The sequence below is a fragment of the Cervus elaphus genome, chromosome 9 (assembly GCF_910594005.1).
Source record: "Cervus elaphus chromosome 9, mCerEla1.1, whole genome shotgun sequence".
Classification (NCBI taxonomy): Eukaryota; Metazoa; Chordata; class Mammalia; order Artiodactyla; family Cervidae; genus Cervus; species Cervus elaphus.
In genome coordinates, this window is record NC_057823.1 from 44,602,010 (window position 1) to 44,666,490 (window position 64,481).

Consider the following 64,481-nt stretch of genomic DNA (forward strand, 5'->3'; position numbering starts at 1 on the left):
TCTTTCCCAATGAGTTGACTGTTCGCATCAGGTTGGCCAAGAATGGAAGCTTCAGCTTCATAAGTCCTTCCAATGAATATTCAGGGTTGATTTCCTTTATGAATGCCTGGTTTGATCACCCTACTGTTCAAGGGGCTCTCAAGAGTCTTCTTCAACACCACAGTTTAAAAGCATCAGTTCTTCTGTACTCAGACTTTTTTATGGTCCAACTCTCACATCCATACATGACTACTGGAAAAACCATAGCTTTGACTATGCGGACCTTTGTCAGCAAAGTGATATCTCCATTTTTTAATACATCCATCCATACATGACTACTGGAAAAACCAGAGCTTTGACTATGCAGACCTTTGTCGACAAAGTGATATCTCCATTTTTTAATATGCTGTCTAGGTTGGTCGTAGCTTTCATTCCAAGGAAGAAAGCATCTTTTAATGTATATAAATGAATTTCTTTCCCACAGAGATTCAGACTAACAGACTTAGACAATAAACGTCTGTTCACCAATTAAGAAAGATGTGGGTCAGGGAGAAACAAGCTGCTTCAGACTAACTTATGTATGCACACTACTATTTATAAAATAAGTCACTAGCACCCACTGTGTAACACAAGGAAACTTATGTCACTCTCTGTAATAACCTATACGGAAAAGGAACTTGAAAATATGTATATATATCTATGTAGAAGTGAATCAAGTTGCATTAGATTGAAAAGGGGAAAAAAAAAGCCCCACAGATTGTAATTCACCTATATACTCCAGTTCAAATTATAGGATAAAAACATTAAAGAAAAAAAAAAACTGACTCTATTCCCCTCAGGCCATAGTGACCTGGGCTGGTGTCACATCCCTGGAGCCTAATTGTCTTGGGTACTAAGGCTGGAGTGTCCTGGGGCTGAAAGAGCTAGGAGCATGTAGCTGGCAGGGTGCCTCCACAATGGACCTGGAGTGCCTCTTGCCCTCTGCAGGACCCCTAACCTCTAACCTCCTGATACAAGTGGGAAAGATTAAGAATTTGGAATTAACATATACACTGTAACATATGTCAAATAGATGATCAAAAAGTACCTACCGAATAGCATAGGTTAGTTTGTGAACACACTGTAGTCACCTATATATGAAAATGAACCTGAAGAGAATAAATAAACATCTCTGCATAACTGAATCACATATCTGTACTGCTGAAACAAACAGATCAGAAATCAAGGATATTCCAACATAAAATAACAAGGAAATTACAGGAAAATAAAAAAAGAATGGGGCCTGGAGAAGTGCTGCTCCCTTGTGGCCTTTTAATTTAACAACATCCAAAAAGTAGTGCCACTTGGTATTTAATATACACAAGGATCAAGGGGCGGTAAGCAAAAAATATCTACCTTCGAGAAATGTCCTAGGTGCTGTCATTGAAAAAAGAATTCAAAACAAGACAGGTGTTCATGTGGCCAATTTCAAAAGGTAAGTTTAACTCACACCCTTTAGAAGAATCACATGAAAAGATACCAACATCACTAAATTAGAGACATGCAAACCAAAACTACAATGAGGTATTTCCTCACATGGTTCACAATGGCCATTGTCCAAAAGTTAACAAACAATAAATGCTGGAGAAAGTGTGGAAAAAGGGATCCCTCCCACACTGTTAGTGAAAAGGTGAATTAGTAACAGGCACTATGAAGAACAGTATACAGGGTTTTTTTTTAGAAATGGCAATAAGAATGAAATTAGAATACTCCCTAACAGTATACACAAAAATAAACTCCAAATAGATTAAAGACCCAAATAAAAGGACAGATAATATGAAATTCTTAAGGAAAAAAGCATAATACACTTTGACATAAAATGTGGCAAGTTTTTCTTTGACCCACCTCTTAGAAACATGAAAAATAAAACAAAAATAAATAAATGGGACCCAATTCCACTTAAAAGCACTGGCACAGCAGAGGAAACCATAAACACAACAAAAAGACAAACCTCATAATGGAACTATTATGTGCAAACAAAGGCACCCACAAGGAATTTATCTCCAAAACATACAAACAGCTTATGCACCTCGATATCAAAGAAACAACCCAAACAGGGGCACAAGATTTAAATGGATCTTTCTCCAAAGAAGACATAGAGATGGCCATGAAACAGATGAAAAGATGCTCAGCATCTCTAAGTATTAGAGAACTGTGAATCAGAAGTACAATGGGGCATTGCCTCACACAGGTCAGAATGGTCATCATAGAAAATCTACAATAAATGCTGGAGAGGGTGTGAAGGAAAAAGATCCCTCCCACCTGCTGAAAGTCACTAAATCCACAAAAGAGAACAGGACAAAGGTTCATTAAAAACTAAACAGAGAAGTACCATATAACCCAGCAATCCCATTTCCTGGGCATAGATCCACGGAAAACCATAATTTTAAAAGACAGGTGCACCCCAACGTTCATGGCAGCACTATGTACAAGAGCCAAGACTTGGAAGCAACCTAACTGGATAAGGACAGATGAATGGGTAAACAAGATGGGGTACACGCACACAGAGCAATATTGCTTAGCCATAAAAAGGGTGACATCATGCCATGTTCAGCAACAAGGAAGGAGCTACATAGAGACAATCACACAAAGTGAAGTGAGACAAAGCAAGACAAGTTATCATATGATATCACTTAGTGGTGGATTCTAAAAATAGAAACAAATGAACTTCTTTACCAAACGGAAACACCCTCACAACATAGCAAAGCACCTTAGACCAAAAGGGAAATTGGTGGGCAGAGGAAATGAGAAGGTGGAGATGAACACGACTCTTTGTAAAATCAACAAGAACCCAGTATAGAATGAGGACTCCTATTCAACACTGTATAATGAACTACATGGGAAGAGAATCCAAAAAAAGGACATGTACACCTAAAACAAAAGTAAACACACCCTACAACATTGTAAGTCACTCTACACCAATACGAATTACAAAAAGAGAATGCTGACTCTCTTCCCTTCAGGCCTTAGTGACCCGGGCTGCTGTCACATCCCTGAAGCCTGGGCAGGCTTGGGTCCCTTGGATGGACTGTCTTGGGACTGAGGAAGGTGGGGAGGATATGCCAGCCAATGAGCCATGCCCCATGGATGTGGTGTGCCTGTTCCCCTCTGCACCGGCCCACAATCTCCAGATCCAGGCGGGTCCTCCTGCAGTGAAACTACACCTTCTGCACCCAAAGGGTGTAGAGCTTCTGGGCTGAAAGAGCTTTGAAAAGCCCCCTGGGCTCCATGTCTCCTGAAGTTGAGGTTCCCACCTCCAGCCTCCTTCCTCTCAGTGGCCGCACCTGTGGATGAAAGCACCTTCCTCCGAGTGGTGTTGCAGGAATTGGGATGTGTCCAGGAGACAGGGGTAAGGAAGGAAGAAGGAATGGGACACAGCCTTGGGTGTTTCTTCTGGCACATTCCACTCTAATTGACAATCCAGGAACAGGACTTTCCCTAAGGCTCTGGTTCCCCCAGTAACCAGGGTAGGAGCGCAAAGACATGCTGCCACCTTGAAGCCATTTCCCACAACAATAACTGAAACCTTTGCTCACGGGCACTTAATAGTCACTAGGCCTGTGGGCTGTAAGTAAAAAACACCTGCCCTCAAGAAGTGTCCTAGGGGAGGTCAACAGAAAAATATTAAAAAACAGAGCAGGCATTCAAGAAGCCAATTTGAATAAGTAAGTTTAACTCACACTTTTAAAAAATCACATGTAAAGATGTCAACATCGCTAAACATGAGAGAAATGCAAATCAAAACTTCAAGGAGGTATCACTTCATACCAGTCCCAATGGCCACAGGTGGAAACTACAAACAATAAATGCTGGAGAGGGTGTGGAGCAAAGGGAACCCTCCTGCACTGATGCTGGAATGGAAATTGGGAGCAGCCACTGTGGAGGACCCCGACAGGTTCCTTAGCATGAAAATGAGAATGAAATCAGAATGCTCCCTAACACCATACACAAACTCAGAATAGGTTAAAGACCTAAATAAACAGACAAATACTATGAAACTCTTGAGGAAAAGAGCACGCACCTTGACATAAAAATGCAGCAAGTTCTTTTCTGATCCACCTCATAGAGTCATGAAAAGAAAACAAAAATAAACAAATGGGACCTAATAAGCATTAAAACCATCTGCACAGCAAAAGAAACCAACAGTGGAAGAAAAAGACAACCCTCAGAATGGAGAAAAATTCTTACAAACAAAGATACCTATAGGAAATTTCTCTTCAACACATACAAACCCCTAGTACAGCTCAATACCAAAAAAAACAACACAATAAAAACTTGGCTAAAGAATAAATGCACATTTCTCCAAAGAAGTCATAGAGATGGCCATAAAGCCCATGAAACGATGCTCAGCATCACTAGTTCTTAGAGAAAGCAAATCAAATGTACAATGAGGTATCACCTCACTTTGATCAGAATGGCCACATCGAAAACCCTACAACAATAAAGTCTGCAGAGGGTGTGGAGAAAAGGGAACCTTCCTACACTGTTGATGAGAGTGTAAACTGTTACACATACTAGGGAGAACATTATGGAGGTTCTTAAAAAACTAAACATAGAAGTACCCAGTGACCCAGCAATCCCATACCTAGGCATAGATCCAGAGAAAACCAAAATGTAAAAAGATACCTTCACCAAAAGATCATGGCAGCACTAGTTACAATAACCAAGACACAGAAGCAACTAAAGTATACAAGGACAGATGAATTAATATAGAATATAGAAAATGGAGTACAATTATAGAAATTGTACCCCACAATGCAATATTGGTTTAGTGGTTTAGTTGCTAAGTCATGTCTGACTCTTGCAAACCCATGGACTGTAGCCTACCAGACTCCTCTGTCCATGGGATTCTCCAGGCAAGAATACTGGAGTGGGTTGCCATTTCCTTCTCCAGGGGATCTTCCCAACCCAGGAATTGAGCCCAGGACTCCTGCATTGCAGGCAGATTCTTAGCAACTGAGCTACAAAGGAAGGCCAATGCAACATTATTTAGACATAAAGAAGGATGAAATAATGCCATTTCCAGTTACAGGGAAGAAACTGGAGATAATCAAACTAAATGAAGAAAGTGAGAGAGAAAAACAAGTATAGGATATTACTTCTGGTGGAATCTAAAAATGGATACAAATAAACTTCTTTACAAAAGAGAAACAGCCTCATAGAAAAGAAACTCATGGTTACCGAAAAAGAAAGGCAGAAAGTCAGGGAGTAATTAGCTGGTTCATATCAATATATACACCGTAAAACAGATGCTAAAGGGCTCTGCATAATCACAAGTTCGAGAGGGCTATAAATGACACCTGCTCTCAAGAAATGTCCTCAGGTAAATCATTGGGAAAAAAAAATTCCAAACAGGGCCAACTTTCAAGAAGCCAGATTCAATAGGTAAATTGTTCTCACAAATGTAAAATAATAATAAAAGCGTGTGCAAAGATAGTCCACATCATTAATTGTTAAATCAATGCCAATCAAAAATACAATGAGGCATCACCTCATACTGGTCACAATGGCCATCAGCCAAAAGGTCTACAAAGAATAATTACTGCAGAAAATGTACAGGAAGTGGAATCCTCCTACAATCTTGGTGAAACCACTGTGGAAAACAGCACAGAGGTTCCTTGAAACACTAACATAGATCCTACAATCCCATTCCTTGGCTTAGGTCTGGAGAAAATCTCACCATTCACAATGACATGTGCCCCTTGATTTTCAGGGCAGCACTATTTACAATAGCCAAGACACAGAATCCACCAAAATGTCCATTGACAGAAAAATGAAGACCATGTGGTATACCTATACACTGGGATGCTACTCAGCCATTAAAACAGAATGAAATAAGGATACTGGCAGGGACGTAGATATACCAAGAAACTATCATACTACAAATACTTTTCAGAGAGGAAAGGACAAATATCCTAAGATATCACATACAGGTGGGATCCATAAGTTCATACCACTGAACTAATTTATAAAATAGAAACAGACTCACAGACTGAGAAAACCAAATTATGATTATCAAAAGAAAGAAGGGACAGATAAATTAACAGTTTGGGGTGAAAATATACACACTAATATATATCAAGTTGATAATGAAAAAGGGCCTACTGAATAGAACTGAGAACTCTACTGAACAAACTGTAATAACCTATATGAGGAAAATAACAGAAAAAGAATAGATATATATCTATGTATAACTGAATCAAGTTCATGTACACCTAAAACAAACAAAACATTGGGGATCAATTCTATGCCAATATAAAATAACAATAAATTACAAATTAAATTACGTGAACTTGGTCTAGAGGAAATCAGACAGTGGTGACCCTATGAATTAGATCTATGATGTGCTGTGACATTAATGTGACACCACCAAAGGTTTTCACTCAGAACACAAAGCAGAACTCACGCAAAGGTGCCTCCGTGAATGCGACATGTGACATATGAATGCGACAAGATGAAGAGAAGAAAAAGGACCACAGGTTAATCAGAGTAACCCTCCATTCAGATGCTGGAAATCCCAGAGCGGGCAAGAACACTGAGGTAAAGAACAGATACGGGGTCTCCGAGAACAGGAACCGGACCCACGTGAATGGGGTGAGACCCACACAGTCTCCAGACCCTGTGCCTGGGGTCACACATCCACAGTCTCCAGGGTGACCCCCCCCAGACCCTACACCTGGGGTCACACGTCCACAGTCTCCAGGGTGACCCCCCCAGACCCTGCACCTGGGGTCACACGTCCACAGTCTCCAGGGTGACCCCCCCAGACCCTGCACCTGGGGTCACACATCCACAGTCTCCAGGGTGAACCCCCCAGACCCTGCACCTGGGGTCACATGTCCACAGTCCCCAGGGTGACCCCCCCAGACCCTGCGCCTGGGGTCACATGTCCACAGTCTCCAGGGTGACCCCCCCAGACCCTGCACCTGGGGTCACACGTCCACAGTCCCCAGGGTGACCCCCCCAGACCCTGCACCTGGGGTCACACGCCCACAGTCTCCAGGGTGACCCCCTTCAGACCCTGCACTTGGGGTCACACGTCCACAGTCTCCAGGGTGACCCCCTCCAGACCCTGCACCTGGGGTCACACGTCCACAGTCTCCAGGGTGACCCCCCCAGACCCTGCACCTGGGGTCACACGTCCACAGTCTCCAGGGTGACCCCCCCAGACCCTGCACCTGGGGTCACACGTCCACAGTCTCCAGGGTGACCCCCCCCAGACCCTGCACCCGGGGTCACACATCCACAGTCTCCAGGGTGACCCCCCCAGACCCTGCACCCGGGGTCACACGTCCACAGTCTCCAGGGTGACCCCCCCAGACCCTGCACCTGGGGTCACACGTCCAGTCTCCAGGGTGACCCCACCTCATAGACCCTGCACCTGGGGTCACACGTCAACAGTCTCCAGGGTGACCCCCCCAGACCCTGCGCCTGGGGTCACACGTCCACAGTCTCCAGGGTGACCCCCCCCAGACCCTGCACCCGGGGTCACACGTCCAGTCTCCAGGGTGATCCCCCCAGACCCTGCACCTGGGGTCACACGTCCACAGTCTCCAGGGTGACCCCCCCAGACCCTGCACCTGGGTCACACGTCCACAGTCTCCAGGGTGAACCCCCCAGACCCTGCACCTGGGTCACACGTCCACAGTCTCCAGGGTGAACCCCCCCTCCAGACCCTGCACCTGGGGTCACACGTCCACAGTCTCCAGGGTGACCCCCTCCAGACCCTGCACCTGGGGTCACACGTCCAGTCTCCAGGGTGAGCCCCCCAGACCCTGCACCTGGGGTCACACGTCCACAGTCTCCAGGGTGACCCCCCCAGACCCTGCACCTGGGTCACACGTCCACAGTCTCCAGGGTGACCCCCCCAGACCCTGCACCTGGGGTCACATGCCCACAGTCTCCAGGGTGACCCCCTTCAGACCCTGCACTTGGGGTCACACGTCCACAGTCTCCAGGGTGACCCCCCCAGACCCTGCACCTGGGGTCACACGTCCAGTCTCCAGGGTGACCCCACCTCATAGACCCTGCACCTGGGGTCACACGTCAACAGTCTCCAGGGTGACCCCCCCAGACCCTGCGCCTGGGGTCACATGTCCACAGTCCAGGGTGACCCCCTCCAGACCCTGCACCTGGGGTCACACGTCCAGTCTCCAGGGTGATCCCCCCAGACCCTGCACCTGGGGTCACACGTCCACAGTCTCCAGGGTGACCCCCCCAGACCCTGCACCTGGGTCACACGTCCACAGTCTCCAGGGTGACCCCCCCAGACCCTGCACCTGGGTCACACGTCCACAGTCTCCAGGGTGAACCCCCCCCTCCAGACCCTGCACCTGGGGTCACACATCCACAGTCTCCAGGGTGACCCCCTCCAGACCCTGCACCTGGGGTCACACATCCACAGTCTCCAGGGTGACGCCCCCCAGACCCTGCACCCGGGGTCACATATCCACAGTCTCCAGGGTGACCCCCCCAGACCCTGCACCCGGGGTCACACGTCCACAGTCTCCAGGGTGACCCCCCCAGACCCTGCACCTGGGGTCACACGTCCAGTCTCCAGGGTGACCCCACCTCATAGACCCTGCACCTGGGGTCACACGTCCACAGTCTCCAGGGTGACCCCGCCAGACCCTGCACCCGGGGTCACACGTCCACAGTCTCCAGGGTGACCCCCCCAGACCCTGCACCTGGGGTCACACGTCCAGTCTCCAGGGTGACCCCACCTCATAGACCCTGCACCTGGGGTCACACGTCAACAGTCTCCAGGGTGACCCCCCCAGACCCTGCGCCTGGGGTCACACGTCCACAGTCCAGGGTGACCCCCTCCAGACCCTGCACCTGGGGTCACACGTCCAGTCTCCAGGGTGATCCCCCCAGACCCTGCACCTGGGGTCACACGTCCACAGTCTCCAGGGTGACCCCCCCAGACCCTGCACCTGGGTCACACGTCCACAGTCTCCAGGGTGACCCCCCCAGACCCTGCACCTGGGTCACACGTCCACAGTCTCCAGGGTGAACCCCCCCCTCCAGACCCTGCACCTGGGGTCACACATCCACAGTCTCCAGGGTGACCCCCTCCAGACCCTGCACCTGGGGTCACACATCCACAGTCTCCAGGGTGACCCCCCCCAGACCCTGCACCCGGGGTCACACATCCACAGTCTCCAGGGTGACCCCCCCCAGACCCTGCACCCGGGGTCACACGTCCACAGTCTCCAGGGTGACCCCCCCAGACCCTGCACCTGGGGTCACACGTCCAGTCTCCAGGGTGACCCCACCTCATAGACCCTGCACCTGGGGTCACACGTCCACAGTCTCCAGGGTGACCCCCCCAGACCCTGCGCCTGGGGTCACACGTCCACAGTCTCCAGGGTGACCCCCTCCAGACCCTGCACCTGGGGTCACACGTCCAGTCTCCAGGGTGATCCCCCCAGACCCTGCACCTGGGGTCACACGTCCACAGTCTCCAGGGTGACCCCCCCAGACCCTGCACCTGGGTCACACGTCCACAGTCTCCAGGGTGAACCCCCCAGACCCTGCACCTGGGGCACACGTCCACAGTCTCCAGGGTGAACCCCCCCCTCCAGACCCTGCACCTGGGGTCACACGTCCACAGTCTCCAGGGTGACCCCCTCCAGACCCTGCACCTGGGGTCACACGTCCAGTCTCCAGGGTGATCCCCCCAGACCCTGCACCTGGGGTCACACGTCCACAGTCTCCAGGGTGACCCCCCCAGACCCTGCACCTGGGTCACACGTCCACAGTCTCCAGGGTGACCCCCCCAGACCCTGCACCTGGGGTCTCACGTCCACAGTCTCCAGGGTGACCCCCCGCCCCAGACCCTGCACTGGGTGTGGCACAACCCTTGGTTAGGACACCAGGTCTCTGCTGGATGGGCCCCTAAGGCAGAAACAAGTGGGTTCCTGTGATTTCCTGGGATGGTAGAAAGAAGTGGAGGGTTGGTCTCCTCTCCCCAGACTTGCCGCAGAGACATCCTCCTCTTTTCCGTGGTTCTGACTGATATTAACTACTTTTACAGCTGCACGATAGTGGTGAACACACTGCCTTGGTTCTGGCAGGCTCGGTCCTTTCTTGTCCCGCTGAGGTGCTGAGAAACACATTGGGCACTGGAAGACGAGGGACAGGTCTGGTCTCTGCTGAGTATGGACTGTCTACTGGAAGGAGATCACAGCAGCAACCTCACCTGCTGCCCACTGGCTTTTTGCCTGATCCATGTGCCACGCAAACCATTCACCAAGTGAATCTGTCTCCCTTCTCGCTATGCCCGTGCCAGTGAACTGGAATAATTACCAGGTAGCTACTTGAGCAGTCTCCAGGAGCCCCAGGGAGGGTGAAGCCGGCAGGGAGAAAGACTAAGAGCCCTACCACAGCACTGACCCGTGAGAGGACCATGGAAGTCAACTCAGAAGAGCAGGGTTACCCAGAGAAGCCCACCTTAGCTCCGGAACCCAGACATCTGAGCACTGACATCAGACGAAGGCACAGTTTTTCAGGACCAAGGCCAGGCCGGGTCTCTATGTCCTGGTGCACACAGAACATGATCTAAACGTTCTCATTGCAGAAAGCACATGATCTCATCTAACATGATCAGTGTAGACAGAACTTGAAAAGGGAAAGTGAAAGTGTTAGTCGCTCAGTTGTGTCCCACTCTTTGAGACCCCATGGACTGTAACCCACCAGGCTCCTCTGTCCATGGGATTCTCCAGGCAACAATACTGGAGTGGATAGTATATACCCAGGGGATCTTCCCAACCCAGGGATTGAACCCAGGTCTCCTGCATTGCAGGCAAATCCTTTACCAACTGAGCCACCAGGGAAGCCCATAGACAAGACGTAGGTCTAAATCTACCATGTATGATAGACAGAAGTTGGTCGGGTTTAGACTGACTTAAAGCTGCCCTCCTAGGAGGCACAGGTGCAAGCAGGGTCTCTCATTGTTGGACAGGGGGGTCTCACCCTCATGTGGGAACTAAGATGTACATTTCTTGTAAAAAAAAAACCATCACTGAGCCCCACACTTCACAATTCACCCACATCAGGAAACTGAAATAACCTGTGTCTTTAAACATTTCAATGGGTGGGCAAAACAAACATGTTACTGATTTCTCTGGCCACAGGATGACCAGGATCCAGAGCAGAGCCAGAAATTTCTTAGAGTACAAGCCCAGTATCCTGTGAAGACAGACAGGATGTGACCTGATTCCAGCATCCTAGGCTTCCAGCAGGAGGCAGCCGCACGGGAAGCCTTCTGGAGAAGTATATTCTTTATTATTTTTTAATTTTTTAATTGAAGGATAATTACTTTACAGAATTTTGTGGTTTTCTTGGAGAAGGAAATGGCAACCCACTCCAGTACTCTTGCCTGGAAAGTCCCATGGACCGAGGAGCGTGGTAGGCTACAGTCCATGGGGTTGCAAAGAGTCGGACACGACTGGGCGACTTCACTTTCACTTTCTTTTAGTGAATGGAGTGATACCCATCTGCAGTGTGCGCAGTGAGGTCTGTAACATGACTGTAATAAAGATGTTTCTAGGACACTAAAATAAAACACGGTTTGCTAATGTTTTATAAGCTTATTCATTATCAAGTCACAATAAAACATGAAAAAAATCAGAAAAAAAAAAAAAGAATTTTGTGGTTTTCTGTCATACATCAACAAGAATCAGCCATAGGCATACCTGTGTCCCTTCCCTCCCAGACCTCCCTCCCATCTCCGTCCCCACCCCACCCTTCAGCCTGTCACAGAGCCCCTGTTTGAGTTCCCTGAGTCATATAGCAAATTCCCACTGGCTATCTGTTTTACACATGGTATTATAAATTTCTATATTACTCTCTCCATACATCTCCCCCTGCTCTCCTCCCACCATGTCCATAGGTCTATTCTCTATGTCTGTGTCTCCATTGCCACCCTGAAAATAAATTCATCAGTGCCATCTCTTCAGATTCCATATATACGTGTCAGTATACAATATTCATATTTCTCTTTCTGACTACTTCACTCTGTATAATGGGCTCTAGTCTGAAAAGCATATTCTTTATCAGAATAAAAATATATTCTTGAAATTGCCAGCACAGTAGCTATTATCTGCACACCTAGACTAAAATGTTGTTAAAAACTTGGCACCTGATCTTTGCAGTTCCCATTGGTACCTTCATGTTCAAATTTTCTGGGTAGAAACAAGCCATCCTTTCAAATTAGTTTCTTCTAATTTTGTTATTTGTTATTATATGAATGAAAGGTCACACTTGAAAACAATACAAGAAAATTCCTGCAAATAATTAGTGATTCAAAGAGCCCATAAGCTGCATATACTTTGTCTTCTAGCAGTTTTATTTTTCTCCCTAAACAAACCTAAAAAAATTGGCTCCCTGACTTGCTTGCTTCTCTGTTCAAACTGAGCTAAAATGAAATTGATACTCATATCAACAAGTAAGAGTTTTGAATTTTGAGATGTCATACAAGGGTAACAGGGGCTACAAAACCACATTCTTAAAACATAGCTTAATTTCAAATTGGATTTAATTGCAACATTAAGTGGTTACATGAACCAAGAGCCTAAATATAGTAGGCAATATGTGAAGACAAATTTCGTATCTCGTATGTGAGAGTAAGGGCTTCCCTAGTGGTTCAGACAGTAAAGAATCTGCCTGCAATGCAGGAGACTGGGGTTTGATCTCCGGGTCAGGAAGATCCCCTGGAGAAGGGAATGGCTTCCCACTCCAGTGCTGTTGCCTTGAGAACTCCATGGACACGGGAGCCTGGCAGGCTACAGTCCATGGGGTCACAAAGAGTGGGACATGACTGAGCGACTAATACTTTCACTTTTCATTTTTTTTATGTGACAGTAAAAGTTTCTTGTCAGATCTGCAGCTGGTATGCACAAATTGTTTTAGAATACTCTCCAACATAGACTGTCTCTAAGTCTGGTTAAGTATGAAATTTATGAATTAAGAGGTGATCTATTCATTCCAGGCAGGAATAGTACATTACTTTGACCAGTCTGTAAAACTTACACATAATCCACTCAAAATTTCAAGTAACAAAACATTTATCTGAAATTTATAGGCTCCTGGAAAATTACAGGCTCTCATATTGTGTTTTGTAAGGAAACATTTCCTCTGCCCTTTCTGTTAACGACTTTTCATAGTAACAGTTTAACTCCTCAGTTGCTGATATTATTACCAAGATAAACTTGTCCTCCTGGGTCAGAGAGGTGGATTTGCTCCATTGTGATCACTCTCTGATCACATGGGTGTCCCAATTTCTAGTTATGTCCCTATATTCACTTTTTCTTTTTGTATCCATCCAATTCTGCTTCTCAGATCTTCACAACACCCAATAATAAATACTTAAGAGTCCCTTGGACTGCAAGGAGATCAAACCAGTCAATCCTAATGGAAATCAATCCTGAATGTTCATTAGAAGGACTGATGCTGAAGCTGAAGCTCCAATACTTCTGATGTGAAGAGCCGACTCATTAGAAAAGACCCTGATGCTGGGGAAGATTGAAGGCAGGAGGAGAAGGGGACGACAGAGGACGAGATGGTTGGATGGCATCACCAACTCAATGGACATGAGTTTGAGCAAGCTCCAGGAGATGGTGAAGGACAGGGAAGCTTGGCCTCCTGCAGTTCATGGGGTCACAAAGAGTGACTGAACAAAACCAACAAGTTTGGATTATATTACACTCTTTCCATAGCTTTTCCCATATCAAAGGATTCAGAACATGGTGAAGCAGGGAGAAGGGTTGAGATTTTAAATGATTTATAAGGCCCCTAAAAAAAAAAAAATTAGACTGAGAAATCCTAGCATTTACTGGTCTATACAAATGAATTACAGTATTTCTTTTTTTATGAAAGTACAACAAATGACTAGAGTTGCAACAAAATTAGAGAGTTTTATTTGGAATGATTTGAGTTGAAATAGGCTAGATGAGTGCATATGAGGATGTATGGGATGATACACTTAAGGAGGTATCAACAAGTATGTTTATGTAAGTTGATAAAGTATACCTTTGTAAACAAAGATGAAACATTTAACTATCTTTTTCACTATCTGATCCTTCCAGAATTTGCTATCTCCACCTGACTCCCCTATGGACTTGATGGTTTACTGCCAAGAGATTAAAACTAGTTACACAAATCATGGTTAGATGTGTTCTCTTTATTTTGAAATTGTTTGTTTCTGTCTCTCTCTTGTATGATCTTCTAAATGCTACTATCTGTATCACTTATTTTGTCTGCTTTATAAGATTGTCTCTTGCCTTATCCACTGTATAGCAAGGCCTCTGTGTAGAGAGATATTTTATATATTTCAAAATAGGGAAAGAAGTATGTCATGGCTGTATATTCTCACCTTGCTTATTTAATTCATATGCAGAGCACATCATGCGAAATGCTGAGCTGGATGAATCACAAGCTGGAATCAAAACTGCCGGGAGATAGATCAACAATCTCAGATATGCAGATGATGCCATTCTAATGGCAGAAAGTGAAGAGAAACTAAAGAGCACCTTGATGAGGGAGAAAGAGGAGAGTAAAAAAGCTGACTTAAAACTCAACATTAAAAAAACTAAGATCATGGCAACTGGTCCCATCCCTTCATGGCAAAAAAAGAAGGGAAAGAAACAGAAGCAGTGGCAGATTTATTTTCTTGGCTCCAAAATCACTGCAGACAGTGACTGCACCATGAAATTAAAGACACTTGCTCCTTGGAAGATAAGCTATGACAAACCTAGACAACAAATTAAAAGGCTGAGTCATCAATTTGCAAACAAAAGTCTGCCGTGGCTGTAGGTGCCCTCCATCCACGCCACAGGGCAGAGACCACAGTCCCCTTATAGATTGTTACTAAATTAAATCCTATGGACCCTGCTCGGTCCCTAGTCTGGCCAGGGCTCTGCCTCAACAGGGAAGGTTTCCTTCTTCCATTAGTAGTAGGTGATAATCAGTCGGTGACTATGAAACCAAAGCTGAGACCAACACAGCACAGGCTTTATTCAGAGGCCAAAGAATGCAGAAGTGAGAACTAAGTTCTCAGGTCAACTTCTCACCCACCTGGAGAGAGTGGCTTGATTATAAAGAGTAAGGGCAAAGAAGGGGGAGTGAGGCTAATGATGGGGAGCCAGGTGCATTAGGGGGAGGGGCAGGGTTTTTCCAAGGGAGTGAGGTGCCACCTCCTTTTTTATCATTTTTTGGTTCTACCTGTCTGGTCATGGCAAGGTAGGTGTGTCACCTAATATAATAATACAGTAAAATCAACATACAATGAGACTCGAGGTCTACTGGAGGTCAGATTTGTTGTCATCTTGGTCCCATCTGGTTCCATCTGATTTTCTTTCTGGTAGCTTCCTCTCTTCTCTCTGGACTCCTTTAAAGACTTCTGTTAACTTCTGCTAAAGGTAGCGGTTGGAGGGTTGTGAGCAAGGACATCCCTTTTAAAGGTGGGTTCACGGGTTTTCAGCAAGGGCCTGGAGCAGCTCTGACAACACGAGGCTGAGATGGGCCGTCGGTAGGACACCTGCACTGGGCTATGGCCAGATGGGGAGGCAGTGAGCAAGGGGCAGGCGGTCAGGGGAGGTTCTGTGTTTACAGGGAACGTGGGTCCAGATGCACACTGCCTGCAGACCCTGCTGCAGAACCTGACTTTTCTGGAAGATACTGGGTAGGGAGGGGGTGTTCAGGCAGCAGGGAAGACAGCTTGCTCTGGATGTTCGTGTGGGGAAGGGGGGCACAGCAACAGGGGCTCTGCCTGCAAACCCCGAACCACTCCCAGATCAGCTCCGGAAGTGCTCCTGGAGTGGCAAGAAGCGGGTCTCCCACCTACTAGACGTGGAGGAAGCGGGTAGGGTGGGCAGGGCTGGGTCTTCATTGCGGCAAAGGCTTTTTCTCTTGCAGCAAGCAGGGGGCTACTCTCTAGTTGAGGTGCACAGGCTTCTCATTCATTGCACTGGCTTCTCGTTGCAGAGCTCAGGCTCTAGAGCGCGTGGGCGTCAGTAGTTGTGGCTTATTTGTTCCGTGGTATGTGGGATCTTCCCAGAGCAGGGATTGAACCCACATCCCTTGCATTGGCAGGCGAATGCTCAGCCACTGGACCACCAAGGAAGTCCGGCACCACATTCTTTGACTTCAGTCTTGGCAATATTTTCTGGATCTGTCTTGTCAGCAACAAAAGCAGAATAAACCAATGGGACTCCATCCAACTGAAAAGCTTTTCAGTGGTGACAAAGGAAACCCTCCACAAAATGAAAAGGCAGCCTATCGCATGTGAGACAATACTTGCAAACCATACATGTAAAAAAAGAGTTCATATTCAAAATAGACCAAGAATTCACACAATTCAAACTCCAAAAGACTGAAATCACAACTAAAAAATTGGCAGATTGATATATATACACTGATACTATCTATAAAATAGAGAACTAAGGAGAACCTACTGAATAGCAACAGGGAACCCTACTCAGTGCTTTATGATGACCTAAATGGGAGGGAAATCCAGAGGATACACGTATATGGAGAGCTGATTCACTTTGTTGTGCAGCAGAAACATCACTAAGCAACTATACTCCAATAAAATTAATTTTTAAAAGTTTTTTCATCATTAAAAACCCAACTCTTAGCTTTAATCTCTTATATTGTTTTCCTGTTCTCTACTGTAGTTATTTCTGTTCCAAACTTTATTTTCTCCTTCTAATTTTGGTTCGTTTTCCAATAGTTCCTTGAAATCTAAGGATGCTTATTGGAGATTTTTTTCCTTTTTAATGCAGGCATTTATCACTATAAACTTCCCTCCTAGTACTGCTTTTACTGCATCTTACAAATTTTGGGAATTTGTTTTCATTTTTGTCTCAAGATACTTTTAAATTCACTTTTTATTTCTTCTTTGGACCACTGATTGTTCAAAGTGTGTTGTCTGATTTTCACCTATTTGTGAATTTTCCAGTTTTCCTTCTACTGTTGATTTCTAGTTTTCTTTCACTGTGGTCAGAAAAGATTCTTGGTATATCAGTCTTAAGACCTGTGACTTGAGAATGTGCCATACATACTTGTGAAGAATGTACACCCTGCTGTTGGGCTAAAAGTTCTACATATGTTGCTTAGGTCTATTTGGTCTGTAGTGTTGTTATTCAAGCCCACTGATTTTTTTTTTTTTTTGGGGGGGGGGTCATTAGTTCTGTTAGATCTACCCATTATCTTAAGTGGATAGTATAGTCTCCACTATAACTGTATGGTTATTTCTCCCTTCAGTTTAGTATATGCAGAAAACTCCAGTTAATGGATGTAGATACTCAGCCACAAAGCATGTGGAGCTATCATCCACTGCTTAAGACTTTGACCTTAATCCCATCCTAACCCTGACGTCTGACCCTGACCTTAACCCCTAAAGGAAATCAGTCCTGAATATTCATTGGAGGGACTAATGCTGAGACTGAAGCTGCAATACTTTGGTCACCTGATGTGAAAAACTGACTCATTAGAAAAGACCCTGATGCTGGGAAAGATTGAAGGCAGGAGGAAAAGGGGACAACAAAGGACAAGATGCCTGGATAGCATCACCAACTCAATGCACATGAGTTTGAGCAAGCTCCGGGAGATGGTGAAGGACAGGGAAGTCAGGCGTCCTGCAGTCCATGGGGTCGTAAAGAACCAGACATAACTGAGCAACTGAACAAACAAAATTAACCCCTACCCTTCACTTGACCTCAGAACCTTAACCCTAATTGAATTCTTAATTTTAATTCTCTAAATAGTGGGGGAGGGGTAAAAAAAAATTTTTTTAATTCTCTAAATAAGAATATCTCAATAGTATTCCTCTGATGACAGAAATGTCCTTTATCTTCTACTCTGCCTTCAGTGACTGATAAACTGAATTTTTATTTTGTTAAGTTAAATTGAATTTTAAAAGCCTCGTGTCATCAGTGGCTTCCATATTTGGACAAAGCACCACCTAGTGCCCTGGAGTTGATGTGAGAGGTCAGCATTTTCTCTGGAGGCCAAGAAGAGATGTGCATGGGGGGACCCATGTACCTTTATAGGGTAGAAGCCTGTGGTCAAGCGATTCCAGCCTTCTTCCAACTGGAAATTCTTAGTGCCCTAGATTCACCCAAGAATGTGGCTTTCAATTGTACAAACTGGGCCGCTTGGGTCCCCAAAAGTCACACTGATAAAAATGAGGCCAACAGAAAAAACTTAAAATTCTAAGTTTATGTCAGACATGGGAAGTCAGCAGGCTGACAGGAGACCCTGGAGCTGTCCAGCTGCTGAAAATATGCTGAAAGAGGCTTAAGAAAAATCACAGGTTTTAAAAGTTGCAGTACAAACTGCTCCCCCATAAGAGGAGCTCGATGGCTGACAGTATTCAGAGGGCTAAACAAGCAGGCTTGAGGCTACTAAGTTCCAGGAAGAATGCCAGTCCACACGGCCTCAGGGGGTGATCCCTGACACGTAGACCCTCCCCCCACGAATGGCCTGTCCTCGCTCAGACAGACATGAACATGGTGAGACAAGAGGACACCACATCCACTGCTTTTGGTTATCAAGAGCTGAAACTTCTACAGGCACCAACATTACAAAGAGCTTCAATTAGGATTTTATGTTGTTATAACTTAAACAGTGAATGAGCAAATGAATACATGATTTTTCAACTTAGTTAGATTTACTTAGGTAGAGTTTTCCTGTTTTGAATAATGGAAAATTTTTCAGAATGCAGTACAGAGTGACACAATGGATACCTATACACCAGCAATTACTAAATTTTGCCACATTTTCATCTCATTTTTGTCTTGTGAAATACTGCCGGTCACAGCCCTTGATAAGTTTCATTCCTGTACTCTTCAGTGTGTGTGTGTGCGTGTGTGTGTGAGTGCGTGTGCATGCACATGTACATGCACACTCAGTCACGTCTGACTCTGCAATCACATGGACTACAGCCCGCCAGGCTCCTCTGTCCATGAGATTTTCCAGGCAGGAATACTGGAGTGAGTTGACATTTCCTCCTCCAAGTACTCTTCAGTATGCACCTATAAAAAAGCAAGGATGACTTCCCACAAAACCACAGCACTGTGCCACACCTCACAAACAACAGAAATTCCTGCATATGGTTCAATACTCAAGTTAGGAGGGGTTTTCCAAAGCTTATTAACATCTGACGGTAGGGGGATATTGAACATGGGGAGCATGCCATGAGAAATGATATTTACCTGGCTAAGAATCTAGGAGCTGCCCATGAGAATCATCTAAATACCACCACTACCATCCCCCACTGTATAGAGGAAAAAAGAAAAGTACAATTTTTGCTGTAGAACCATAAGGAGCATAAACCTCAGATTACACATAAGAGCTTCCCATAGCTCCATCTGGGTGTAGCAATATGTCCCAGTGTTCCAGTGTGATCATATCCTGATGCCTGGATTCGTAAGAATCAGTGAACCTGAGACAGAGCATCTCTGCTCTTCTCATAAGATGCAGGCCAGTGCATGTACCACCCTCAAGGGCTGTGAGCTGCCTGAAGACCCTTTGGGGATGGACTCGACTCTGCTCTCACGCTGTGGCTCCTTGGGGTCTTTGTTGAACCCGAGACCCTCCCAGAGTCAAGGCCAAGAACCATACTTTCATCTCCCTCCTCCTGCACTTCTTCTGCTCCTCAAGGTCATTGGGGCAAGGGAGTTCTTCATCTCCAGGGAGGGCTGCTAGGCTCCATGTCTGCCTCCAAGCATTAAATTATCCTGCTCAGTCCTGCAAGGGCTTCAGAATAAGATGGGTTCTAGGTGCAGATAAAATGGAAACAGACATTTATAAAGAAACCACCCAATTTGCTCAGATCTTTGATGAAGATTAAATTTCCTACTTACACTGTGACTGCACAGATGAGTTCTGTGTGCTCAGAAAGTTTCAGGGACACCGGCCCATCGGTGGCCAGGCCCAGAAGCTCGTGTCACCTTGGACACCTCCCTGGCGCAGGGAGTCCAGCCCTCGCTGTCTGATTCACTTCCTGACTCCCACTCGGGCCCACGCTTCCCTCCACTGCCCGTTCTCTAAATTTTTCCGAATTACGAAGTCTCCCCCCGCACTGAGGTTTCAAACCCATTTTCCCTTTTTGAGGTGTGTTTGTGGCCACATCTGTGCTGCTTCCCTGACATTCACTGATGTGGCCGGTAAGGGAGGGGTTCCCATTCCAGGGCAGAGGACAGAGGGGCTACGTACACAGGGTCCATGCAGCGGGAGGGGAGGGGTCAGCTTCAGCGAGTCCTCCAGGGACTGAGGGAGTGGGGGGACTGGGAGCTTCAGGGGCTCAGCTGCAGGTGGGCACTGCTGAGATGGGACAATTGGGGAGCAGGGGTCCTGGTCATTCAAGGGGAGCGACTCTGAGGCCTGGGTGGGAAGTGGTCGCATATATCCCTGAGCAGAAATGGGACAAGGAGCCTGCTCCAGGCCCAAACAGCACATGTCATCTTCCACATAACAACCCTGGCAGAATGGGGAACTGCCCCCTCACTGGACCTGGGCACAGCCCTGCACACAGTCGTCTCTGGGGTGCTAGTCATGCTCCTACCCACATCCGAATCTCTGGCTGGCTCCGGGTCCCTCAGCAGACACCTCCTTGCTGTGGAGACACTTCTCCGCCCAACCAGGACTCAAGCCTCTCCTAGCCTCTCAGGCCTTGGGGGCCAAACAAGACCAGGTGCCTTTTGTTCAGGGCTCCTTCCCTCTGTAGGGTGACCCCAACCTTAGCGTGGGCCTGCAGAAGACTGGGCCAGTCTGGCAGTCAGCTTTCCTTCCACTTACCTCCCGCCTATGAGACCAGAGTAGCAACCCAGGCATGGCTGACCCACCCAGCTATGCCCACACCTGGGCTCAGCTGAGCCCCCGACAAGCAAACCCCCCACAAGCAAGCCCCCCACCACCCCCGCTGTAGGAACAGAGTCCTCAGAACAGCCACAAGAAACAGGTACTGATAACATTTGTCAAGCAAATGCCCTATTTTACTAAAAATCCAAGTATACATTACATTTTACAAAAACAGCATCCATCAGGATCTCTCAGTCCCTTCCCTAAGCCAACAAAAGATGGGGGCTCTGAGGAAGGGTTCCCCTCCAAATGCTGGGGCTGCCCCAGGCACCCTCAGACCCCTGGTCCAGTGCACAGAAGGGGGGTTAGTGGAGCCCCTGCCAGGATCCAGCCTGGGGCCTGTGCAGAGCCCTCACCATGGTGCTAGGTGAGGGGCCTGCCGAGACCATGGACACGCTGCCCCCACCGGAGCCCCAGCTGGAAGCAGCTCCTGCCTCAGGAGGAGGACACAGGGTACCCGTAGTGGTTGTGGTCAGTCTCGGCCAGGGCCAGCGTCAGCGACAGGCTGGGCTTCCGTTCCAGCTCTTCCTCCTCCGGGCAGTGCTGCGGGGGCCGAGCTTTGAAGAAGTCGGAGACATACCGGACCTGGCAGAGAAGAGGAAGGCAGGAGCTGCCTGGGGGGAACAGGACAGGCCAGGCAGGCTGGGTACAGTGGGGCAGGGGAGCCCAGGAGTTGAGGGGCATCTAGGGGGGTCAATGAGAGAGTAGAGTTGGAGTCTTAGGGGAAGATGGGAGCACAGGGCAAGGGTCTGGGAGAAGCGGCCCAGAGAGGGCAGGGGTCCCAGAGTGGGGTCTCTGGTCAGGGCAGCGGGTCGGGGCCTGGGAGCTCACAGTGAGGCTGGCCACCAGCGCCCCCTGCAGGAGGGCGACGAGAACGTCACTCCAGTGGTGTTTGTGGTCAGACACGCGGGTGTAGCCCACGTACAGGGCGAAGGCTACCAGGAAGAACTGAACGGTGGGCCGCAGCAGCCGTGCCCACTTCCAGCAGAGCCGGGCCTGCACGTAGAGCTGGGGTCCGAGAGCAGAGTCAGTTGGGCACCCGCCAGGCCCACCCTGCCCGACGCATGGACGGCGACCCTGGGGCCACAAGCCTAGAATCCCCAGACACAGGGCTCCCAGTTTTCATCAACACAGCAGAACCTCCACCTCCGCCCTGGCTCTCCCAAGGCCCAGGGAAGGGCTGGCCATGGCCACAACACGCCAGTCACAGACAGCAGACTCACCGCCAAGAATACCATGCAGTACATGCCAAAGGAGGAGTGTCCGGAGTAGAAGGACAACCTGAAAGAGAGAGGGTGGTGGGGGTCATGGGGCGGTGTGGGGAGGGCAGCCAGAGGGTTTACTCTGTCCTCAGCCTCCAGACACCCAGCCCCCGCCTCGCCCCCCCAGGGTCCAGGAGGACTTTATGTAAAAACACAGCCAGCGCTGGATGCCCTCAGTCCTTCCCTTTCCAATTTTCTGACCATGTGGTCAAGTCTCATGGGCTTTAAGGCATCACCACGAAGCTGCTTCAGGCCCTCAAGGCAGAACCTGGGGCCGACAACTGGGTCCAGACAGCAGCTCCACTTTCACTGTGTTTCTTCTCAAGATTATTTTCCACCTGTGCTGGTATAAGGTTTGCATTTCCTTTTTATAGAATGTCAAGTTTTAACAAAGGACCTCAAAGGAGTAAGTCAAGGCTGTATATTGTCTCCTTGCTTATTTAACTTATATGCAGAGTACAGCATGCGAAATGACAGGCTGGAAGAAGCTCAAGCTGGAATCAAGACTGCCAGGAGAAATATCAATAACCTAAGATAAGCAGATGACACCACCCTTATGGCAGAAAGTAAAGAGGAACTAAAGAGCCTCTTGATGAAGGTGAAAGAGGAGAGTGAAAAGGCTGGCTTAAAACTCAACATTCAAAAAACAAAGATCATGACATCTAGTCCCATCACTTCATGACAAATAGATGGGGGAAAAATGGAAACAGTGACAGACTTTATTTTCTTGGGCTCTAAAATCACTGAGGACGGTGACTGCAGCCATAAAATTAAAAGACACTTGCTCTTTGGAAGAAAAGCTATGACAAACCTAGACAATGTATTAAAAAGCAGAGACATTACTATGCCAACAAATGTCTGCATAGTAAAAGCTATGGTTTCTCCAGTAGTCAAGTATGGATGTGAGTTGGACCATAAAGAAGGCTGAGCACCGAAAAATTGATGCTTTTGAACTGTGGTGCTAGAGAAGACACTTGACAGTCCTGTGGACTGCAAGGAGATCAAACCAGTCAATCCTAAAGGAAATCAACCCTGAATATTCACTGGAAGGACTGATGCTGAAGCTGAAGCTGCAATTCTTTGGCCACCTGATACAAAGAGCCAACTCACTAGAAAAGATCCTGATTCTGGGAAAGACTGAAGACAGGAAGAGAAGGGGACAACAGAAAATGAGATGGTTGGATGGCATCACCGACTCAATGGACATGAGTTTGAGCAAGCTCCAGGAGATGGTGAAGGACAGGGAAGCCTGGTATGGTGCAGTCCATGGGGTCATGAGGAGTCAGACACAACTGAGCAACTGAACAGCAACAAAGAACATCAATGGACAAGAAAGAAAATGGCAGATTGAGAGACCCCACCCCATGAAAGCAACTGGAAAACTGACAACAGCCAGAACCAGACTGGTGGTGGCATGTGAACCAGAGAAAGGAGGAGACCTACCTCCAACGCCTGAGACTGTACGGTCCTGACCGGTGCCTCCCTGGAGCACTGGCCATAAACACTGACAGCAAATGCAACAGTCACCACTGCCTGGGGCAGTAAACACAGCAGGATAAGAAGGCTAGCCAAGAAGCTGAGAGGAAAGGCCAGGGTGAGCTGCTCAGCAGAACAAGTCTGGGAATCTGGGGGCCAGGCTGGGCCCATCAGCAAAGACCTGCCAAGGTGCTCCTCTCTCTGCTCTGGCCAACTCACAGATGTGTCAGTTGACACGGTCCACATGGCACATGTACCCAACATATACACGTACCCACACAGCACACACACCCCAACACACACACACACCCCACATGGCACACGTACCCCAACACAGCACACAAACCCCAACACACACACACCCCACATGGCATACATACCCCAACACAGCAACGCACCCCAACACACACATACCCCACACAGCACACCTACTCCGACACACACACACCCCAGTACACAGACTCCAACATGGCTCACACACCCCAGCATGGCACACGTACCCCAACACACACATACCTCAACGTTCACATACCCCACACGGCACACAAAGCCCATCTGTAAGATGAAAGCTTTTCTTCCGTGGTTCCAGGTATTTAAGGACATATCTGTCCACTCACTAGCTTATCACTCAGCTAACAGCACAACTTCACGGCCACTCATGACAAAGAACAAAGACTTTACAAAATTAGTTCAGAACACTTACCTAGCAAACAACCAAGGACAACAAACAGCAAAAACAACAGAAGAATCTGATTTCCAGATGTATGCTACATTATATGTATGTACACTACATCACATGTATGTATGCTACATCACGCGTATGTATGCTACATCACGCATATGTATGCTACATTACAACATTAAAAACGCTCTGGGAAAGGGGACACATACATACCTGTAGCCAATTCATGTTGATGTATGGCAAAAACCATCACAATGTTATAATTATCCTCCAATTAAAATTAATTAATTAATTTAAAGAAAACTGCCCAGGGACTTCCCTGATGATCCAGTGGCTAAGCCTCCCCACTCCCAATGCAGGGGGCCCAGTTCCATCCTTGGTCAGAGATCTAGATCCCACATGCTACAACTAAGATAGACCTGGTGCAGCAAAATAAGTAAATAAATAAACAGTTTAAATATATTTATGTAAAACAAAAAAAATGCCCAGTTTTCAACAACAATAAGTATTTATAATAGATGCACAAAAAATGTGGGAAATGCCCAGGGGAAAAAAGTCTATTACTAAAAGCAGTCGCTAAGAAACTCAGATATCAGACTTACTAGATAAAGCCTTTTTTTTTTTTTTAGTTTGGTAGATAAAGACTTTTAATCTGCCATTTAAAATATGTTCAGAGAGCTAAGTGAGAATGATGTCTGACCTAATAAGAGAGTACCAAAAAGAAACAGAAGTTGTAAAAAGGAATCAAATAGAAATTCTGGAGTTCAAAACTATAGTATGTGGAAGATGAAATCACCAGAGGGGCTCAAAAGCAGACCTGTGCACGCAGAAGAGCGTGTGAACATGGAGACGGGTCAATCAAGACTTTTGGTCTAAGGAACAAAAAATGAAAAGAACGGAGAAAGGTCAATGAACTCCAGTCTTGTGGAACACCATCCAGTGTACCAACATATGTACAACAGGAGTCCCAAAAGGAGACCAGAGAAAGGGGCAGAAAGAATATTTGAAGAGGAAATGCCTAAAAACTTCCCACATTTGATGACAAACATCCATCCACACACCCCAAAGGCTCAATGAACTCCAAACAGGATAAACTCTAAGACAGCACAGCACAGTCAAGCTACCAAAACATGGTGAAGATCTCGAGAGCTGCAAGGGAAGGCATTCGTTGTGTACAAGAAATCCTCAATAAAATGAACAGCTAATTTCCCATCAGAAACCATGGAGACCAGAAGGATTCCAAGTACTGAAAGAGAAAACCCTGTGAATCATGAATTCTACATGTGGCAAAATGATCCCGTAAAAATAAAAAGAAGTTTAGACTTTTCCAAACAAACAAGAACCAATAAAATCCATAGCTGATACGCCTATAAGCTCTATGAGAAATGCTAAAGGGAGTCTTCCATGGAGGAATGAAGGATACTAGTCAGTAACTAAAAGCTACAAAAAAGACACAAAACACACCAGTAAAAGTAATTACAAAACATAAACAGCAGTGTGAATGTATTCTGGTGTATGATCCTATTTTTCCCTACATGATTTAGAAAAGAAAAAATCAGCTAAAGAAAAAAAAACTAGACTAACTATCATTCCACAGTAGATATCACATCATTATGCTGTACATCTGAAAGCAATACAACATGGCAACTATGGGTTTCCCAGGTGGCACTAGTGGTAAAGAACCTACCTGCCAATGCAGGAGACATAAGAGACGCGCATTCAATCCCTGAGTTGGGTAGATCCCCTGGAGGACAGGGTTTCCCTGGTGGCTCAGTGGGTAAAAGAATCTACCTGCAATGATGGAGACTCCTTCCCTTGGTCGGGAAGATCCCCTGGAGAAGGACATGGGAACCCACTCCAGTATTCTTGCCTGGGAAATCCCATGAACGGAGGAGCCTGGTGGGCTACCAGCCCATTGGGTCACAAAGAGACAAAACTGAGATGACTTAGCATGGCAAATATAGCTTAATTTTTTAAAAACCATGTAAAACAGTTATTATAAATCTATGCTGATGAGTACATGATGTATAAAGATGAAATCTGTGACAATAACCTCATAAGGGGGTGGAGATATATGGCTGCAAACATTTTGCACAGTAAGTACCTATGAACAGAAAAAGCAGTAATGGGGAAAAAAAGCAGTAATGGAGAAATTTTTTAAGAAGATACAATATATAGAAAACAAATAACAAGACAAAGGACATTCACTGTGAGAAAAGGATCAATCCATCCAGAGATATAACAACAAAGATACAAGCACCTAAACTTGGAAACACTGCAGAATCCAGACCTTTCCTGAAAGGACAGAGGGTGTGATTCCACTGATAGGAAATGTTCAAAACAAGCCGATCCACAGACAGAGAGTGGGTTCCTGGTTGTCAGGGGCTGGGGTGGGGGTGACAGCTCAGGGGTGTGGGCTTTGTGTGTGTGTGATGAGAATATTCTAGAATATTAGAGTGGGGACAGATGCACAGGACTGGGAACGCACTAGAAATCAACAAATTGTGCACATTAAGATGGTTAAATTGGTGAATTTTATGTGTTGGGAATTTTATTAAATTTTTAAAGAAGGAAAATAGGACATCAATCAAATGAAAAGTTCACCAGTAGAGATGGTGAGAGGACAGAGCAGAATGTGAGGGTGGGGGCCTGACATTTTGGGGAGGTGGGTCACCTCTCCTGACACCTCCTGCTCTGCCCCAGGGCGAGATACCCCAGCCCCACCTAAGCTCCCTGCTGGCATGATGCAGGCACAGGTACCTCCAGGCCTTGCTCCTGCCCGTTCTCCTCACCTTCTCAACCTGGCAGTTCACCCTGCAATACCCAGCTCCTGAGGGCCCTTCTGCAACCCCCACTCTCCTCCCCGGGTGGGGCATCTGTGGTCCAAGCACTGCCCACCTGGACTCCGTGACGTTAGCAGGGCTCCCCCTGCACACCTCCACCTGCACGTACGCCGAGCAGTTGACGCGGCTCCAGTCAGGGTCACACACGGCCAGGAAGTTGGGCCGCAGGCGGCCGATCATGTACTTGGCCAGGTCTGTCAGGGACTGGCTCACTGCCGCCCCAAACAGGAACGTCCCCACCACCTTGTAGAGGGCAGCCAGGTAGTTGTTGAAATCAGAGCGGGAGTAGAGGCGGTCCGTGTACACCAAGTAGGCTTCCCCGGCCGACACCTGCGGGCAGCAGCCGGGGGCTTCAGTGTTCCCAGCCTCTCTGAGGTCACCGGGGAGCTGGGGACCCCAAGAGGGCTCTCTTCCACACAAACGCCACCCCGGGCAGGACTGGACCTGCCAACACCCCAGCTACCACCCCACACGCCCTCCTGCCTTACAAGGATGACAGTGGCTGTGATGATGACCCCGGCCATGAGCCCATGGGTGATGGTGTCTGGACGGTAGGGGTATCGGATGGAGTCATCTCCACAGTAGAAACCTCGCTTGTATGGAGTGTTGACGAACGTCAGGATGGCGCAGGGCAGAGCGGCTGCGGGGGTGGGGGGAGAGGAAGCCGGTAGGCACGAGGTGCTCCCCATAGCTGCTCCCCAGCTGAGCCCCACACTCAGCTGTGCCTTCGTCCGGCACTTGGACCCGGCCTCGGCCTCCCTCTGGGTCTCCTCACTTCCCTGCCCACCCAACAGTCAGGAGAAGCTCTCCTCATGGTAAATGAGAGGTCGCCACCCTGCTTAAAACCCCTTGTGATTCCCCTTCATCATCAGATCAACACTCAGGTCCTGCCCAGGCCAAGTGTCTACCCCCTGCACACCGCCCACCCTCTCCCACCCCTTGCTTCCCTCCAGCCTCCTCCAGTCTGCCCAAATCCAGCAGGCAGCCACCCGGGCCTCTGCTCACAGCCCCACTGGCTGCCCAGAACAGTTCTGACTGGCTCCCGTCTTCCCCACTGACCGCCCCACTCCTGGGGCCCCTCTCACAGCCTTTCTCCAGGGTCCTCACCTTGTGTAATTTGCAATCACCCTGTGATACCTGAATGACTCCCCAGACACCGCTCCCCCACAGTGAGCATCTGGGGGGCCTGTCATCATCAAGGACTAGTCTCTGGAGCCTTCTCAGGTGGGGCCTTGCAGAGATAAGTGTCTTCCCAGGTGGTGCTAGTGGTAAAGAACTCACCTGCCAATGCAGGAGATGTAAGAGACTTGGGTTCGATCCCTGGGTTGGGAAGATCCCCTGGAGGAGGGCATGGCAACCCACTCCAGTATTCTTGCCTGAAGAATCCCATGGACGGAGGAATCTGGCGGGCTACCGTCCATAGGGTCGCAAAGAATCGGACACTACTTAAGTGATTTAGCACACATACACACACAAGGAGGACGCCCTGCTTGTAGTTCTAGGGTTGGCCAGAGACCAGGAACACCTGGTGAGACATCTGCATCCACACGCTGTCCCTGAGCCAGCCACACAGGGACCGGACAGGCCCGGCCCAGGCCAGGGAGCTCAGTCCAAAGGTACATTCAGGAGTCACTAGTCATGACCAGACCCTGCCTGGCACAGCCGCAGCCCGAGTCCGGAGGCCCCAGGAGCCAAGGGCAGCTGGGGCACAGGGCTCCCCGCCTCCCCAGGGTGGGGGCACAGAGACAAACCCAAGCAGGGTGCCCTCTGGCCCTGGCAGGGCAGGTGACACGTGAAAAAGGGTGTGACCAGGGCAGGGGGAGGGCAGGGCCACACCCCCTTCCAAAGGTCATGTTCTGGGCCTTGGGGACCACCCATGATGGTGGGTGATGCTAGGAAAGGCTTGGTGGAGAACACAGAGGTCTGGCTCGTGGAGCTGAGGGGCCGGGAATAAAAGTAACAGGCATGGCATGACTGGGAGGTGGCTGTGGCCGTCAGTGGCGTGTTGGGCAGGACACATGGGGAAGGTGGCTTAGAAATTCAGAGGATATCTGGGAAAGAGCACCCCCAGAGGGACGGCCAGCACAAAGGCTGGAGAGTCTGGAGAGCCGGGTGCTGGGGGGAGCTAGGTGGGGTGAGCAGAGGGGGCAGGTTGGAGACAGACAGGCTGAGACCCTGAAGGGGTGAGGCGGGGGGCTAGAAGAGGCTGAGAAACCAAGTCGAGCCCCACCCCCAGAACCTGAGCAGAGCAGGGGCTCCCACGGGCGTTCCCGTGGCAGGGGGGCAGTGAATCAACCTCCAACCCCTGTCTCCCAGGCCCAGCCCTTTCCCCTGGAGATTAGGACACACACAGTCAGAACTGGGGTCAGGCTCTCCTTGGATTCAGGAGTCCGCTGCCTCCCTCTGCCTGAGCTGCTCCAGCTCAGGTGTCCCCACGGCAGACACGCCAGAGCCTTCCTGACCTGGTGTCGACCCCCATGTTTCCCTCAGGGCCCTTGTCACCTTCTAAAACTGAATTACTGCTGTACTGAAGCTTCTAGACTGAGAGCTGCGTCGGCCTGGGCCCCAGTCCCCTGGCACACGGGCAACCCCACCCAACCTAATCTCTGCTCAGTCACCCCCGGCTGTGTGACCTCCAGAGGGAAGCCGAACATCCCTGGGTGGAAACTGGGGGGCACAGCAGCACCCCCTCACAGGCTGACTGGAGGAAAAGGTTTAATTATCACAGGCGTCATAATGTCTGGTATACAGTAAGTGCCACAAAAACGATTAAAGAAGTGCTCAGGGAAGGATGCCCAAGGTGGGCGGACACACACAACCCCCTCTCCCAGGACTTCCAACTGCCAACCGGCCCTTCCCCAAAGGGGTCTCTTCTGGGACGTGGCGGGGAGGCACTGCCTCGGCCTGCAGCCAGGGCAGACCCCTCCTGTCCCAGCGGAGGCGCAGGAACCAGACTGGGGGGAGGGCAGTTGAGGCTGGAGGGGCCCCTCCCTGCGCCGGGGGTAGAATTCCCGGGCCATTGTCCACACAGCCCCGGAGCAAACACTCAGCCTTTGTTTTCGAGACCTGGGGGGGTGGGGGAGAGGGGGCTGGGGCTGCCCCTTCCCCCAACCTGGCCCGCAAACCCGCCCGACAGGTTTGGTCCGCGCCACCCCGAGGCCCCCAGTTTGACAACAGCCGGGGGCCCGGTTTCTCTCCCGGGCCCGAGACCGGAGGACGAGTGTTCGAATCCCACCAACACCCGGGCACCCCCGGCCAGGGATCCGCCCTCCCAAAACCAGCCAACGCGAGCATGGCTCGCGGTGGAGGGCCATAAGGGCGCCCCCCACCCTGCCGGCCTCACCCGGCCGCCGCCCGCGTGAATCACCAGCCCGGCCTGGCCAGGCAAGGCGGGCGGTGGAGGGGGTAGGTGTGGCGAGCGGCCCCGGAGGCGACTTCCTGCTGCCGCGAAGGGGCGGGGGGCACCGACCCCTCCGACCGGAGGCCCGCGGGGGAAACCAAGTCCCCGGAGGGCGCGCGCAGACGTCGGGGCCGGTGGAGGGGGCGAGGAGGTGATCCGAGGCTCCGCCCACCTCCGGAGGCCTCCGAGGGGTGGGGGCCGCGGCCCCCACCGGTCCTACAAAAGTTCGGGGGTATCGGGGACCGGGCCGCCCTGAAAGGGGTCCCCCCACGCCCCCAGGCCCCCGAGACTCTTACCGACCAGCACGCACAGCACGTCGAGCAGCACGAAGACCCACCTCCGCTCCATGCCGCCCCCGCCCGGGCCGCGCCCGCGACCCCCGGCGCCCGTCCCACCGCGTCCCGTCGCGTCCCGGCTGGGCCGCAGGGTCACATGGCATCGGAGCCCGGCCCAGCCCGGGGGTGGAGGGGGTGGAAATGAGGGGGGCAGGGCCCAGGAGGGGCGGGCGGGGCGGGGCCGCCCGGGGAGGGGGTGGACTCTGCCCCCGCCCCGCCCGCGGCCCGCGGCGGGGGAGGGGCATGGGTAACCGGGTCGGTACCGGCCCGCGACTGGAGGAAGGGTTGCGAGTCTAGGAGCTGGCAGGGTCGTCGGCGCCCAGCACTCCCCCCGCCCCCCACGGGAGGCTGAGGCCGGGGGACCGCCAGTCCGGGGTCACCCCCAGCGTCCGCGTCCGGCCGCACGCCCCGGCCACCCACGGATTGGATCGGCTGAGTCTGGGGTCGGGAGAAAGAACGAACAAACGAAGGAATGTGTGAGGGGCGGCCGGCAGGACGGGGGGTGGAGGACGGAGCTCGGATACCCCAGGACCGTCCCTGCGGGACCCTCGGTGCGCCTCGGTTTCCTCTTTGGGGCACTCGAGCCCCTGTGTGCGCGTCTGAATACTTCTGAACCAGGAAGTGTCTACAAATCGATGGGGCGTCGTGGCTTAACTGCAAGGTTTCTGTCTTTCCTCCTGGTGCTTAAAATCCTGGTGGCCTTCATACATCCCCGGCATTTGAAAGTCATTTCCTCAACGCCCACCCTGTTTGTGCCAGGCCCTGCTCCCATGTGGCACACCTCCCACTCCCATTTACAGGGAGCAAGTCGTGCCCGGAGGACTTGCTCACACACTGCAAACGGTAAACTTAGGGCCTGTGCCCTACGTCCCCTCCAGGTCCCAAGGACTGAGCTGGGACGTGCCGGGGTTCGACACACCCGCACTGGATTCTTTGGGCCGCAACCATGAGAGGCGTTGGGGAGTGTCACCGCCTCCGGGAGAGCCCTGGACACGGGAGGACACGCGAGCTTCTGCCACTCTCTCAAAGTCACATGGTGAGAAGAGACAGGGCTGGGGTTTGAACTCGAGCCTGGCCCAAGCCCCACCCCCGCCAACAATCTGAAAAGCGGAGATGTTCCCAGACTCTTTTTCAGAGATGAAGGGAGCCAGGTCCAGAGAGGAGCATCCTCCAAGGTCAAGCAGCTGAGAGGTGGACTCAGTGCCCCCTTCCTGAGGGAGCAGGGGTCAGCAGAGAGGCAAGGTGTGTGTGGGGCGGGGGGTGGGGGGGAGGGTGACAATGCCCAGTTCATCTGTGGCTCCTCCACCCCAGGTCAGACGGTGGAGTGGACATGGTGCCTCTGGACCGAGTCCCCCGAACCCGGGAAAGACTTTCCTTAAGCAGTCCAGCAGACTCCAGTACCACCACCACCCCGCCCCTACACACACTCAGAATAACTCGGCCCACCCCCAGGACATGAGCAGGTTCCGCACGGAAACCAGACCTGGATTTTCCGTCTGCGGTGTGGCAGACAGCGGGAGGCACGTCCCAGCCACCCCCGCTTTCAACCGCACACCCCGGAGCTGGGGAAGGCACATCCTCAAAACGCAGCTCCCTCCTTCACCCCGACTTCCTCCCAGGCGTCCCGAAGAATCAGATTACTCGCCCGCAGGGCTTCCCTCGGTCTGGGCGGGGGAGGGGCTGTCGCCAAAACCTAGTTCAGGTTGGGGCGGGGCTCTCGAAATCCTGGACTCCGGTTGACGCGCTCCTGCCGGTAAGGCTCTGCCTCTGCCCTTTGGCTCCTCCAACTACACTCACACAGGGAGGGACGGCCCCGTCCATCCGTCATTCATTCATTCATTGGTCAGTTCACTCATTCAAGCGGTGGAATTACCTGACAAAATACCTGTGCAGGTGCCTGAGTCACACGTCACACGGACGTTATCCGGCATCTTTATTGGGCACTTTCCACATCAGCCTGGCCACCCCCCTCCCTATGGTCTTAACACTTTCAGTCAAGGGTAGGGAGGTGCAGCACGGTACAGGCATGGATGAAATAAGCACCTACCCTGTGCTGGAAGGGGCAGCCTGGGGGTGGGGCTATGGGGTTGGGCCCCAGAGTGGGAAGGAGCAGGAGGCCAGGTGGCTGGACAGCGGGCCGCCCTCCCCTCCCTGCTGACGTGGGCAGGGATGGGATCACAACATGGTGAGAGCAGCACGGATTCGGGTCAGGGCTGGAATTAGGGCTAGCTAGGAAATCCACCTCGGGCCAACGAGGCCCACCCTGAGGACAGAGCCCCAGCTGGGAGACACTGACGTAGCTGCGCCCCTAGCTGGGTCCTGGCCGGCATCTCCCAGAGACAGCACCTCCCCTCTTGCCTGGCCGTCGGGGCTGCTTTGCTGCACCTGAGGGACTAGGGGTTGGCTCCAGTGTCATGAAGATGCAGGAAGAGGTGCCTGGGGGTGAGCGAAGAGGCTAGCACGCAGCAGGTGCCCCCCCACCCAGTGCACCTCCAGCCCTCCCCCTCTCTGCACGTCCCTTGGGGCTTAGACTTAAGAGACCCAGGTTCAATCCCTGGGTCAGGAAGATCCCCTGGAGAAGGAACCGGCAACCCACTCCAGTATTCTTGCCTGGAAAACCCCATGGAGAGTGAAGCCTGGCTGGATATAGTCCATAGGGTTGCAAAGAGGCGGACATGACTAAAGCAACTTAGCATTGCAGCACTGTTGCTCCCAGGACTCAGCACGACCATCCAGTCAGGAACAGGGTGACCTCCAGTTCAGCTCCAAGGCCACATGCAGGAGCTCAGGTCCTAGTGACGTCGCCCCTCATGCAGGCTCCCTCCCTCCCCTGCTGTACCCTCAGCTTGCATCTGCTGATTCCCAGCCTGGAGCTTTAGGAGGCAGAACGGACCAACCAGACACTCCGCTGCTGCTTCAGAACCCAGGTAAGCCCATGAGCAACGACCAGCCCAGCAGCCAGAGCGAGAGCTCCACAGGATCACAGGCACACAACATAGACCCGGAGACCTGTCTCCACCTGCTCCTCAGGAAGTGAGGGAAGGCGGGGCAGGTCATGCCTCCAAGCACAAGAGCATGCTCCCAGGGCACCCTCCCATGGCGCCCCTCCTTCCCTGCCCGAAAAGCCAGGACATCCACCCCCACCCCCCACCAAGCAGCACACAGTGCAGACCTGGAAGCGCTGCAAAATCACCGACCCTGGTCCCTCCAGGCAGGTGGTGACTGGTGAGGAAAAGTGGCACAGGCAGCAAGGGAGGCCGAGAACCTCCGTTCTCCGAACACCCCACCGCCATCCTGGGTCTCACCCCCTGGGGACCGTCCATGGGAGCAGACCTGAGCCTGGATCCAAGCCCACCACCACAGGAGGGACTGGGGGCAGCGTGCACAGGCAGTACCCCCCACAGACATCTTCACACTCCAGCCACCACTGCCCACCCTCCCAACTTTACTGTGCGGGGGGGGGGGGGGGACGGTAAGCCCACCCGCTGGCCCCCCAAGATGGAGGGGAGACACAGGTTCCAGAACCTCCTGGCTGGTGGCACAGGAGTGGGCTCTGCCAGATGCTGAGGCGAAGTGACAGCCCAGCACAACCTCAGGATAACACCGGGGCATCTGCGGTACCAGGAACGTGGGCTTTCTGTCCTCACAGCAGCCCAGGATGAGGGTTGCTGGGTCTAACAAGTACGTGCACAGGACTCGGGTGAATCTGAATCCCAGGTGAACAAGTCACTTTTAATATAAGTATGTCCCACTGTATGGGATATACTTACCCTTAAAGGTTTGTTTACCTGATTTAAATCTAAGTGGGAGTCCTGTACGTCATCTCAGAACCACAAACCAGGAAAATATGAGCTGTGGGGACAGCCCAGTCCTATTCCAGAGCCCAGGGTCCTTGGCCAAGGAGGACAAGGCCCTAGCCCAGAACTGTCTGCGTGCAGCCACCTCCTCCATCCCACCCACACTCTGGGAGCTGCTTGTGGGTCCAGCCTCTATGGGCTAGCTGATGGCCGGCTCCTTCAACAGAGTGACGGGAACCAGGGTCACCTCCTGCTATGTCCTATGGGAAAGGCTCCCCCAGACTGAGCACCCACCTCCCCTTGTGTGGTTAGAAAGTAGGTCACAAAAGAGCTCCACTCCAGCTATGAGGAGAAAACACTGGATGAACTAGAAAACAGTACTAGTAAAGGTACAGTGGCACTTCTGTCTGTGAGAAGTCCATCCTAGAGGCCAGTGCAGGCATCTTCTAGCACCAGAACAGAGCAGGAAACCTGGGTGCAGGCGGTGATTCTGCCTGCAGGTCTGGGATGGACACCAGTGGACCTGCAGACAGGCAGGCAGGGCCAGCTCACCATCAAGATACCTAAACCAGGGGCTTCCCTGGTGGCTCAGTGGTAAAGAATCTGCCTGCCAAAGCAGGGGACACTACTGAAGCCCACGTGCTAGAGAAAGCCCGTGCAGCAATGAAGACACAGCACAGCCAAAAACTAACCAATAAGAAATACACAATGTGTGTGTCAAAGATGGGCCAGGCGGTGACCAGGAGCAGTGGAAGGAGGGCCAGGGGGCAAGTAGCACAGAGAAGACAGGAAAACGCAGTCTGAGGACAACCTGGGCTCCGCCAGGCAAGTGGGGACCCAGGAGCAGAGCCCAGAAGGGGCAGCAGAAATACCTGACAAGCCAGCCGGGAAGCCCCATCCCCACCCCCCACGTCCCCACCAGTGATGAAATGCACTGACCCTCAGGTCCCAGGAGCTCCACAGAGGATAGATACCACATCACATCCAAACATAAAGAGAAAATCACAGTCGGAAAGAAAAAGATGTCGTGTTTGGGGAACACAAGTGAGAATGACAAACAAGAGAAGCCAGGAATAAAGGGGACACCAAGGACGCCGAGAAGAAAACGCCAACCTGAAACGTTACCGCTGCTCCGCCGCAAAGTCGTTTCCGACTCTTATACCATGTTAAAAAAATAAGTGCTTGAGAAACAGAGGAGGGGTGAGGACTCTCAGCCATCAAAAGCCAAGAGGAACCGGTGCAGGTTCCCTGCCCAGCCCATCCATCTGCAGTCTCCCAGCCCATCTGCCGCCCAGCACCCCCACATCTCACCCGCTCCCACAGGCAGGTCCATCCCCATCCGGTGCCAGCTCAGAATCGCTTCCACTTACCTGACGACCTCCCTTGCACCATCATCAAGACACAGAGCTTGCTCCCCACAACCCCCAGGCCCCCAGAGCCAGACCAGTATGGGGTCCACCGAGTGACCGGCACCTTCTGCCACCCACCCGCCCGATCCACCACAAGGCACCTATGGGGCTTCAAACCAAGTTTAATAAATAAAACAGCAAGGGGGTCAAGGCAGTGTCACTTCACAGTGTGGTCCTTGGTGGGGCAAGGGAAGGTCGAGTCCAGCCCTGTGGATGGCTCGCGCCAAAGCCCCCTGGTGACACGGGGTGGGAGCGCTGCCCTGCCCCCAGAGGACCCCACTCCCATTTGTAAACAGAAACATAAATAAAACAAGGCGGCTGCGGAGGAGAAAGCCCAGGACCCCAGCGGTCCTGCTGGGACCTCAACAAAAACACAACCTCCTCGGTCAGGGAAATGGGCTGGAGCCGGGCCCCCGGTGCAGCTCGGACAGGGCCTCAGTGCCAAGAGGTGTGAGTCCCGTGTCCTCAGACCCACACCCGAGGCAGCCAAGGACCCAGGGGGTGGGGGTGGGGTGCGTAAAGTGCAGCTTTTCCTGAAGTGGAGAGCGGGCGGACAGCAGGGCAGGGCCAGCATCGAGGTATATGGCTCTGCGCCCCACGGGGTTTGGCACCGAGTAGCAGCTGCCCCGAGCCTGGGCTGGGGCGGCCCATGGTCCAGCCGGGCGCAAGAGACGAGTGAGCAGAGCGCTGAGGGTGCCCGGCAGAGGCTGCTGGTGGGGCGGCGTCCGGCCCGTCTCCCCTGTCCCTGGCAGGGCCTCTGCTGCTGGACAGGCTGGCCCTCCATGCCCGGCCGCCTGATGGATCCCAGGCTGGGCGTGGAGCCTGGGTCACGTGGTGTGTGGCATGGGAGGGCCCCGCTCACCCTGGTCCTCGAAGAGTTCTGAGCAGAAGAGACGCCACCCAAGGCCCGCAAAAAAGGGAGGGGTCGGGAAGACTGACAGGCAGGCCTCACAGTGGCCCCAAGTCCAGTCCAGCTACATGCCCGCCTGTGGCCAGGGATCAACAGGTCATCACGTTACAGCTGCAGGGGAGAGCGGGAGAGACGGGAGACATCAGTGCTGCCCCCAAGCACCGGGCCCACCCTACCTCCCAGAGACCCACCCCCACTGCCGACAGCCCCTCCCAAGGCAGCAAGGCCTGGCGCCCGGGGAGGGCTGGCGGCTCGCAGGGCCAGGAGCAGCCTGGCACTGGCCCCGTGTGTACCTTTTTGGATTTTGAACCGTATGAATGTATTACCTAGTCAGAAAGATAAATAAGCCAAATTTAAAGTAGAGAATAAAGCTAAAGAAACCAACAGCCTGCTCGCGGGCCACGCCTCCCTCGGGCCCTGGGGCAGCCCCTCCCACCGGCCTCAGGGTGGCCTGAGATGGGGGCACAGCAGATGGGGGGTCTGGGGGGCCACACTCACTGTGACAGGGGCTCCGAGTGCAGCCCGGGGGCCGGGCATGCCGGGTGGGAGGTCAGGAAGGGGTTCACGTCCCCGATGCCGATGAGTCCAAACTCGGCCACTGACAAGGCCACTTGCGGAGGGCCCACGGCCTCCTCAGGCTCTCCATCAGTGTCCTCGTGGCTGGAGACGAGTGGCAGCTCCTCAGGCAAGGTCAAGTCCACGGCCAACCTTGGGCTGGCACCGGGCTCTGGAGCGGCCGTGGCAGGCGAGAAGAAGGCCGGCTCAGCCAGGGCTGGGGGCCGCCGAGGCAAGGGCAAAGCTGAGGGCTCGTCCAGTGGCGGGAACGAACGAGGCCCTGGCTCCGAGGATGGGGGTACATCAAGGACCTCCCCAGGCTCGCCAAGATTCCCGGACATGCCGCTGCCCATGCTCAGGGGCTCTGCGGGGGGAGAACGCAGCTGTGGCCAGGCCCCCACAGTGCCCACACCCAGCCCCATCAGGTCAAGGGCAACGCAGCCGCAGCCCGCAGGCCCAGAGGTCCTGATCACCTCAGGCTGTAACCTGTGTGGGCTCCAGCCTGCTGGGCCCAGCAAAGCCAAGGACCCTCCTCACAAAACGCTCACACGAATGTGTAAGACACATGAGGACACGAGGGGCCTGACTTGTGGGAAGGACATGACTCTATTCCTCAGGGTGGGCCAGGACACAGCAGGTTCACAGAAAAAGTGAGGGGAACGCAGACGCCTCACCGGGCACACCAGGGACCCGACCGCACTCTGGAGCCAGGACCACGGAAGCCCTGCAGACCGAGACCAGGGTCCTTGTCCCCTGTGGTCCCTTCACAACCGCACTAACCACCTGGGCCTTGTCCTGCTCCCACACAGCCCTGGGCCTGGATGCCAGAGGGACACAACACCCCGTGGGCTCCCGCCCAGGGCCACAGACCACACAGAGCTCCCCCCACAGGGAAAGCCAGACCCCAAGGGCACCTCATGTGCGAGATGCCCTATGAGACCACATGAGTGGAAAGACAGGGGCCCCAGACCCCTGCTCTTCTTCTTCAGTGTCCAGTGGCCCAGGTTGGAGACCAGGGAAGAGGGGCCCTGAGGACAGGGCCTGCCCCCTACTCACCCGCGTGCATCCGGGCCAAGCGGTCATGCTCAGGACCCGGGCCGTGGGCAGCGGCAGGCAGGGGCAGGGGTGGCGAGGAGCGGGGGCGGCCAGGGCCGTCGGGGTCACTGCCCTCCAGGTCCTGGTCGGCATCCCTGCGGGGAGAGGGGGTGAGGGCTGGGGCTGCCTCAGGCCCAGTGCCCTCCCAGCACCCGTGGGCGCCTGGCACGCACGTGTTTCCTGATGGGCCGTACTTCCGGCGGCCTAGCCGTGTCTGCTGAGAGAAGTAGTCGTAGCGCTCGGACTTCTTCCACAGGTAATAGTACTCCACACACTCGCCCACTGACCGCGTGCGCACCTGCGGGGAGTGCCAGTCAGCTCAGCCCGGCCCTACCTCCCCCACTGCCCGGACAGCAGGGAAGAGCAGATGCCGCAGATGGTGGCCCAGCTGCTGATGGGAGAACCTACTGCTGCACCCAGAATACGGGACCTGACACCCGTGCCCGGGAGGGCCTGGGACGAGAGGTACAGGACACCCCCCACCCCCAGAAGCAAGACTGACTGGCTTCCTGGAGGCCAGCGTCATGGCTGACTAGAGACTCGTGTGGGAAGAAGACCATGAACCCTAAGCCAGGTGCTCAGGGAGGGGGGCTGGGGGGCAGTGGTTGGGGGAGGTGGGGTGGGGTGGGGGTGGGCCCACACTGGGGGCTTCAGGAGCAGAAGCAGCCCCCATGGGAAGACCAGTGGGCCCAGGCATGCTGGGCCTGGTCTTGGGCCCATCCCTGCCCACAACAGCCCACATGGGCCCCACACTACTCCAACCCTGTGAGGGAAGACTCTGAAGCCCCAGCCATGAGCATCCCATGGAGGGTGGAAGGACCAGGCCTGCCAGCCCTAGGGGAGCAAGACAAATGTCAGGGATGACGGGCTGGAGGAGTCACGTGAAAACAAGAGGGAGAGTCAGGCTCCCAGACAAGCCACGGGCGCCCAGCCAGACAGATGTCCGGGGCTGTGTGTGGGCAAGGCCGGGGTTGTGCCATAGGTCAGGGAGCCACAGGCAGGCAGCACTGAGCAGGACATGGGGAGACCAGCAGCGGCAGGTCTGGATGAGAAGGACATGGGCTTGGGGAGGAGGAGGACACAGTTGTGGGGAAGGGCATGTGGACCTGGGACCTGGCAGCCATGCTGGCCACACCCCGTGGGTGCCATGGCAGGAGAACCTCCTCCTTGGGTACAGTGAACATGGAAACCCTTAGTCCCTAGGCAAGGGAGTTGGGAGGGAGTGCAGGTGGGGTCGGAGTTGGGGAATCGGCAGTGAGCACGGATCTGTCCCCAGAGTGGAGCCTTTCCAGGGGAGCAGCGGGGAGGAACCCAGAGCCGCAAGGAGCCTGGGGGGGTTCGTCCTGACCTCCTGCTGCAGGTGGAGCCATGGGCAGCAGGCAGGACTCACCTTGTTGGCCTGGATCAGGTGGAAGTTCTTGCCATGCACGCGGAAGCCATGCTCGAAGTTGCGGCGCTCCTCCTCACTCCAGGCGCACAACCCGTCTGCAGGGGTGGGGGGCAGTCAGCAGCGGAGCAGGAGTTAGGGGGCCCCCAGGCAGACCAGCGCTCACCTCGGATCACCTTCACGTTGAACCGCAGCCTCCGCAGGGCCTCCTCTGCATTGAAATTGCACTTCACCAGCTCGTACAGCGCCTGGGGGTTGGGGGGGTGGCAGCCACTGAGATCTCTGCCTGCTCACCTCGGGGGGTGGGGGGTGGTCCACATTGCCACAGGGCCGGGGAGATGGATGCGGTGGGGGCATCCACTCCACCATTTCCTGTCACTAGCGGTTTCCAAATGAATTCGTCACAAGCATAGGACCACGTTGGCTCCCGCCCCTCTGGCCTGGCAGTCCCTCCACCCCATGGGCAGCCCACCTGCTCGCTGTCCTTCACAGCCTCTCCCTCCGGAAGCTGAGACCCAGCCATCTCGTGCCACCTCCGCTTCACCGCCCGGTACAGGAACTCCTCCACTTCCCTCTCGGGAAGGATGTTGGGGTCCCAGAGCAGCTGGTCTTCGTTCTCGTAGACTGTGCAGAAGGGGCAAGGTCACGTGTGGGCACGCAGGTCATCTCCTCTGACCACTTCCCAGGAAGCCCAGCAGGGCAGGCCAACTTTGCCCCTCCAGAGGACAAGGGCCTGACTGGTGGCCTGGGCTGGCCTCCACCTCTGTGCCCCTCAGGGCCGGCTCTGGGCACCAAGGTGGGAGTGTGGAGAGGCCAGTGGGGACCGAGTGGCCAGAAATCAGGGCCAGTTTCCCGGAGGAGGTAGCAACTAACCTGAGGCTGGAAGGGGGACTTCTGACCCTAGCCTTTGAGAAGGCAGCTGCAGAGAGAGCTCAGGGAGGGGAAAGGCGGGATCAAGGGAGCAACACATGGAGCCCAGGCTCAAGTACGGGTGAGACCTGGGTGAGAGCCTTGCTCAAACCAGAGCCCCCCAGCCACCACAGCCCTCAAGTCAGCACCACACACCAGCCAGACTCCCCCCTCAGGCTGCAGTCTGCATCCAGCGGGCAGCCCCTAGGTGGGCAAAGCACATAGTGGAGATGAGGCAGAGGGAGACCCCAGTGCCAGCACCTCTCAGTTATCCAGGGAAGAGCCACTGGAACCAAAAACTAAACAACACACACAAGCCCAACACCCAGCGGAGGGACTGAAGACGGAACCCACTCCAGGCTGGAGTCTCTCCTGTGGGGGACCAGCCACTCCAGGGCTGATGCCCAGGGACCTGCAGCCACTCCTCTCCACCTCCAAAGTCAACCTGAGTCCCAGACTGGACCAGGGGGGTCAGCCAGAGGGGAGAGCGGGCCGCTCCAGAGAACAAGTGACACCTGCCACCATGGCTGTGTGTTGACCTATCACAGCAGGGTGAGAGGAACCATGTGACCACAGGTAAGTCCACAGACAGTGAGACATCAGAGCTGACACGCAGGATTTCAAAATAACCATGATCCATGAGGTAAGATGACAGCAGAAAAGAACAAAACAAATAGAAAGCTGCGAAATTTCAGCAGAGAACTGAAATCCATTCAAAAGAATCACACAAGCATCCGAGGACTGGAAAACACAGTGTGTGAGTTATGAACCATCAGGTAGCTTCAACAGCAGCAAATGACATGATCAGTGACATCACAAAGAATTTTGTTCAAATATATCAAACTGAAGCTTTAAGAGAACACAGTTTGAGAAGCGAGGGGGGATGGACAAGCACCTGAGACGTGTGTGACTGAGTCACAGAGAACAAGGACAAGGCCTTGGGCCAGCTCTAGAGAGAGGAGGGCGGGAAGTCCACTGGCAACTCTGACCCACAGAGCCAGGAGCTCAGGGCACGCCACAGTCTGAACCCTGAGCAACAGAGGAGAAGGCAGAAGGGAAGTAAACAATCTCAATGGAAACAGACACAAAAAGACAATGGACTAAAGTTGTTCAAGTGTTGAAAGGATAAAGCCTGAAAACCTAGACTTCTGCACCCATGAAAATAGTCTTCAAAAATGAAAGTGAAATTAATACTTTTCAGAATTCATCCACAGCAGAACGGCACAAGGAGCACTGAAGAGAAAGTTCTCCATCTCCTGGCCATGGAGGCTGGAGGGATGGATTGCAGCCTGAGGGTGCCATGGGCAGAGACACTCACAGCTGCAACCTGCTAGTGCCAGCTAGGCTGGGGAAGAGGTGGGACGAGTCACACTGTCTGAGGCCCCTGAAGTGAAGGGGAACGGGGGCGCATGCATGCAGAGCAAACCAGGGTAACCACTGGGAAAGTGACGCAGACATCAAGACCAGAGTCCAAAGAGGACAAAACAACAGAATAAATTACCTGATGAATCAAAGACAGGACAAAATAAAGGAACAAAGAATACACGCAAGAGGCAGAAAACAGCACGACGGCAGACGTGACCCCCGACTTGTAGGGGTTGCAGGACGTAAGGACTGGACTCAAAATGCAAACTGACAAAAATCAGATCCCAATATACTCCGTTTACAAAACCACACTTTGTGAATAAGGAGGCAGAAAGGAATGTACTGTGCAAATACCAGACAGACAGACAGACATCACAGGAACATTCACAACACGGGCCACAGAGCCCAGCCCCCTGACCTCAAAGGACAGAGAACAGCGCACAGCCTTGGGCCTCAGAGAACTCCAACTCAACAGGAGCCACAGAAAGGGGGCCAGAGAAGCCTCAGCGCCCATGCTTCTCAACAACCAGGGTCAGAGAAGGTACCACAAGGGAAACTAGAGCACAGGAGGAAGCTGAAGAGAAGGAAGAAGGTAAAGATGGAAATAAAAGTCAACTACACAGAAATCAGATGACAGAGACACATCAACAAAACAAGAATTAGCTGTCCCTTGTGAAGGGCAATAAAATTAATATAAACTCCCAAAAGTCTGATCGAGAGAATACAAAACAAAAACTGCAAACTACCAGTATCAGAACCCAAAAAAGAGACATTATTATAGGTCCTATACACGTTAAGAAAAGAATAAGAGAATATTATGGACTTTCTGCCAAAAAGTGAACAATTTAGGTGAAAGTGGTAAACTTCTCAGAAATACAACTTATCACAACAGGAACAGAAATGCTAAACAGACTGATGTTTAGTAAATAAACTGAATTAATCATTCAGACTCTTCCATACACAAAATCTCCAATTAAAATAAATTTATATTAAAAAAATAAAATATACAGCAAAAAAAATCAATCTGAACCCTAAGCCCACAGAGCATCACCACAGAATCCTTCCAACATCTAAAGCAGCAGCAGTAACTGTCTTACACAGATTCCTCCAGGCACTAGAAAAAGGCACTTCTCAACCATTTCCTGAGGAAGCGTGACCCTGAAACCAGAGCCCCACAAGGACAAAATAAACAGAAATGACAAGCCAGTGTCTCCACGGACACACGTGCAAAACCCTGTATAAGGAAGGGGCTGACAACACGCACCAGGCCTTCTCAGGGGCAGCAGTGCTCGGCGGTAGCCAGCACAGTGTGGGGAGCACAGACCAAGGCTCCGGGGAGGACAGGTCAGGGTCCCCCAGTTGTCAGGGTCTGGCACGCCTCTGTTCAAAGCATGGGCTCAGCTCACGCACACAGCTCAAGCTGTTCACATGAGCTTCTGTTTAAAGACACCTCATTTCATACATGTCGTGGGCTCAGTAATACCGAGTTCACAGCAAGAGCTCATGCCCGGACAAAGCTCACCTCACACGCGTTTTCTCTGACAGGCACACCTCAGCCCTCATGTGCTCAAGATCCCAGAGGGCCCCCAGCACCACACCTGGGGCCACTTTAAACCACAAAACACGAAAACCACAGGCTTTAGTGGACGCGAGTGAGGCTTGTGTTGACAGCTGAGAGCTGAACAGAGAAGGAAGCTTCCCTGGGTCAACCTTCCCGGGAACATGTACTCCGGACAACTCAATGTTTCTACCCTCTGCACACATGCATACCCAAAAATGACCCTGAACAGGTGTTCATTCTGGGTTCACACGTTAATTTTAGCCACAGGGTAAATGCACAAATACAGAATCCGCAAATAAAAAGGATCGACTGTACACACCTCTATCATTATCGTAAAAGACAGTATTTCGTGACTTGGTATGGTTTACTCCAGAATCCAAGGCTGGTTTAATGTCTAAAAATCTACCAATTCAGTACATCGAAAGAACAAAACAAAAAATGACCACAGATGTAGAGGCAGAAAAACTTATCTGACAAAATTCACAGCAAAAATTGTCTGCCACTAAAATCAGAAAGAAACCTTCTCATCTAATACATGTAATTCTATGGTTACACCAAGTGGGGAATGAACACCTCCCCGAGTCTGGGAACAAGACACAGATGTCCTCAGTCACCACTTCTTTTTACTTCTGGAGTCAGTGAAATGACGCAAGAAAAAGAAATAAAACATACAAAGATCACAAAGAAAGAAATAAGGTTATCATACACAAATGATATGATTGGTTACATTTAAAAATGCAAAAGAATCTACAAGGCATTAAAATTAGTAAGAAAATTTAGTCAAGACACTGTGTACAAGTTTGAACTAAAAGAATCCAAACTGCATTTCTGCTAGTAAGAATCACAAGACCCTTAAAACTCTGAAACTAATGAAATTAAAGACCTAAACAGAGAGGTCAGCCACACTCAGAAACTAGAAGTGTCAGTATTGTTAACGTGTTGCTCCTCCCCAAATTAACTTTAAGAGCCAATGCAACCCTAATCAATCCCGGCAGGCACTTCTGGGTCAAAGGACAAGCTAATCTGAAAACTTCTGTGCATGCACAAACAAAAGTTACAAAGTTGGAGGTTTCAGAGCACCTCAGACTTACTTAAGAGCTGCAACAATTAAGACAGAGTGGTCAGGATCCTGGGTCAGACAAGAGAAAACAAGAGAAACCCCCAAAGCAGAGGGACCTTGCCGACATTGATCTCTGATAGAGGCACCCCTGTAATTCAATGGGGGAACGACGGACATGTCCATGTGCAGGACTTGCGGGGGGAGGGGGGGCAGTCAACCCTGACCCATACCTCCAACCCACACATTAAAATTAAATTAGATCATAGACGCCAACATAGAAGGGGGTCTGCAGACACCTTAGCACACAAGCGAATTGTGGCTAAAATAAAGACAAGCTAGACTTCACCGAAATCAGACCCCACTGATGGGAGAACACGCCTGCAGTGCACACAGCCAGCCACAGACACACCCAGGACACTGCAAGGCAGGAGAGGAAGGCACTCCATTCAAAGGGGAAAGGCCTGGGAAGGCATCTGCAGGAGACATCGACTGGGAGGAAAAGGCACTTAAAGCCACTCCACACCCACCAACAAGACAGACCACCCAGGGCTGAGGAGGACGCGGAGCAACTGGAACTCCCGCACAGCTGGATGATGCCCCAGGAATGAGCGTGAGTGTCCACCAAGACGGCCACACCACAAACCACCAAAACAGCAACCAGCTAGAGGAGGAGTCAACACAGGCGTGCACACAGGGGACCTGATGCCGCAGCACCCACAGCGCACACACAGTGTGGGGGTCCCTGCAGGGAGAGGCCAGCTCCCAGCCCAGAGACCAAGGGCAGACCTGTGGGAGAGCACAGGCTCAGCTCGCAGCTTCCTCTGGGGAGATTCCATGCGCCAGCACATCCTGGCACGTGGCTCAGCCGCGGCCTCCTGTTTCCCATCCTTTGCCCGAACTGCCTATGAGGAGCAAGCACATCCCACCAGCCCACATCCAAATTGGGGCCCTGGGAGGCATTCCCCTCTTTACCAAGGGTTCCCAGCTCCCTTGTCTATCCCATCCCCCAATCCCAGCTGCCGAATCGTCTCAGAAAAGCCTCTGAGCTCAGAGTGCTGGCCCAGGGCATGCAGGAGCCTTGGGGCAAAGAAAAACAGATCCTAGTTGACAGGCACCTGCCTTCACGTCCTGACCTCAACACCTGCACACAGAAGGGATGCCTTCTTCCTCAAAGAACGGAGGCCCAGCTCTAAATTCCAGTGAGATCGACACACAGACACACATCAAGTCAGATGGCGAGTGCCCTCAGGAACAGGGCAGAGCAGAAAAACACTGCTCAGGAAAAGCCCCGGATGAGATGAGGGACTGACCTGTGGGCGACGTGCGGAGAGCCCGCACACCCAGAACAAGCACAGCAGCCCTGGGCCGGGGCTCAGGGTAACTTCAGGGCCCACAGCCAGCCAGCAGGGAGGGACAGCTACCTCCCAGAGCGCCCTGCAGGTCAGCTGCCCTAGGTGGCACCTGAGCTGGGCTGGGACTCTCAGGCTCACTCAGAGGACCTGGGAACCGGCTCTGGCTGGACACCAAAATCTTTCCTGGAGGACTGGGTGGCATTTCTCCTGCTCCCTGCCCCCCAGCTCCCAGGCCCACTTACTCTTCTCACCATGCCGGTTCGAGTGCAAGTTGCTGAGGTCAGCTTGGAACTGAGGCCCAACCATGATTTCCTGCAAAGGCAAAGGCCCAGGAGGGTCAGGGCGGACAACGGTGCTGATGGGGGCTGCAGGCCGCTGCCCAGAGCCAGGACTGGCTGAGTCTTCCTGTCTGCTCTGAGGCCAAGCCTAGGAATGTGCAGGTATGCGAGCAACGGTGTGTCTACCTGTGGTGGGGTAGAGGGAGTGGGGGAGCCCCCGGACAGGACCAGGGCCACAGCACTCATGCTTGAGTCCAATCCAGCGTCAGAGCTGCTCACCTTCTTACACTTGTTGGCAGGAAGTGGGTCCTCCTCAGCATCTGATGAGCTGGAGGAGCCAGGCTCCTTGTCCGCATCAGCCAGGAAGCAGGCTTCGGAAAAAGAGGAACAGTGAGGCACGTGCTCTCTGCCAACAGACCCTGGCAGCCCCCAGGTCCCCACCCCGCTCTCCAGCCACCTGACCCCCAAGTGTGCCCCTCCTGAGAGGTGGTGGGCCCAGGTCCCAGCCAGGGGATGAGGCGAGATGGCACAGAAGCAGGGTCCGCAAGGGGCTCTGCTGCAGTCGTAAACCCAAGGGGGGCGGAAATTCAACATCTCCTGCTGCAGTGCACCGCCGGCCGGGTCACAGCCCAAGATCCCCTGGACTTAACAGACATTCAGCACAAGAACCAACACGCTCCCCCATGGCATAAACCCAGGTCACCAGCCTCTGCACAGGGATGGTGCCCAGAGGGGCTCCAGCAAGAGCAGGCACCCCAGGGGCCCCGAGGTCTGAGCCCCCAGCAGCTCGGGGGCAAAAGCAGGGGTCACCTACATCCACTCTGACTAGGGAAAAGGTCGGAGGCCTCGTGGGAGGTCACAGATGGGGTGAGGTCATCGGCTGAGGACTGTGTTTCTTCCTCTTCTTCCCCTGAAAGCAAATCCTTCGCTATTTGGTCCTTTTAACAAGAAAGTAAAGAACAATTTTGTACTTTATTTTTACGATCTCAAATAACACTAATGATGATAGCATGATGGTGCCAATGTGGATGAGCCTCCCTGTAGGAGCACCCGGGACCCCCGAGGGATTGCTCTCCCCAGTCCCCAGGGGCTGCCAGCCAGGGAGGGGATGTGCCTCTGCCTGAGACCTAGGACAGTCAGAACCCCTCCCCTCTGACCCCGCCAAGACCTGCTCGGGACCCGGTGTCTCTCCCTCCCAGGGCCCTCCCCTTGGCCACACAGATCCTGGGTGGGCAGCCCACACTTCCTGACCACACCCGTACCTGTCCAGGGCCCTCTTGCCCAGTCCCGAAGCCTCCCCTCACCTTGTCTAGGGTCATGTCGGGCAGGTGGGCTGCAGCATCACTGCCCTCACTCTCGTGCTCCGAGATGGGGTCCGAGGTCTCGTAGCCATACAAGGCCAGCAGCTCGTCAAGGGGCATGTCGCTGCTCTGTGGGGGCAGGGCTATGTCAGGGGCACTGCGCTGGGGGCTCTGGCCCCCTGCCCTTGAGCCCATCAGCCCCACGACCAGTCCCAGTGGTTCACACTAGCCAGACCCCAAGTCCAGCCCTCGTCTACCGACTCCTTTCAGCTCCCCAGAGGGCATCCCAGTCTTGGACCAAGGGAGCAGCTCCTTCAAGAAAAACCACTGACTGCTTGTCACCAGAGTAAACCTTGGCATAAATGCTTTCGAGCAGAATATCCCAATTTTGGAAAACTTGGATCTGACAGCATGAAAGTAATAAACCCCAATGCCCACTGCAAGGCTGGAAAGGCAATATAAAAGGCAGGTGTATCCGCTTTTGCTTTGGATGTTATTACACGTTCTTTCTTTTCCTTAATCAGCGAATAAAAATTGTATCTCAAGAAAAAGATGTTTTTGGCTGCACCATGTGCCTTACAAATCTCACTTCCCCAATCAGGGACTGAACCCTGTGTTCCAGTGAGAACACGGAGTCCTGACTGCCCAGCCCTCCAGTGAGAACACAGAGTCCTGACCACCTGACCACCAGGGAGCTCCCCTGAAGGAAAATAGATAAGGTATTCAGCTAAAGAATAGCTGACTTTTTTTTCGGTTACTTTTGAGAAGTTTTGAATTCAAGTTGAACTCTTTAAGACTGTTTTCTCCTTTTTGAACAGAAGACATGTTTTGGTTTTAAGACCAAATCAGTACTAAGTGACACACCAAGCTAAATAAATGTCCAGTGACTACTCTTTTGGTCCCAGTACTTGAAAGACATTTGGTAAGGTCAGTGTTGATATTTAACAAACTGACGTCTGTGTGCCCCACCTCCAAGCTGACATAATGAAGCCCCACTGTGACTGGAGAAGTCCACACATCCCAACTAGAGAGCAGCCCCCGCTTGCTGCAACTAGAGAAAGCCTGTGCACAACCACAAAGACCCAACACAGCCAAAAATAAATTAATTAATTAATTAAGGCTACAGGACAGGGCCCTGACCCAGGAGGCCAGTGTTCTCACAAGAAGAGACCAGAGAGCTTGCGCTCACCCTGACTGTGAGGGTCGCAGTCTCAGAGGCTGCACAGGAAGCCGCACCTGCAGCTGAGCATCTCCCTGCAGACATGCCAGGGCAGGCCAGCCTTGGTCTGGGGCTTCCAGGCCCCAAACAGCACAAAAATAAACCTGCTGCTTATAACATCCCATTCTGTGGGACTGGCACACATGTGCTCTCTGGATTTTACATGGCAGACTCTGTGCACACGCACAGGACTTACACATCGTGGCACCAGCACCCAGCCAGCATCTCATCCACACAGAAGGTGACGAGATCACACATGGGTCAGGACCACTCTGGGGTCAGCGCCGCCAGGATCAGGGCCACCCTGGGGTCAGAACCACTCCAAGGTCAAGACCAGTGGACCCTAACACAAGGACAGAGCTCATCGGATGTGGCTACGGGGTCCAGCCCATGACGCTGCCACCTCCTGCACTCTGCTGCAGCATCAGAGAGCATCCACAACTATGTCAACAGACTGGTAAATACTCCTGCCTTTTCCATGAACAGATCTGTAAGAGGCAAGACTCACTCTCTAACCTAAGAGACAGACCACAACAGACTGACATCTGCCTTAAGTCAGCATTTCAGAGAGATTTACAGAAATGTAAAACTATTTCACTCTTTTCCCTTATATTTTTTTTGTTTGGAAAACAGTTATATTTTCACAAAAATGTGTTATTTCTACTTACAATGGGTTTGCTGCATCACCTATATAAACAAAGCTCCTTGAGAGCACCAATAATTGTTAAGAACACAAAAGGGGGGTCTGGAGTCAAAAAGCTGGAGAACACTGGCTCACTCTCCAGGCCAGCTGGTCTGGAGCCCAGCGCGCCACGAAGGCAGGACCGGCTGGTGCGGCCGCGCCTCTGCTGACAGAGCCTGGTGGGCTCAGAGACCGAGTGGACACATGGAGCAGCTGCGAGGCTACTGATGCCCTGCCCGCACTGCTGGGTACCTGGGAGACGAAGTCCTTCTCCAGCTCCTCCTCCGGCTTCTCTGGGCCCCGCGCTGCACCCTCGTGCTCCTCCCGGACGCCGTAGTTCTGTGACAGGATCTCCGCCAGGTGGAACTGATGGTCTGCAGAGCCCATGGACACCACTGTGGGGGACAGCAGCCTGGTGAGCTCTGCACCCGTCCCAAACCTCGCGCTAAGGCTGAGACCACGGGGCAGAGGAAGCCTGGGGGCCCTGGGGCTGTGTGGTGTATGCACATATGTGTATATCCACACAGCCGCCCAACAAATGCCCCACCCTCCTCTGGTCCCAGCCCAGTAGCTGGCGGACATGACCAGATCTGGAGCCTTCCCCAAAGACCCAGGATGTGCTCACTGCTATATCTCCATGCTGCTCCTCAGTACAGTGACTTGTAAAGAAACAAGAAAGGACACAGCCAGGTCTCACTCAACCCCAGCAGGAAATAGTGAAGGTCTGCATGTGGGTCCCAAGAGCAACAGGAGGGGCTGGAGCGTCCAGAAGCCGGACAGGAGGAGCCGGTGGCCAGTTTGGGGAGGCACAGGGCCCCCAGACAGTGCCCACCCAGCACCCTCCCTCCTGCAGCCCCCACCCCAAACTTGGGGGTGGACCTGGCCAAGAAGGAGGTCCTGACCACCAGCTGGCTTGCCCTCGCCCCCACTGAGGCCCTGGCGACCCAGAGAGGGGTGACAGGTAAGGTACCTGCTGTGGTCTGCAAGCTGGGCTCCCCGGGGCACAGACTGTGAGGCAGGCAGGAGGCCGCACCAGGGCTCTGCCTCTCCAGTGAGGAGGCCTGTGGAGGAGAGGAGCAGGGTTATAGCCCGTAGTCAGCCACATGGCCTGGCCATGGTTAGAGCTGGCCCCCAGGGTACATCAGGGCCACAGGAGCGACCTCCACTGGCTGGGGGCGGGGGCACAGTGGGCCAGACTTTCAGTCACAGTTGGAGTCCAAGTGCCCAGGCAAAGATGCTCAGGGCCACAGGGCTGCCACCAGCGAGTTTGGATCCTCCTCCACGTGGGAATAGCACCTGTGGGCACCATGAGGAGCCTGGATCAGCCAGCCACCAGCAGCTGATCATGGCCAGGACACAGTGTCAGGTGAGCCACGCTCACACACAGCCCAGCCAACACCTGCAGCCAGGTGCTGACACCACAGCCACACAAAAGGACCCAGCCTCCAAAACGTCACGTTCAAAATGCAAGAGCCACCATGGAGAAATACAGAAATTCCTCCAAACATAAACAGTTACCAAATGACCCAGCAATTAACTCTACTCCTAGGTACACACCCAAAGAACCAAAAACCTATGTCCATACTAGAAGGTATACACATGTGCTCACAGAAGCATGACTCACAACAGCCCAAAGGTGTAAACACCCTAACGCCCATCAACAGGTGAAAGAATAAAGACACAGTCCACCCTCAGGATGAAATATTACTCGGCCGTGAAAAGGAGAGAAACCCTGACACTTGCTACCACATGGACAGATCCTGAAAACAAGATGCTCAGGGAGAAAAGGACACACAGGAAGACACACAGGGTGTGATTCCACTGATGGCAAACATCCAGAACAGGCTGATCCACAGACACAGAGTGGGTTCCTGGTGGTCAGGGGCTGGGGAGGGGGTAACTGTTGATGGGGGTGAGCTTCTATTGGGATGATGGAATGTTCCAGGTAAGGGTGAAGGTTTCAAAGCTTTGTGAACATACTAAAAACCACTAAATTCAACACTTTAGGTGGAGATATTATGAAGGACATAAATTATACCTCAAATTTTTAGAACTACATTAAAAAAAAACAACAGTACAACAGCTACCATTATCACGATGTTCAAAAGCTTAGTAAGAACAAGAAAACTAGACCAATAACTTTTATAAACAGAACCACAGTATTCCCCAACAAAACACGAGCAAATTGAATTCAGCGACATGCAGAGAACACCACACGGAGACAAGGAGTGGCTCAGCACAGGGACGCAACACACAGGTGACACCCAGCGCGACAGCCGACCACAGCACAGACCAGATGCACACCCACGGCGTCCTCTCAGCAGACGCACAGACACAGCACCTGCCCGAGCCCAACACCTCTCATGATGGAAACACTGACTACATGAGGCCTGCAGGCGAACTTCCACCCAACCCCAGCCACTGCCGCCTCCCGGAGACCAGGGCACTGTCTACACAATGCCGTCCTGGAGGTTCCAGTAGGCAGGAAAGTAAAATGAAGGGAATCAAGTTGGAAAAACACGTCATGACCTGGGACACAGAAGATACTAAAGATACTGAAAAAACTAGAACCAGTAAGTGAGTTCAGCAAGGCTGCAGGACACAAGACAAGCCACAGAAACTTTACTCCTATGCAGTACCAACAAACAATCTAAAAAGAAAACAAGGAACACAGTTCCATTTACAACAGCATCAGAAAGAACAAAATACTTAGGGATAAAAGAAGCAAAAGAAGTTCAAAACTAATACTCTGAAAAGTGCCAAGAATGTTGAAAGAAACTAAATATCTACATAAAATGGAAAAAGACTATATTCCTAGCTCAAGACTTACAACTGCCAAGATGTCAATGTTCCTCAACTCATCTAGAGGTTCAATGACAGGCCCATCAGAAACCCAACTGGCTTCCACACAGAAACTGTCCCAAAAATCACAAGAAAACTCAGGGACGCTGAACAGCCAGAACAATCTTGAGGGCAAAGAACGTTTCCCAACCTCAAAAGTACTGCAAAGCTACAGTAATCAAAACAGTGTGGTGTTGACATAAGGCGAGATAGTCAGATCAAACTAACAAAACTGAGGATTCAGAAGTAAATCTCTGAATTTACAGGCAAACAGATTTTTTAAAGGGTGACAGAAAAATTCAACATGTATTAAAACAGTCTTTTCAACAAATTGTGCTGGAATGCCTGGCTATCCACACACAGAATAATAAAGTTCAACTCCTCTCCCACACCACACAAAAATTCACTCAAAATGGATCAAAGACCTCGAATATAAGAGCTAACACTATCAAACTCTTAGAAGAAACCAAGGCAATGAGTCTTTCTCACCAGGCAACGGTTTCTTAGGTGAGACACAAAAAAACATAAACAACAAAAGAAAGAACAATAAACTGCATCTCATCAAAATTAAAACTCTCTGTCCTTCAAAGGGCAGCATCATGAAAGTACAAAGGTAACCCAAAGACCAGTAAAAGATATGTGCAGATCACGCAGCTCTAAAACTGGACTTGTATCTAAAATACGTAAAGAATTCTTACAGATCATCAAGAAAAAGGAAACCAGATTTTTAAACAGGCAAAGCCTCCAAAGAGCTACACACACAGCCAATCAGTACATGGAAACAAGGCTCGATGTCAGGAGGGCAAGTGAGCACACTGAGATCAGGAGGATATGTGACACCAAGTGTGGGGACATGGACCCGTGGGAGGGGACCTACAGTGGACGGCACAAGGAGCACACCTGGGGGTCGGGGGTACCCCCAACACACCGCCCTGGCACAGTGTCAAGCATGGAAGCCAGTGAGAAAGTAGACCGACCACCTGTGTGCAGGGGCGGAGTACACACAGCCTACTGACCAGCCCTTCACCCCTCTACCCATGAGGCACCACCTCCAAGGGTCAAGGCCTTCCCTCTGCACTGACCACCCTGCTGTTCACACCCTCCAGGGGACTCCTCACAGGGTTCTCCCACGTGACACACACCACCTGCCTAACAAGCTGCTTGTTTCTCTCTTGTGAACCTGCCCTTGTCAGCCTGAACCATGGGGCCCCAGACAGGACCCAGGCAGGCAGAGGGAAAAGTCAAGCCTCTCCTCCCTGACAACACCCAAGAGAAGCAGAAATCTTCATCCACACTGAGATCTGTTTATGAGTGTTCTCAGCAGTCTGACTCACAATAGCCAAAGGAGGAACGAACCCAAAGAGACACTGGATGGAATATCACTCAGCCCCGAAAAGGAGAGAACTCATTACTACACGGATGGACCCTGAGAACACGAAACTCAGTGAGAGAAGCAGACACAGAAAGACACACAGGGTGTGATTCCACTGATGGGAAACGTCCAGACAGGCCAATCCACAGACACAGGGAGTGGGTTCCTGGTTGTCAGGGGCTGGGGGAGAGGAGAAAGATGACTAAGGAGGACACAGTTTCTTCTGGACTGGTGAAAATGTTCTAAAATTGACTGGTGATGCCTATACAACTCTGAATATACAAAGAACCACTGAATTGGACACATTAAAATGAAAGAACTGTAAAGTAAATGAATTACATATACCTCAGTAAAGCTGTTTACAAAAAAAAAGATTAGAATAGTTAATAAACTAAACTTTAAAATTTTAGAAAAAAGTAAGTATTTATTAAGTATTTAGTAAGAATTTCCATACTGATTTCCTCACTGAGTCAAGAGGTTGCGTAATCATTTTCTTCATTAGAGAAATACAGGACTTAAAACTCTGAAAGATCAAGTCACTCAGTAAAGCTCACAGAGCATGTAAATGGTACAACTACAAGTGCAAACTCCGCTCTGGAACTCAGAAACGCTTAACAGAACTGTCACTCTTCTTGGGAGCATGAACCAAAGTACACAAATGGTCAGTAAAGCCACAGAGAGCCGGTCGGCAGAGCAAGCCGGGGCCCTGGAAACACCAAGGTAAGAAGTCTGAAGCTTGCCAGGAGACCGGCCCAGTTCTTGGGAAGGAAGTGTAGGGGAGCCCCCAAGAGCTTGGCCGGGAGCACCCCAAGTTCTAAGAGGAAGTGTACAGGGGGAATACCACAAGGGCTCTCTCAGGAGCATACCAAGTTCCATGAGGAAGTATACGGGGCACCCCAAGTGTTCGGTGGGAGCACCCCAAGTTCTAAGAGGGAAGAGGTGCCCAGGGGCACCCCCAAGTGCTCTGCCTGAAGCACCCCAAGTTCTGAGAGGGGGTCCCCACACACAGGCCGCTGTAAGAAGATTAGCCCCTCAACCTGGGGCAGGAGGTAACAACACTGGGAGCAAGGGAGCAGCCTGGACCCGGCCCCGGAGTGGCACCCTCGGCCCCCCCAGGAAGGGGCCAGCAGCCTGCAGGCCACAGGCCACCTGCAGGGGCCAGCCCAGAGATGTTCCTTCTGGGCAAGGCCCGAGCATGAGGACAGCAGCAGGCAGTCGGAGAAGGGCTCAGCCCAGCGCCCCCTCCACCTTGGGGTCTGCCCTGGGATGCCGGCAGGGGAGCCCGGACAGCAGCAGGGGGAACAGTGGCCAGAGAACAGTGGGAAGGCCGGGTCTGCTCAGCCTCCCCACAGGCCTCAGATCCCCAAACTCACCTCAGGCAGCTCTGAGAGCACCACGGTTGCCCCAACACCGACTTTCAAGCCAGGCCCATGCGCAGCAGTGGGTCCTAGCGTCCTGTCCACCTTACCCTCCCCCCACCCCATTCAGAGCACTCTGGAGCCCAAGGCCCCTGTTTTGCCAAGGTGGGAGAAGGAAACAGATGAGGAGCTGGTTAAGTGCATTCCAAGTTAAAATTTTTTATAAAGAAGAAAAAAGGGGGGAGAATCAGGGTTAGAAAGAAGGAAAGGCAGCACTGTGGGGACTTGGTCCCCAAGGCCACTGTGGGGAGGAAGAACAAGCCCAGGGCGGGGCTTGGGGCCTTGGCCTGGGGCCCAGATGGGAGGGAGGGGGCTCACTCAGGAGGAAGGAGGGGCCCTGCCCTGTCTTCAGTGGGGGCTCAGACAGAGCAGGGGCTCAAACAGGACGGAGGCACAGCTGGACGGGTCAGAGCAGTGTCTGGGTCCAACTCACCCACAGAGACATCGGGGTCTGTCCTCCACTTTGCGAACCAGGCACCCCACCCACAGGCTCCTCCTCCAAGTATGGGACACCCCATGCCTTCCTTCCAGAGGGGGGTCCTACACCCCCTTCCTGTGCAATGGCTGGGCCTGGGACTCTGGTGGGAGGGATCCACGTGACCCCCAAGTCTAGGCTGTGAAAGGCAGTGTCATCTCCACCAGCCGCCACGCTGTGAGGAAGCACAAGCCACAAGGGCAGGCCACGCTAGCGCTGCAGCCACACGTGGGCGGCTCAGCCCAGCCACCAACCAGCCGCAACCACAGGCGGGACCAGCCAGACCTCCAGGCTGGGACAGGTAGTTAAGAAGCACTGGCCGCTTCGAGAAACTGGCTGCAGAGGTGGCTCATCACACAGCAGCAGTTAACCGGAACCCCGCCCGCCCCCCAGCAGGTGGGTGGTCCCACTGCTGACTGACAGCCCATGCAGCACCTGCTCCCATGCAGAAGGCCCCAGGGGCACAGCAATCAGCAAACAGGTTCTGCCTGCCAGTCTCGGCAAGTCACCCACCTAGTTGGGGACACTGACCAACAGCAGATGTGCAGGGTGTTGAGGGGAGAAAACAGGGTGGGGGCCCTGCACCAGGGATGAAGGAGGGCCCGTATGGCTGTTTCCACACAGAGGCCAGTAGGGCAGCGGACGCCACCACACAGCGAGGCCCCCATGGGTGCAGATGTCACAGGGAGACAGGAGCCCAGGGGTGGAGAAGGTGCAGGGGATCCTCGTAGAACAAGGCCATTGGGCTGAGGATCACAAGGCAAAGATGCACTTTACCCTAAGGACAGCAAAAAGCCGTGTCTTAAGCACAAGATACAGACAGTGGACTCAGCTTTTTAAAGATTAAGTTGGGATCCGCAAGCAAAACAGTAAGAAGCACCCCACCTTTTCTCAGGGTGCTGATGGCTACCTTGATGAAGAGAAAAATCAGCACTCACTGCTTGGTCAGGAATCACCATTTATATTGGTTCAAAACAGGAACTGCACAAGGCTCAGCCTCTGTGCAAGCACGGAGCCAAGATCTTGTGGGACCTCAGCTCAGAGACTGGCCCAAGGCGGCGCAGAGTGAAAGGCTCCAGAGATAGGGGCAGCCTCCCAGGCAAAAGCCAGCCATGCCCTCCACCACTGGCATTTGCATACCTGTTGTCCCCCACTGCCAGGCCCTCAGGGCCTCCCACTGAGTTGGTTTTCTTTTTAAGAAACCAGCACCAATTCACCCCAAACTGGACACCTGGGAGCCCTGACAGGGCAGAGTCAACAGCCAAACCATGGACCACTCAGGGCAGGTTGACTGGGGAGTCTGTCCCACCCACCTGTTCTGCTGGTCCCTGAGGCAGAAACACCCACGGACAGCCAAGCTCCTGCTGGGCTGTCAGGAGACCTGGCTTCTACCTCCATCCCACAAGTACAGCCACTGCCCAGGAGACTTGTTTCCCCAAATGTCCTCTAAGCAAAGAGAACTACTCTGGAAGAGCCCTTTGGGTTCAGCCACCCGCATATAAGACAGGAATGGGCTAGGGAGGTCTGGCCTTGCACTGGTATGCCCACACCCTCTTTGGCACAAACGCAGGGCCTGTTGTTGACCCTGCGAAAGTCACTGGTGGGACAGAATGGCCAGTTCCACCCTCCAGAACACCCACCCACGCAGCGCCAAGACACACAGCCCAGCGTGGCTCCCTGACCAGGCCGAGCATCCCAGGACCCGGGGGGGTGTCTGCTCCTCTCTGGGCCCTGGGCAGCCTCACCCACTGCGTGAGAAATACTTGCTGAGTCCAGGGACCTGCCTGGAGTCCCCACACTGATCGTCTGCACTAAGAGTCACGTCTGCTGAGTCCCTAGCAGATGCGTTATTCATTTCATCCTCTCTACAGCCCTAAAAGGTGAAAGAAGGTTCGCACTGCTTTATCCAACATTCCAAAAAGCCCTCAAAGTGAAAGTTTTTCATCCCTGGTTCGACCCGCCACGAAACTACCGGGTGTCTGGGTGTCGACGATCCCAGCTGAGTTTGCTCAAGCATCACAGCCCAGAACCCCACAGATCCTCAAATCCGAAACACTCTGAACTCCAACATCGGTCCGGCCCCAAGGATTCGGGGTCTTGGGCCCGCTTTGCGAACAGAAAGAGGAGGCTCCGCGAAGCAACTTCAAGCCGCGGGAAAAAGCAGCCCTCCGCGCCGGGCTGGCCCCAGGTGGGAGCTCGAGTCCCGCCCAGGGTCCCGGGATCCGGCGGGAGCGCGACTCCGCGGGACCAGCGCCTGGGGGTGGAGAGTGGGTAGGGTCAGAAGAGCAAGATTCCGCGAGGTCAGCGCCGGGGGGTGGGGGCTGGGTAGGGTGAGGGGGCTGGGGGCCGGAGGGGGCACGACTCCGCAGGGCGAGAGCCGCGGGATCAGGGGTGGGTAGGGTCAGGGGGCTGAGGGCCGGATGGGGCACGACTCTGCAGGGAGAGCGCCGCGGGGAGGGGCGTCAGCGCCGCTGGTGGGGTCAGTGGGCGGGGGTCCGGTGAGCCAGGGTCCGGTGGGAAAGCGCGCTCCGCGAAGTTAGCAGACGCTGGGCGGGCGCCGGGGGAGGGGGGGCGGGAAACTGCGGACGCGCGCCCCCTCCGCCCCCGCTCCACCCCGCGCCCCCGACCCCCGCGCCGCACATGCGCACTGCCGCCCGCGATGTGGCACCCGGGAGGGGGGGGCCGGGGCCGGGGCCGGGGGCGACGGCCGTTGGAGCCCCGCGCCCCTCGGGCTCCAATGGGAGCCGTACTGCGGCCCGGCTCCGAGCCCCGGCCTGGGGCCTCGGCGCCCAGGGCCCCCACGCGGCCCGGCCAGGCGACGTGGGCGCGGGCCGGGGCGGGGGCCGGCTACCCCGGCCCGCTCACTCACCTCCGCCATGGCCGTGTGTGCGCGGGAGGCGGCGGCCGCGCCGGGATCCCCGGATGCGGGGCCGCGCGCTCATTGGCTGAAGCGCCGGGGCGGGCGGGGGGCGCCTGGGCGGGGCCGGGGGCGGGGCCGGGGCGGGGCGCGAGCCGGCGCGTAGTAGGTGCGCGGTCTGGGACGCGCGGGTTTCGGCGGACCTTGGCCTAGGCTTGGAAGGTGGGGGCACCCTGGATGGAAGTGCCGATTCCTGATTAACAGAGCTTAAGCGCGCGTCCCCAGTCCTCCTTCCAAGCCATGGTGTCCCCCCAAGTGTTACAGCTGAGGACCCCGAGCCCCGGAGAGACTCCCGCCCTTAAAAGGACGGAAGTCTGGGCAGCATGGTTCTAGAACTTTCCACACGTTTGCACCAGTGACGACGTATCTCACTGGGGGCTTGGAAACTGAGTGCCCAGTGTCAGCAGGGCAGGTGGAGCCCAGCCCGTCCGCTGGCTCTGGACCTGTTGCTGTCTTGAGTTGTGTCTAATCGATGAAATGTGATGGGCCTGCGCTGGCGGCGAAGTGCATGAACAAGAGGGTCCGGACAAGAATTCCCCATACTTGCATCTCAGAGATGTGTTGAGAGCATCAGGGTGGAAGGTGTAGGCAGAGCGGGCAGAGCAGAGACTAGGATGGTGGCTAGAGTAGAGGTGGAGTGCTGGGGAATATGGGCAGAGCAGAGAGGTGGCACACAGGTTTCAGGCTCACACAAACCAGGAAGAATGGATGCAGGGGAGACCTAGGACTCAGCCCCGGTCCTTTTCAAGCTGCCTTTGATATCAGTGTCATCCGGGTGCTGGATGCTTGATGTAAAAGCGCTAGCCTAGCCCTGGGGGAGCCTACCAGCCAGGAGAGAACTGGTCTTAGAAGGCCTGCCCTGCTCTCCTCTGCATGAGTCATGAGCTCCCCACTCACATTGGTGTACATCATACAGATTGAGGGTTCAGGCCCTTGGACGGAGGGTCCTCACTGATGAGGGATCAGCTTGGTCAATCAGTCACCCAGTGTCCCCTGCAGCCCTCAACTGGGTACTGAGGTCCAGTGAAGTAGGAACGTGAACCAAGACACAGTGACAGTGGGGCCCTGTATAATCACACGTGGCAGCAACAGAGGAAAAGGGCTTGAGTAAGCCTAGGGGACCAGAGGAGACTCCTCAGAGGGAGCTTTAACAAGAATCATCAAAAATGAGGGACAGGGAAGCCTGGTGTGCTGCAGTTCTTGGGGTCATAGAGTCTGACATGATTTGGCAACTGAACAGCAGCAGATGGATAGATGGAGAGAGGGATGTGTTCCAGGTCTGAAAAGTTCTTCCCCTGTAGTATAAGCTGCAGTCATCAAAGCAGCATGGTATCAGTTCAAAACAGGCATGAATCAATGGAACAGAATAGAGAGCCCAGAATTACACCCCCACCTATGGTCAGTTAATCTTAGAGGAAGCAAGAATATACAATGGAAGAAAGTCTCTTAAGCAAGTGGCATTGGGAAAACTGAACAGCCATGTGTAAATCAATGAAGTTAGCACACTCCCATACACATGCACAAAAATAAACTCAGGTTGGCTGAAATATAAGACATGACACCAAAATACTCCTGAAAGAGAGCATAGGCAAAACATTCTCTGACATAAATCTCACCAATGTTTTCTTAGGTCAGTCTCCCAAAGCAACAGAAATAAAAGCAAAAAAAAAGTGAAGAGGAACCAGAGTCTCTTGATGAAGGTGAAAGAAGAGAGTGAAAAGGCTGGCTTAAAGCTCAACATTCAAAAACTAAGATCATGGCATTCGGTTCCATCACTTCATGGCAAATAGATAAGAAAAAAATGGAAACAGTGGCAGATTTCATTTTCTTGGGCTTCAGAATCATTGTGGATGGTGATTGCAGCCATGAAATTGAAAGACACTCGCTCCTTGAAAGAAAAGTTATGACAAATCTAGACAGTGTATTAAAAAGCAGAAACATCATTTTGCCGGCAAAGGTTTGTATAGTCAAAGCTATAGTTTTTCCAGCAGTCATGTATGGATGTGAGAGTTGGACCATAAAGAAGGCTGAGCGCCAAAGAATTGACACTTTCGAATTGTGGTACTGGAGAAGACTCTTGAAAGTCCCTTGGACTGCAGAGATCAAAGAAGTCAGTGGTAAAGGAAACCAGCCTTAAATATTCACTGGAAGGACTAAAGCTGAAGCTCCAATACTTTGGCCTCCTGATTTGAAGAGCCGACTCATTGGAAAAGACCTTGATGCTGGAAAAGATTGAAGGCAGGAGGAGAAGGGGGCGACAGAGGATGAGATGGTTGAATGGCATCATGGACTCGACATGAGTTTGAGCAAACTCTGAGATAGTGAAGGACAGGGAAGCCTGGCGTGCTGCAGTCCATGGGGTCACAAAGAGTCAGACACCACCTAGGGACTGAACAACAACCAACAAATGGAAACTAACCAAACTCACAAGCTTTTCTAGAGCAAAGAAAACCATCAACCTACAGACTGGGAGAAAAATATTTGCAAATGATTAAACAAATTAAGCAAGGGCTTGATTTCCAAAATATATGAACAGCTCATACAACGCAACAACAACCAATAACAAAAAAACAACTCAATCAAAAACTGTGCAGAAGACCTAACTAGACATTTTTCTCCAAAGAAGACAGACAGATGGTCAATAAGTACATGAAAAGATGCTCAGCATCACTAATTAATGGAGAAATGCAAATCAAAACTACAATGAGGTACCACCTCACACCAATCATTAAAGCCATCATTAAAACATTTACAAATTACAAATGCTGGAGAGGGCGTGGAGAAAATGGAACCCTCCTACACTGTTGGTGGGACTGTAAATTGGTGCAGCCACTATAGAAAACAATATGGGGTTTCCTCAGAAAATGTAAAATAGAGTTTCTATATGATCCAGCAATCCCAATCCTGTTCATATGTCCAAACAAAACTATAATTCAAAAAGACACATGCACCCCAATGTTCGTAGCAGCACTATACACAATAGCCAAGACACGGAAAAGACCTATCCATCAGCAGATGAATGGCTATAGAAGACTTGAGACATATATACAATGGAATATTATTTGGCCATAAAAAAAGAAATTATGCCATTTGCAGCAACCAGGATGGACCTAAAGATTTTCATACTAAATATGAAAGTCAGACAGAGAAAGAAGTAAGCCAGACAAAGACAAATACCATATGATATCACTTATATGTGGACTCTAAAATATGACACAAATGAGCATCTACAAAACAGAAACAGACTCACAAACTTAGAGAACAGACTTCTGATGGCCAAGGGGGAGGGGGTGATGGAGGGCTGTACTGGGAATCTGGGGTTAGCAGATGTAAACTATTCTATATAGGATGGGTAAACAACAAGGTCCTTCTATAGAGCACAGAGAACTATATTCAATATCTTGTGGTAAGCCATAATGGAAAAGTATGAAAAGAATGTATATATATATGCATAACTGAATCACTTTGCTGTATAGCAGAAATTAAACACAACATTGTAAATCAACAATACCTCAATAAAATAAAAATGTGAAAGTCCCTTCCCACAGATTATTATTAGTTAGAGTGGGGAAATGAGGCAATCATCCCACCAGGTGAGAAACATTTACCCCACAAGTGAGGGAAGGAAGTGTGCCCTGAGAAAGACCATCACTTGTGCCCAGGAATACATAACCTGTGTATACTTGAGGGACTTCACACAAACCTCAAATAAGGAACAGTCTATTAACAACAGTTAGAACCAGACATGGAACAACTGACTGGTTCAACATTGGGAAAGGGGTAGGACAAGGCTGTGTATTATCATCCTGCTTATTTCACTTATATGCAGAGTGCATCATGCGAAATGCCAGACTGGATGAATCACAAGTTGGAATCAGGATTGCCAGGAGAAATATCAACAACCTCAGATACACAGATGATACCACTTCAATATGGGCTTCCCCAGTGGCTCAGCAAGTAAATATGCCTGCAGTGCAGGAGACACAGGAGACACAGTTCCAATCCCTGGGTCCAGAAGATCCTCTGGAGGAGGAAATGGCAACCCACCCCAGTATTCTAGCCTGGGAAATCCCATGGACAGAAGAGCAAGGCAGGCTATAGTCCAAAGGGTCACAATGAACTGGACACAACTGAGTGACTAAGCACACACATACATGCCATTCCAATGGCAGAAAGTGAAGAGGAACTAAAGAGCCTTTTGATGAAAGTGAAAGAGGAGAGTAGAAAAGCTGGCTTAAAGCTCAACATTCAAAAAAACTAAGATTGTGGCATCCAGACCCATCACTTCACAGCAAATAGAAGGGGAAAAAGTGGAAGCAGTGGCAGATTTTATTTTCTTGGGCTCCAGAGTCACTGCAGACAGTGACTGCAGCCATAAAATTAAGACAGTTGCTCCTGGAAAGAAAACCTATGACAAACCTAGATAGCATATTAGAAAGCAGTCATCACTTTGCCAACAAAGGTCAGTATAGTCAAAGCTATGGTTTTTCTAGTAATCACATACAGATAGGGAGTTGGACCATAAAGAAGGCTAAATGCCGAAGAACTGATGCTTCTGAATTGTGGTGCTGGAGAAGACTCTTGAGAGTCCCTTGGACTGCAAGGAGATCAAACCAGTCAATCCTTAAGGAAATCAATCCAATACTTTGGCCACCTGATGTGAAGAGCTCACTCATTGGAAAAGACCCTGATGTTGGGAAAGGTTGAAGGCAAAAGGAGAAGAAGGCAACAGAGAATGAGATGGTTAAAGGGCCTCACTGGCTCAATGGACATAAATTTGAGCAAACTCCGGAGATAGTGAAGGACAGAGGAGCCTGATGTGCTGCAGTCCACAGGTCACAAAGAGTCGGACACAAGTTAGCAACTGAACAACAACATAAACAAGGGGGGAAAGGACAGTATTCTTCAAAAATATCAACACCATAAAAGACTGATCTGTGGAAATGTTCCAGATGTGAGAACTAAACACATTGCCTGATGCTGGGCTGGATCCAGTAGGTTGGAGGGAAATCACTAGGTCAACTGACAAAGCTGAAACTCAGATATAAATGGAATAATGCACTGTATCAGTGTTAAGCTTCCTGGAATCAGTAGCTGCTCTGCAGTTCTATAAGAGAATGTACTTCTTAGAAAATTCACATTGAAGCCTTTAGGGACAGTTGTAGGCAAAATATCTGTGTGTCCTAAAAACTGGTATATTAAAACACAATCCCCAGTGTGCTGGTGTTAGGAGGTGGGCCCTTGGCATGTGATTATACCAGAAAGCAGAGCCCCCATGAAGGGATTACTGCCCTGATGAGAGAGACCCCAGAACGCTCCTTCAGCCCTTCTGCCCTATGAAGACACAGCCAGAAGATGGCCTTTGAACCAGGAAGCAAATCCTCACCAGATCCCCACATCTGCTGGCACCCCGATCCTGGACTCCAGTCTGCAAACCCATGAGAAACACAGTCGCTGTTATTCATAAGCCCCTGGTCCATGGCCTTTTTGTTAGAGTCACCCCAGTGGATGATGACAGGGGTCAAGGGCCACGACATATGCAGCTCACTCTCAATGTCTTCAGAAAGACGTGTTTTCTGTCTACAAAACACAGACATGGAAGGGAGAGCAAATGACAGAGCAGGTAGGCAAACTGCATGGCTGAGTCTGGGGGCAAGGTTTGCAGGGGTTTTCTTACAATACTTTTTCTTGCAA

General features: G+C 52.0%; 2 protein-coding genes and 1 long non-coding RNA gene across 6 annotated transcripts; 1 reads left to right on the forward strand and 2 right to left on the reverse strand.

Moving 5' to 3' along the window:
* Positions 1-21,002: 21,002 nt before the first annotated feature.
* PLPP2 (phospholipid phosphatase 2) lies at positions 21,003-31,009 on the reverse strand. Of its 3 annotated transcripts, none has more exons than XM_043912557.1 (6): positions 30,887-31,009; positions 27,638-27,789; positions 27,205-27,479; positions 22,110-22,167; positions 21,718-21,894; positions 21,003-21,471 (listed from the first exon to the last, which is right to left on the reverse strand). In XM_043912557.1, exons 2-6 carry the CDS (start codon positions 27,671-27,673, stop codon positions 21,322-21,324), a joined length of 696 nt encoding a protein of 231 aa, XP_043768492.1. In that variant the 5' UTR covers positions 27,674-27,789; positions 30,887-31,009; the 3' UTR covers positions 21,003-21,321. The 3 variants fall into 3 exon arrangements, with proteins under 3 accessions (XP_043768492.1, XP_043768490.1, XP_043768489.1); XM_043912555.1 differs by having other exon boundaries at positions 27,259-27,479; positions 30,846-31,003; XM_043912554.1 differs by having other exon boundaries at positions 30,846-31,003.
* Positions 31,010-31,146: 137 nt separating this feature from the next.
* Positions 31,147-34,400, forward strand: LOC122700032. The gene is made up of 3 exons (XR_006342716.1): positions 31,147-31,920; positions 33,730-33,811; positions 34,096-34,400. It is a non-coding gene; the product is annotated as an uncharacterized LOC122700032 (long non-coding RNA).
* A 1,794-nt stretch (positions 34,401-36,194) lies between these two features.
* On the reverse strand, positions 36,195-58,810 carry MIER2 (MIER family member 2). Of its 2 annotated transcripts, none has more exons than XM_043912552.1 (14): positions 58,740-58,810; positions 50,735-50,825; positions 50,017-50,159; positions 47,867-47,992; positions 47,377-47,500; positions 46,842-46,933; positions 46,527-46,596; positions 40,510-40,661; positions 40,204-40,285; positions 40,041-40,135; positions 38,824-38,948; positions 38,612-38,745; positions 37,499-37,919; positions 36,195-37,111 (listed from the first exon to the last, which is right to left on the reverse strand). In XM_043912552.1, the coding sequence occupies exons 1-14, from the start codon at positions 58,746-58,748 to the stop codon at positions 37,090-37,092; spliced, it is 1,686 nt and encodes a 561-aa protein (XP_043768487.1). In that variant the 5' UTR covers positions 58,749-58,810; the 3' UTR covers positions 36,195-37,089. The 2 variants fall into 2 exon arrangements, with proteins under 2 accessions (XP_043768487.1, XP_043768485.1); XM_043912550.1 differs by lacking the exon at positions 58,740-58,810 and adding an exon at positions 37,294-37,326.
* Positions 58,811-64,481: the final 5,671 nt, after the last annotated feature.

Coding starts and splice junctions, on each gene's coding strand:
- PLPP2 (XM_043912554.1), bottom strand. CDS start 30,897: ATGGAGCGGAGGTGGGTCTTCGTGCTGCTCGACGTGCTGTGCGTGCTG. Junction 22,168..27,204: donor GCTAACGTCACGGAGTCCAG/GTGGGCAGTGCT, acceptor TCTCTCTTTCAG/GTTGTCCTTCTACTCCGGAC. Junction 21,472..21,717: donor CGCTGGTGGCCAGCCTCACT/GTGAGCTCCCAG, acceptor CTTCTCTGCCAG/GTCCGGTATGTCTCCGACTT.
- MIER2 (XM_043912552.1), bottom strand. Junction 47,993..50,016: donor AGAAGGACTTCGTCTCCCAG/GTACCCAGCAGT, acceptor CTGCCCCCACAG/AGCAGCGACATGCCCCTTGA. Junction 40,286..40,509: donor CTGTGAAGGACAGCGAGCAG/GTGGGCTGCCCA, acceptor CCCAACCCCCAG/GCGCTGTACGAGCTGGTGAA.